At 35.4% G+C, this 60,948-nt stretch overlaps 3 protein-coding genes across 3 annotated transcripts; 2 read left to right on the plus strand and 1 right to left on the minus strand.

Annotated features, from left to right (window-relative positions):
* Positions 1 to 7,723: 7,723 nt before the first annotated feature.
* LOC113101013 (zinc finger BED domain-containing protein DAYSLEEPER-like) lies at positions 7,724 to 8,843 on the minus strand. The gene is made up of 2 exons (XM_026265505.1): positions 8,553 to 8,843; positions 7,724 to 8,172 (listed from the first exon to the last, which is right to left on the minus strand). Exons 1-2 carry the CDS (start codon positions 8,788 to 8,790, stop codon positions 7,724 to 7,726), a joined length of 687 nt encoding a protein of 228 aa, XP_026121290.1. The 5' UTR covers positions 8,791 to 8,843.
* A 2,674-nt stretch (positions 8,844 to 11,517) lies between these two features.
* LOC113101014 (NXPE family member 3-like) lies at positions 11,518 to 34,031 on the plus strand. Its single transcript, XM_026265506.1, has 7 exons — positions 11,518 to 11,532; positions 15,012 to 15,368; positions 26,357 to 26,772; positions 26,857 to 26,927; positions 29,424 to 29,627; positions 30,056 to 30,396; positions 33,834 to 34,031. The coding sequence occupies exons 1-7, from the start codon at positions 11,518 to 11,520 to the stop codon at positions 34,029 to 34,031; spliced, it is 1,602 nt and encodes a 533-aa protein (XP_026121291.1).
* Positions 34,032 to 36,283: 2,252 nt separating this feature from the next.
* LOC113101015 (NXPE family member 3-like) lies at positions 36,284 to 60,365 on the plus strand. Its single transcript, XM_026265508.1, has 7 exons — positions 36,284 to 36,289; positions 50,942 to 51,295; positions 51,508 to 51,923; positions 52,015 to 52,085; positions 53,740 to 53,943; positions 54,331 to 54,674; positions 60,168 to 60,365. The coding sequence occupies exons 1-7, from the start codon at positions 36,284 to 36,286 to the stop codon at positions 60,363 to 60,365; spliced, it is 1,593 nt and encodes a 530-aa protein (XP_026121293.1).
* Positions 60,366 to 60,948: the final 583 nt, after the last annotated feature.

The following is a 60,948-nucleotide window of genomic DNA, read 5'->3' on the forward strand; positions in this document are numbered from 1 at the left end:
AATGTCCACTGTCCCCCACTATTGATTGACACTGGTTTCATGTCTATATGCCCTTTATCTAAAAAGCTATTACAAAAACACCTACTGAGCTATAGCAAAAAACGAAGAAAGTTTGCACTTTCCCCACGGTCCCTAACTGAAGGCTCTGCTCAGAGCGTTCTCTCCCGGCTTTTTGCACATTGCGACGGCTTGCACGGGGCCGTGCTTATTATATCGATGGAAAATATAGAAAAAGAAGGATGTGAAACATGATCAGCTTTGCCCTTTTGGCGGTCACACTGCTTAGATTTTTTTAGGGCAATTCGTTTTGGAGTTATTGGCGTTTACCGCTGAATGTGTCACGAATATCGAAAACAAAACCAACTTGACCCCGCTGTTCCGCGGAGGCTCCAAGCAGAGCTTTAGCCGTAGCCTACGTAACGTTACACACTATGATGGCTCGACGCACACACCAGCGCACAAGTATAATCATCAGGTCACTTACATAGGCTGATGTTTATACTTGTGTGCTGGTGTGTCCGCCGAGCCGTCACATAAGACGATCAGCCATGCTGTTGAGGATATACTAAAATCTGCAATGGAAAACGGACGCACAATGTGTCAAGGCGAGACGAGCAGGTACCATCATGTAATGGAAAAAGGCCATAATTAATAAGTCCTCCTACAGAGAACGCTCCAACACTAGCGTTTACAGACCCATAGCTTATCTTTGAAGTGTTTGGCTTAGGTTAGCTAGTAACGTTAGTATAATGGAATTCGTCGTCGATATGCATCATGCGTCAGCATGAACATTTAATACAAATTCTGATAATTAGTTAAGACAAAGTTACAAAAGTCATTCGGTTATCGGGGACAACATATTTATAAGGTGCAACAGGCTAAAATATAGGACAAATAAATTTTGAATGTACAGAGGGATGGACTCCTGCTGTAAGGTGGTATGGACATTAGTGCCCAATACTGATGAAAGTCATAAAGTACAAATAAATTAAATGACAGTGACATTGCTGTCTTGAAATTATAATTTTTTATTATTAAAAGGTCACATTGAATTTGTATTTTATGTCTCTTCTTCACAGAAAACTACAAAGAAGTAGTCCAGAAGCGTGTCGCTTTTCTCAAACGGGGGGATATATGGTCTTCCAGTCAGTCTGGCCAGGAGAAGGGGGTGGTGAAGCAAGGAATGACTGTAAGTTTGATTTATGACTTAACAGTTATGGAACATTGTGATTGCAGTAGGGCTGAAGCGATTAGTCGACAATATCGTCAAAAAAAAATTGTTGACAAATATTTTTGTTGTCAAGTAGTCGTTTTATTTATTTTGACCTAATTTAGAGCCTGCACTAATGCGGTTTGACCAGTGTGGCACTGTAGCGCAAGACTGTAATTCAGCTCTCCTCGATGCAATTCAAGAGAAGAAGAGAAACAGCACTCAGAAACCAGGCGGCAAGGAAGTCGACCGGAAGTTGAAGTCGGCCACATGCCGTCATCTTGTAGCAGAACTTCACTTGCGTTAGCATTCCCATTGACTCCCATTCATTTTGGTGTCACTTTGACAGCGAATAACTTTACATTTGAGGCGTTTAAAGACTCCGTTTGTCCATTATTTATTTCTAAAGATACACAACAATGGATAAAGGGATCCATTACCTTCTATGTTACATTATGGCCCCGTACAAACAGTTTTTGTAAAAATAGGCTAACGATTGCGTCATAACCACTCGACTCTCTGTCGCATTACCGTACAGACGGGAGGAGAAGCTCGCAGGCAATTAACTTAATATGGCGTACTGGCGTTACATTTTAAAATCCTATACAAAATAATTAATCAGAATACTTACTCCTGCTCACTCACGCCCAAGAACTCCCCGATCAAGCTCGCCGTCTCTGCAAGATTAACGATGGCAGTTTGCACACACAGCTACTAGAAGATTTACATCTGTCAGACAGGTTGCTGACGTCATCAAGCTTAGCTTGAGTCTGCGCGTGAGAAACAGAAGTGCTAAAAAATGCTAAAAATGGGCTTCACTTGTCTCAATTGAGTTCCAATGGAGTCGCTGTGTCCATTTCTTTTACTGTCTATGTCAGAAACGCACCGAGCCGAACAGAATGGCATTTGGATATGAAAATATATGACACACGCTTTCCTCTCAATAACGAAATAACAACAAAAACAAAATTCACAGCAGTATGAAAGTAGCAGTTAAAAATGCATCTTATTACACCAATGTGGATGTTTGCACGAGCTCAGTAAAGCATTCACGTCACATCTATAGTTTTTCATTTAAATCAAGCAGCTTTATGGTATTAAACATTATTATTAAATATTTGATTAAAGTGATAGTATGGATTGCAGAGATCAAAGCTTAATCTAGCTCAGGACTGTTTTGATTATCATAACTCATGATAAAAGTAAGGTATTTTAAGAGAGATTACTCTACCAGTCAAAAGTTTTTGAATGCAACTTTAAGATTTTTGTTTTTTTAAAGAAGTCTCTTCTGTTCACTAAGCCTGCATTTAGCAGTATTGTGCAATATTTTTACGATTTAAAATAACTACTTTCTATTTGAAAATATTTAAAAATGTATTCCTGTGATCAAAGCTGAATTTTCTCCAGTCTTCAGTGTTACACAATCCTTCTGAAATCATTTTAATATGCTGATTTGCTGCTCAAGAAACATTTATTATTATTATAGTCTATTTTGAATAATTTATCTTCGTTTGCTGTTCTCATTCCTCGACGGTGTGTGACATTACTTAAAGTGGTGGTGTGGACATTTTCAAAATCATTCTCTTAAACAAGATGTATGTTGTCAGTCTGGTTCACAGATGGCCAAGATAGGCGAACAGCTCAAGAGGGACCTCAAACAGCAACCTCCAAGACAACTCAGTTCTACTCCTGCTAGATATGAGTCTGATTCTGATGACACATGTTGTGATGTTTTTGATCCTCCCAAAAAACGAAAAATGGTAAGTTTAAAAATGTAACTGACTTCATCAAATGTGCAGTGTTCCCCAGAAAATTTTACAGAGTTTACAGTGATGGATTATAGCCTATTTGTGCTGAAATGCATGTACTATCGCACTTTGTGCTTTAATTTAATTATGTACAAGTACCAAAATCCAAACCCAACCTACAAACCTATATGCCCTTGGTGCTCAGGGTACAGCTTGTGATGTAGCAGAACTGCATTTTTGTGAAAATGAGTTACTATTCAAGAGTGTATGAACTGTTAATTTCTACACACACTAACACCACTAAAATTGTGTTTTGGCATGTGTATGATTAGGAGTGTATAGCTGACATTGTTGTTTAAGGTAATTAGGTTGATGTTTTCTGCATAGGTGATTAACACCAGTGAGGAGGAGGAGGACGCCATCCCTCAGGCGGATTCTCAGCGGCCAGGGACAGTGCCTGCAGTTTTTGTTGAACTGGATGAGGACAGTTTAAAGGCTCTGAAAGGTGGGTGGATGTATATGTATGCTAGTGATGCCAGGGTTATCTCTGCCACCATCTAAACCCTCCCATACACCTGCAGTCATTGTCATTGAGGTTCTGAAATCAACTTTATGTATTCAAGACATGCATCCCACTGTTAAAGGGTTAGTTCGCCCAAATAGCAAAATTTTGTCATTAATAACTTACCATCATGTCGTTCCAAACCCGTAAGACCTTTCGTTTGTCTTTGGAACACAGTTTAAGATATTTTAGATTTAGTCCGAGAGCTCTCAGTCCCTCCATTGAAGCTGTGTGTACGGTCTACTGTCCATGTCCAGAAAGGTAAGAAAAACATCATCGAAGTAGTCCACGTGACATCAGAGGGCCAGTTAGAATATTTTGAAGCATCGAAAATACATTTTGGTCCAAAAATAGCAAAAACTACTACTTTATTCAGCATTGTCTTCTCTTCCGTGTCTGTTGTGAGAGAGTTCAAAACACAACAGTTTGTAATATCCGGTTCAGGAACTAATCATTCGATGTAACTGGATCTTTTTGAAACAGTTCACCAAATTGAACTGAATCGTTTTAAACAGTTTGCGTCTCCATTAGGCATTAATCCACAAATGACTTAAACTGTTAACTTTTTTAATATGGCTGACACTCCCTCTGAGCTCAAACAAACCAATATCCCGGAGTAATTCATTTACTCAAACAGTACACTGACTGAACTGCTGTGAAGAGAACTGAAGATGAACACCGAGCCGATCCAGATAATGAACAAAACATTGACTTCTTTCGGACAGTTTGATTCAATAAACCGGTTCTTTTGCGCTCAACGTAATGGTGTCATTGGCGATGATTGCCCTTGATTCAAGCCTTCGGTTTACCCACGCTCATAACACTAGCACAGAATCAGTTCAGAATCAATCACCAAAAGAATCAGTTCGGTTCAGACGCTCTGTGTCTCGGTCTGCTTCACGCTGAATCACACATGCGCAGTATCATCAGCTCCTCGGTTCACGAATCGGACGCGTCTGACAGAAACGGGTCTTGACTCGAGAACGAGTCAATCGTTCGTTCGTTATCTGGCTCGGCTCGGTGTTCAACTTCAGTTCTCTCTTCACAGCAGTTCAGTCAGTGTACTGTTTGAGTACATGAATTACTCCGGGATATTGGTTTGTTTTAACTCAGAGGGAGTCTCAGTCACATTACAAAAGTTAACAGCTTAAGTAATTTGTGGATTAATGCGTATTGGAGACGCGAACCGTTTAAAACGATTCAGTTTGATTTGGTGAACTGGTTCAAAAAGATTCATTCGCGAACCGGATATCACAAACTGCTTTGTTTTGAACTCTCTCACAACAGACACGGAAGAGAAGACAATGCTGAATAAAGTAGTTTTTGCTATTATTGGACCAAATGTATTTTCGATGCTTCAACAAATTCTAACCGTCCCTCTGATGTCACATGGACATCTGATGATGTTTTTCTTACCTTTCTGGACATGGACAGTAGACCGTACACACAGTTTCAATGGAGGGACTTAGAGCTCTCGGACTAAATCTAAAATATCTTAAACTGTGTTCTGAAGATAAACGGAGGTCTCACGGGTTTGGAACAATATGAGGGTGAGTTATTAATGACAATTTTGCTATTTGGGTGAACTAACCCTTTAATTTGAAGAACATGCATGTTACGTGTTATGTCTTGGAATACAGACCTGACTTCCCAGATTACAAATTTGAAAATCCACTTAACTCTGCCATTTTTGCCGTCATTGACTACTGTTAATACTTGTTTGAATTTCACTGATTAAGCAATATGGTAAAAGTGACAGTGGGTTGGTACTGATTAGGGCTGGGATAAACACATTTTTTTTTTTTACAATTAATTTTGCGATTATTTTTCAGTGCATCGCCTCCAATCTTCCAATCTTCTCTGTTGCCAAGCAATGCAGCATATCAGTCAAGAGAAGGGTCCAGAAAGACTGGCTATATGGTCTTATTAACATAAGAATTTGCAGCAGTTGCTTGCAGGGTTCCCACAGGTCATGGAATATTTGGAATATCATGGATTTTCAGAAAAAGTTATATCAGGATAATTTTGGGGGCAAAGTCATGGAATATCAGGGGATTTTCTTTAAGCAGTTTAAAATTGTCTTGCCAAAATACATTAAATACAAATAAATTTCCACGCAAAATTGGTGTATATCTGGTTAATATCTTTACTGCTTGCCTCAGCAGTTGTGGTTAACCCAACTTCAATTCAAATTTCAATCACCATTTATTCACTCTAAAAAGTAAAAGATGCTTGAATGCTATGAGGGTGCTTTGAAATCGTTGGTCAGTTAGTTTATTGCACCATTCATAGTTGGTCATCAAAGTTTAATTTGTTTTTCTGGGAAAGTCATGCAATTTTACATTTGACTTAACTTGGGAACCCTGTGCTTCTCTATACTACACAAGCTAAACTGAACATTCGCCCTACTCCATCTTCACACTCAATAATGGATTTACTGCCCTGTGGCTTTGAGTGAGTGGAACATTCATGTCAAACATGCATGCTAGCTGTGAAAAGTATGAGTAAGGATCCTCATCCAATCAGAAGTAAATAAAAGTTAAACCAGATGTAGCTGTTGTAAAATGACATTTATATAGGTGCTATTTTGTGTCACAATGTGATACTTATTCTTTGTGTCATAATGTGATACTGACCCTTTTTATACTATATCTTTATTTTAGAGCTGCCAGGACTGGTGTCTTCTCTCAAAACAGTCCTAAACAAAATGGAAGATTCACCTATGTCTTCCATGATTTCCAGCCAAAGCCAATCACCGCACACTGGCAGTCACACTGGCATTGAAGAAGACATGGTATGACTGAAGGACCTTATACCAATCCTTGTTTTGTCTTTGTTATGATTGGGTGCAAAAAGCATACACAAAAAAATCTTACAAGATCGCTCGAGTTACTGTTTGTGTTAAAACACAAGTGTTTGTAATTTACCTATTGTGTTAATCTGCTTGTGTGTTTTCACAGGTGTCATTGGGCAACTCATCAGTGCAAGTCCCAAAACGCCTCTATCAGAGGCTAAGTGGGAGGAGGATGTCCCTCTTCACACAAGAACTGGCCACATTGGTATTTGGCAGGGAAACTTTGGCCAAGGCAACCCTCACAGGGAAAGGAAAAAAAGGCGAGCTGAAGGAGCAGCTTGAGCCCGAAAAAACGAACGCAATCATAGGTACAGTAATGTCATAGTTATGAATCCAAATCCATTGTCATCAATGATTGTATTTCAATGTTATACATTGTCTATCCTGTTTTAATTCATCCCCATGTCTCTTTCCGGTTTTCACAGATGCAGTGAGGGAGCGATTCCCCAACACCGAGGTGGCAGAGATCCGGGCCCTTCTACGGAGGAAGTGCAACAATGAGAGCTACAAGGCCTCTAGTAACTCAAGTGAGAGCTAGTTATGCATATGTAGGAAGTTGTTTTGCCATTGTTCTGTTCCCGGCATTTCAGAGAAAGTCGACTGTTCAAGGTTCCTCCTTTTGCCAATATCTGCTTTTGTGTGTTAATAATAAAGATCCTTTTCTTAAATTCAATTTGTAGTCTGTTGATTTAATGTACTTGAACTGAATTGTAATATAATACACTTGTAGTGTAATACCAACATTCATGCTTAAGTATAACAAAATGGGGATAAAATTACAAATGAAATGTACTTTCTATTTGTTTCACCTTAAACTATAATAACATTGTACTGAAAGTACGTGTCTATGATGTTTAGGTTGTAATTGAACTTCACTTTAAAAACATTATTATTGTCATAGTGGGACACTTTAAAATCACTAAATATAGTTAGGAAGTACATTTGTAGATCACTTGAAATGTTACAGAGGCATACTAAATTAACAGTTTATGGTAATTATAAGTATGATAGCAATATGCACAAAATGTACTTAAACACAACTATAATTTGCACTGCAATGCCTTTTTAAATGTATTTCCATTAGAATGTCAATACAATGCAATTGTACTGTTAGTGTGCTTAATTGCTCATGAATCTTGATTTCCATTAGTGTATTTCAGTGCACTTAAAGTTTAAAAAAAGTTGTTCCATTTTAGTATACTATTTACACTAGAAGTGTAATCAAATAGATGTTAAGTTGAAGTTAATGCATAATTGAATACACTTAACTATACTTGGATTTGACGAAAATAGTACAAAATGTAGAAAATATACTTAGTACACTTTATTAAAGTATATTTTTAATAGAATTATTTTTCACCTGGGTTATCAGTCACCATACACTGAACTTTGGTGGTTATTCCCCACTCGGCCATTAGCAAAGCTTTAGCCTCCATGAGATGCTGGGCTGTGTGTGTTTGGTAAAACCTCCTTACACCCAGTACAACAGTTGCCAGCTTTGCCTCTGGTGTTATGTAGTGGCAAGTAACACCAAGGTATCCGTCCATATTAATGGAGGACCACATGTCAGCTGTAAGGCTAACAAAATCTGCCTTTTTTAGGTCCTCCATTGTCTTCTCCTTAGAAATGTTGTACCTTTCGGTTACCATCGTTTTAAGTGCCTTCCGGGATGGGAGGACATAGCTTGGATCAAGTTTGTTCACAAAAGCCATGAAACCCTCATCCTCCACGATAGTGAAGGGCTGCAAACCCTTTACCACCATGTCTACAAGAGCCTCATCCAATTCCCTCTGTCTGCCTTTTAAAAGAAAATAAAGATAAAAGATTAAAAGTACTTTCACAAAACTAAATTTCAAAAAAAATAAAAGCTTTTTCAAGTTTGGAAAAGTTTATGCTCAGTGTGCAAAGACAGATCAAATACAATATAAAATTACAACAATTAGGAAAACCAAAATGTTGTCTTCAAGCCTATAAAAATATCTATGTAATACAGTGACTAAGTTTGTGAGATGTTACATTTACATATTCAGAGTGAAGCTGTTTTCAACATGATTGGGAGTTTTGGAAAAGATTGACGTTACGTTGTAAGGCTGGTGGACACAAGCCTAAGTCTATTTAAAACTATGGACTTTCTAAACAGTGTTACATGAAGTACATATTATATCAAACAATGTATACCTTGTTTAGATGGCCCAGCAGTGTCAGTAGCAGGCCTAGGTACAGGGGGAATGTTACCATCCTCTGCACACTGCAAAATGGCAGGATGAGTGCTCCTCAAATGGCGCATCATGGATGATGTATTGTTGAAGTAGGCTAGCTGCCTATCACAATACATACATCTGACTTTATTTGGGGTTTCCAAATGGAAATGCTCCCACACCACAGATTTACGGCATCTCTTCTGTGGAGCCTCCATTTCTATCTATTCTATTAATGTCTATATATATCTATCTATCTATGAATCTATATATTTATGAAAGTATATATATATATATATGAATCTCTCTCTCTCTCTCTCTATATATATATATATTAATATATGAATCTATATATAAATTTATATATCTATGAATCTATCTATCTATATATATATGAATCTATCTAAATTCTATATCTCTAACTACTGTGCTATCTGTCAATATCTAACTTAGCCTATATAAATGTGTCACTATATCTATCCTAACTATCTGTCACTGTCTTTAGTTTATCAGTAAATATATTTAACTTAAATGTAACCTAAATATAACTAACTAAATCGCACTATAAATGTCAATAAATCGTAAACGCTATCTCAAAATCTTTCTCCTCTCACAAAAACCCACGAGGTGAAGGTGCATTAACTCCTCTTTTAAACTTTGTGGCAGTTGAGACAGATGTGCGATTGTGTGGTTTGTTCCCGCCCCTGTCAATCAAACGCAGACTCGGCAAGCGTGCCACCTGTCGGTCGAGACACTTATGAAATGCGCAGAAGCTTCGTTTAGCCATAGTCACGTGACATGGGTGTTTTGAATCACAGTTCGGAGCAGTTTTTCGAAACATCTACGCTTCGGGATCTCGACACTGTGTCGAAACTTTAGTTTCGCGTCAGCCATCCCTACTGATGCCTAATAATTACTTCATCATGTAAAACCAGCTAGTAACGGTTTTATAACAGCACATGTACTTTTACAGAGAAATATCTAACATAAGAAACCAAAGGTCAAGAGCCCAACTGAAGCAAACACTGATCTCCATGATGGTGGCATAATTTTAACCAATAAAACATCAGCATCTGATCCTCTGTACCGCACAATAACAGCAGGTGTTCATCACCAATGCACAATCATCATTTAATTAGTCTCTTAATTATCTCATTGACTTTAACTCTTTGAGGACTTGGGATTTGAGTTGAGACTAGTTTGTGACTTGGAAGGAATGACTTGTTTCCTCCTCTGGTGAAATCAGCTGCTGAGTTCATGGGTGGAGCAAAAATGTGGCAGGACTTTTACTTTCTGACCCCTGGACTCTCCACCTCTGGTTGTGTGTGTGTGTGTGTGTAAAAAGAATAATCTTTATTGTCATTGTCATTGTATGTGTTATGATCTGTTTTCATGTACTTGTGAATATATTTTACCATTTGTACCATTTAGTTGTTAATATATACACTTTAGGTACTAATATGGACCTGAGACTTGTTATAGCAATTCTATATCATTGCTCTTTTGTCGATTTTGATTGCTTCCATTGTCCTTCTTTGTAAGACGCTTTGGATAAAAGCGTCTGCTAAATGACTAAATGTAAATGTAACATGCCCCTTTTAAAGGGAAATAAAATGCAAAGGTATGTCTTTTGATATGATACTGCCCCAGCAGTATGCATGAGTTCACGGTTCTAGTCCTTCGTTGGTGCCATATTCCACCACACATTTTTATCAGTGCCCTTTGTGGTATGATTTTATTGCAATACTAAAGTAATTATGTTTACACCCCTTTTACACTCTTGTTTTTGTGCTCCTGGTTTTGTTTTTTGGGGTTTTTTTGCCAAATGGAAAACGGCTGTTTTATTTCGGTGAGCAAGAATATCTTCACTCATCTACATTTATTTAATGTAGAAATCAAACAAAGCCAAGCTAAAGTTCTATTACTGAGGACAGCCGTGTTCATTCAAATACAGTACATGTCATATACTGGTAACGCCTCATTTTCAAATCCGAACGGCCATTTTCTTCACTCACAATCTGACGTAAAATAGAGAACAAGAGACTTAGTCAAGGTCATGCAATCCAAGAAGAAATCAAATGCACCAGGTAATCAAGTGTTTATGAACATAATTACATTGTTTTTTTTATATATGGGTCTATGTTTTCATATTTTGAAGGAGTTGGAAATTGAAAATGTACATGTATTATCAGTCTGCAGGTTACAACTATATGCATTACCACTGGCTTGTTTTATTTGGACATCATTCTGCTTGGTAAGTTTGTAAGACATTTTGAAGCAGATGTTAAAATAATGATCAAATAAATAAGGGTTTTAAGTCGAAAGGGTTGTGTGGCATTCAGCTCAATTTCAGAATAAGAATCAGAAAGAGCTTTTCTCGGGAATTTGTCTTGGTGACAGAAGCTTCCAGTGCACAGACAGGATGACAAGTGACAAGACACTTATAACAAAATAAACAAGTGAATAAAAATAAATATGTGAAAACAATACACAATAGACAGAAAAGACAATAAACAGTATGTTGTATATGCAGATGTGCTATATACAAATTTTGCAAGGTAATGTGGATAGATGTAAGATATGTTAAACTAATAACATACGTACAACAAATATAAGTCTAGATAGATGGGTATTGCACATGTTATATTGCACAGTGGGGAAAACATTAATGGTTCGTGCTGTAGATGGCCTGAGGGAGGAAGCTTTTCCTATGCTTGGCTGTTTTGGCGCTCACTGCTCTGTAGCATCGACCAGACAGTAACAGTTCAAAGAGAGAGTGTGCTGGATTGATTTTACTGGCCCTTTTGCTCACTCTGGATAAGTATAGTTCTTGGACAGTAGGGAGGGAGAGATGGTGGTGCCCATTGAGAATGCATGTTAAATTTCAATTCAATTCCTAAATCTGTATTTAGCAAACACAGTGCCGAATTTGAATGTAAGTACACATGTCTGCAACTGCTGTAAGTTTAGTTTTAAATATTGAAATCAATAATTTTTTACAATAATCAATAAATTTATAATAACTTTGATTAATAAATAATTAACAAACATTATAATTGTTAATGGATAATTAGTAAATATATATTTGAATACCAGGAAAGCTGAGATAATGTGCATTTTAATATTTACTAACAGACTTATGAAACATGACCTAACAATTAACAATTTATGTAAATTAAAATGCTTACAAATGTAACTATGAAGCGACATGAATACTTTTTTGTACGCAAAGAAAAATGTATTTGCATCGCTTGAAGTATCCCTTTAACGACATTTGTTTGTATTCAAATGTACAGTAACAAATAAGCATGTAATCATTGCATAATTTCTGTTAAAAAAAATTATTTCTAAAAAGCACATAATCACATAAAGTGAAATTTATTTATTAGACATATGCAAACAATGATTAATGATCTGTCAAGCATTATATAATGTTTGTTAATGATTTATTAATGAAGCTTTTAATCATTTTAAACCATCTGTGAGTGAATATATATATATATATATATATATATATATATATATATATATATATATATATATATATATATATATATATATATATATGTATTGAAAGCTTAATGACATTTGTAAGCATTTAAATTTACATAAAATAATGATCTGTTAGTCATTAGATATCTTTATTAAGTAGATGATATAACGTTTGTTAATGATTTATGAATGTTATTATACAATGTTGCCATTTAGAAAAAATCCTTTCCTGAACAAAAGTCCATCTCAAATATCAACACTGTTGAAATCATTTACCTGCACCTGTAAACTATGATAGAAGGTATTTTAACACTGAAAAAGAAGTGGATGGCATGCTTGATGCACAAACATACAAAGGCAATTAAACTTTCTAGGAATCTACACTGAAAAAAAGAATTATTAAATTGACCTAATTTTTATTTGGCAAGTTTTTGCACAAGCATTTTTCAAGTAAATTTACACATTTGGAAATTAAGTAAATCTACTTAACTAAGTTAAGTAAAAATAATAATAATAATAATAAGTACATGTAACTTGACATGTTAAATTTTATTGAGTACATTTAAATTAAAGCATTTAGCAGACACTTGTATCCAAAGCGACTTACAGTGCATTCAGGCTGACAATTTTCACCTAACATGTGTTCCCAGGGAATCAAACACCCAACCTTGCACTTGCTAATGCAAATATTCTGCCACTGAGCTACAGGAATACTTCAAGATTTTGTGAAAAATAATTGCAAATTTCACTTATTATTTTATTATTTTGGAAAAAGGAATTTGGAAAAGTTTTTACACTAATAAAAAACCTGAGATTCTAGAAATTTCTAAATGTAAAATTATTATTTTTTTTTCAAAACAGTTTTATCAAATGAGGGTAAATAAGTCTCTCACTTCTGTCCCTTTAAACCAGTTTACAGCAAAGACAGCACGAAGGACTGGATGAATATCCATGACAAATATTCTGCAATTAAGAAAACAGACAAAAGAAATTGCACTGTAAAACCCGACAAGTAACTTAACTCAAACCGTTTGAGTAAACAGATTGCCTTGATTTAAACCATGTAAGTTTTAAAACTTTGCATTTAAGTAATTAATTGATTAACTAAGTGCTGATTGAGAATTAGTGATGAACAAACAGAATCACTGAAGAAAAGAGAAACACAAGAACTACTCCAACTGACTTCAGACACAGCCTTAGATGAAATCAACTGAAATAAAATACATGAAATCTGATTAAACAACCCCACAAACAGCTCCACTTATTAATAACCAGACTGACTTTATTTCTGTCAGACGTCTACAGAAGATCTTATTGAGAATTAACTAAGGTTTAGATATTGATTTATTGTTTCATTTGAAGAAACCATATTAGAGATCAGTGTTTGCTTTAGTTGGGCTCTTGACCCTTGACTTCTGTCTTAGTCTTTTCTCTGGCTGTTATAACTGTGTATTTCTAAAACATATTTGTTGTAACTCAATAGCCCGGAAGAAATGCTGTCACGTGTTAACCTGTACCTAGGTGTAGGTTGTTATACTTTATAATGGTGATGATAATCATAAATTATTTAACTGTACAGAGTCTAATCTCTGATGAAATAGGTGTTGTGTAATTTGATTGATTATCATAAAAGTGATACTAAGAGCAAGTGGTTCTGTGATAATGAGTTAATATGAATGACTTTTCAAACAGTGTGGTCTTCTACGGTGTCAAACAGTCACACAAGGACATCAATAATCAGAATATGAACCTCAACAATGGTAACCATAAAAGAAAAATCCTGCAGAGCATGCTGTAATTGATGATTCTCATCACCGATATAACATATAAAAACCTACACCTAGATACAGGTTAACACGTGACGGCATTTCTTCCGGGCTATTGAGTTACAACAAATATGTTTTAGAAACACATGGTTATAACAGCCAGAGAAAACACTAAGACAGAAGTCAAGGGTCAAGAGCCCAACTAAAGCAAACACTGATCTCTAATATGGTTACTTCAAATGAAACAATAAATCAATATCTAAACCTTAGTTAATTCTTAATAAGATCTTCTGTAGACGTCTGACAGAAATAAAGTCAGTCTGGTTATTAATAAGTGGAGCTGGTGATGCTGTTTGTGGGGTTGTTTAATCAGATCTTGAGAGATTTCATGTATTTTATTTCAGTTGATTTCATCTAAGGCTGTGTCTGAAGTCAGTTGTAGTAGTTCTTGTTTTTATCTTTTCTTCAGTGATTCTGTTTGTTAACAGCAGCTGTTCATCACTAATTCTCAATCAGCACTTAGTTAATCACTTAATTACCTAAATGCAAAGTAAAAAATTACATGGTTTAAATCAAGGCAATCTATTGACTCAAACGGTTTGAGTTAAGTTACTTGTCGGGTTTTACAGTCCAATTTCTTTTGTCTGTTTTCTTAATTGCAGAATATTTATCACGTGAATCCAGTCCTTTGTGCTGTCTTTGCTGTAAACTGGTTTAAAGGGACAGAAGTGAGAAACTTATTTACCCTAATTTGATAAAACTGTTTTGAAAAAAATAATTTTACATTTAGAAATTTCTAGAATCTCAGGTTTTTTATTAGTGTAAAAACTTTTCCAAATTCCTTTTTCCAAAATAAAAAGTAAGTAAGTGAAATTTGCACTTATCTTTCACAAAATATTGAAGTGTTCCTGTAGCTCAGTGGCAGAATATTGCATTAGCAAGCGCAAGGTTGGGTGTTTGGGTTATTTTTACTTAACTTAGTTAAGTAGATTTACTTAATTTCAAAATGTGTAAATTTACTTGAAAAATGCTTGTGTAAAAACTTATCAAATAAAAATTAAGTAAATTTACTAGTTCTTTTTTTCAGTGTATAAAAAAATATGTATCTACAATGAACATTGAACTTTTCCACATAGATATAAAAGGTATTTGGTGTGACTAATATCCTGGTTCTCTCTCAGGCACTATGGGCGTTGAATGATGGGATTCACATCAAACAATTTCAGCGCCCCAGACCTAAACCAGTTCCTCACAATAACAGTTCATCCATAATATCTGCGTTGGACATGGGAATCAGTGATGAGGAGTGGGAAAGACTACAGAAAGCTATTCACTGGCCTTTTCCAGATCAAGAAATCACTTATCTGAATCAGAGCACAAGTCCTGTTCACTCAACTTTCTCTATTGTGGGACTCAAAGAGAGTTACAAAGTGGGAGAAAAGATCTCTGTTATTATCACAGCCAGAGACCACAACAAGAGCCTGAAAAGATATGGAGGAGATTTTTTCAAAGCAAAACTTTTCAATGCACAGCTAAAGGTGTGTTTGTTTTATAATATTTTATTTTTGAAACACAATTTAGTTTATAAATATACGGTTGCAATCAAAATTATTCAACCCCCTTGACCTGCAAGACATTTTGCTGTGGATAACAACATTTTATGAAATCAATTCAACAAAGGCATCAGTAAAGTATTAGAGAAAGTTTGTTAATGCACTTTTGAGTGATTTTGAGAATGGAACATTGATGAATCATGATAAAATTCAAATTGGCTCTAAACATTCATGTTCAAAATTATTCAATCCCCTTTGTGCAGAATCTTTTATTCTTTAAAATCACCAATAAACACTGTCTGTAAATTAGAAGCTTCTGTCACCTTTCTACTACAGTCTTGGCCCATTCCTCGCCTGAAAAAGCTTCCAGATCACTGATAATCTTTGGTTTTCACATTGCCACTGCTTTCTTCAAATTCAACCAGATATTTGTAATGAGAATTAAGCCTGGAGACTGAACAGGCCACTCAAGTACATTCTATGACTGATCCCTGAACCAAGCAGTAGTAGATATGGATGTGTACTTTGTCCTGCAGGAAAGTCTACTGATCATCAGCTTCAGTCTTTGCACCAAAGGCATCACAATTATTGTCAAAATGGCCTGATACTCCAAATAATCCATGATGTCCTTCATACAGTCATGATTTCCACTTCCTTTTACAGTAAAGAGTCCCCATAACAGGACTGATCCACCTCCAAGTTTGATGATGGAGATGGTGTTCTTCTGCTTATGAGCTTTGCCTTTTTTGCAGCCAACATACCGCTGATCCATGGGTCCAAAAAGTTCCAGTTTGGTCACATCACTCCATAAAACATTCCTCCAGAGCTCATCAGGTCTACACAAATTAATTTTATCAAGTTCAAGTTGGCCTTTTGTTCTTCTTGATCAAGAGTAGTATTCTGCAAGATTTCTCAATATGAAGGCCATACTTGTCTAGTGTTCTTCTTACACACTGCACTGAAATGGTTTTCCTCCTTTCATCGGGTCATCTTGCAAGTCTTTGGCTGTACATTGCAGGTTTTTCTCAGTTGCTCTGATTAAACATTTTATGATATTTTGCTTTTTCTTCAACACCCTCAAAGGTTTTCTGGTAAAACACACTTTAAACTAAGGAATAAGGCTGAGAGCTGTGTCTCTGGGAACTTTCAATGTCTTGGAAATCTTCATATAGCCTTAGCCTTTCTAAAGTAATACAATATTTATTCTCTTTAGCTTTTGAGAGATCACTGTTGACATTTTTGCTACTCAACTTCAGCACATGCATGGGCTAACTGTATGTGTAACAGCTCAAGCTAATTCTGTTTTTAATAGAGTTTCTAAAGGCTTAATTGTGTTTTGAGACTGTTTTATTCCCCACCATGCAAATAAGTGAATTAAAAACAGCAATGTTGAATAGGGGTTGAATAGTTATGACATAGCAGTATTATTAAAAAATCTTATAACTCAAAAAATGTACATTATATATTGACAATATCACTTTTAATATGCCAGTGAACTGTTATAGATGCAATTTTAATTTTATGCTGGATCTTCAGAAAAACTTGTATTTGTAAAGTACTGCAGTCTCGGAGGGGTTGAGTAATTTTGATTGCAACTGTATATATATATATATATATATATATATATATATATATATATATATATATATATATATATATATATATATAATGTATGAAATTTTTCATATTGATTTTCACTTTCATTCATTATTGATTTATTTTTATTTACAAAATATTACATATTATGTTTATATTTAGAAGCTTTAAAATGTAGTTTACCAACAGACATTAGTTCCCTTTCAGTTGATCACTCTTGACATTACGTTGGATGACCGACGAATTGGGATATTGCTTAGAGAAACGAGTCTACTTTGATTGTAAACTAAACGAGCCAATTCACAGTGGCATGCGATTATTGCATCCAGCTTCTGCTGATCACAGCGTGAGCATAAAAAAGGCAGGAGGTCCAACACATATTCAGCTTTTCACTTCAAAGCCGAGCAATCCCACATAGCAACATTGTGTCGGCCCAGATCCAGCCCACATCTGGCACCCGTGGAGAGATGATCTGGCCCACATGCAGCATGGAATGATGTGCCTTGGGCGGACCGCTCCTGTTTGCCAGATTTGAGCCACAAGCAAGCCATAGCAATGCCACATGTCAGCCAAGAGAAAATAAATTAACCAGAAATGGACCTTATCTGAGCCACAAAATCTGTGTATATTAAATATGAAGTAATTTCAGCCTTAATAAGCCTGTTAACAAGCAGAATCACCGAAGGAAAGAAGAGAACAGAAAAAGAGATGAGCAGAAACACAAAAACTACAACTGAATTCAGCCACAACCATAGATGAAATCAACTGTAGATAAAAGAGGACATTAAATCTCTGGAGATCTCAGCAGAGGACTCCACAAACAACTCCACAAATAGTGTTACCTGCTTCACTTATTACTAACCAGACTGACTTTATTTCTGTTAGACATCTACAAAAGTTGTTATTGAGAATTAACAGAGGTTTAACCCTAATGCGTCACCATAACAGTGATTAATGTTTCCATTAGTTGGGCTCTTAACTCTGATTATATATTTGATCTTTTTTAGCTGCTGTGACGGTGTGTTTGTTAAAAACATTTGTGGCATCTCAGAAAGCAAAAGTGAATTGTGGTCAGATGATGACGACGGCTATCTGTTGATGGTTTTATAATACTCATGAAACAGGCTGATTTGCTTTTTTTTTCTAACAATTGTTTCATTAATACAGGGATCCTCAAATCTGTCCCACGAGATCCACTTTCCACCAGAGTTTAGTTCTTACCCTAATCAAACACACCTGAGAATGCTAATCAATGTCTTCAGAATCATAAGAAAATCACAGGCAGGTGAGTTTGATCAGGGTTGGAGCTAAACTCTGCAGCACATTGGCCCTTCAGCAGGACAAGATTTGAGGAACCCTGCATTTATGAGATCCAGCAAGATTACAACAATCAGCTAGAAGCTTTTAACGAGCACGAAAAAGTCAATCTATGATGACACACACAGACATCAACAGTCAGCACATGAATCTCAACAACGGTGACAATCAAATGTACTTTGCTGTAATGTATGCTGGGTACTAGCATAGTACAAAACTCCCAGCATGCATTGCAACATGAATAAATTATGCAACTGAATTGTCCTATTATTTTGTTTAATTCTAAATATGTTCTTATATTTTTTGCTGTTGTTTTTGTTGTGACTAAGTAGCTTTTCAGTGAAGTTCTGAATTGATAATTTTATCTAAATATTTTGATTGTCACCATTATTGAGATTCATGTGCTCATTGTTTATATCTGTGTGTGGCATCATAGGTTAAGGTTTTTTTAAGCTTATGTTTGTTAAAAGATTTTAACTGATTGTTATAATACTGCTGGATTTCATGCTGCAGAAACACAGGGTTTGTAATATGAATGTATCACTGGAACAACATAATTGCTAGATTTAAAAAAAAAAAAAAACATCAGTGACCCTGTGTACTTCATGGTGATTAAGAAAAACATCAACAGATAACAGCCGTCACTTGATATCATGTCACTCTAGCTTTCCTTGAAGCTGCAAATGTGTTTAGCAAACACACTGTCACAGCAGCCAAAAAAAGACAAAAGATAGAATAAGAGTTAAGAGTCCAACTAATGAAAACACTAATCACTGTTATGGTGAAACACATTAGAGTAAAACCTCTGTTAATTCTCAATAAAAACTTTTGTAGATGTCTAACAGAAATCAAGTCAGTCTGGTTAGTAATAAGTGAAGCTGGTAAAGCTGTTTGTGGAGTTGTTTAATCCTCCTCTGCTGAGATCTTGAGAGATTTAATGTCCTCTTTTAATTCTGTTGTAGTTCTTCTGTTCTCTTCTTTCCTTTAGCGATTCTGCTTGTTAACAGGCTTATTAAGGCTGAAATTACTTCATATTTAATATACACAGATTTTGTGGCTCAGATAAGGTCCAGTTCTGGTTAATTTCTTTACTCTTGGCTGACATGTGGCATTGCTATGGCCTGCTTGTGGCTCAAATCTGGTAAACAGGAGCGGTCCGCCCAAGTGCCATCATTCCACGCTGCATGTGGGCCAAATCATCTTTTTTCACGGGTGCCAGATGTGGGCCGGATTTGGGCCGAAACAATGTTGCAATGTGGGATCACATCATTCTGCTCCTGACTACCCTACTGAAAGAAGACTGAACGAGTTCTGCTCATTCTTTGATACATTTACATGTTGGCGTTATGGTGCATCAGTGTTGGTGGTTTTCCTGTTTCGAGTGGGTTGTACACATTAGGTTGCACTACCCCTCTTTGTATTGCATATGGCCATCTCCCCTTTGTGCTTCAACATGCTAAAAGAGCTTTTTTCCTAAAAGAGCATTCATGTGTAAGTCTTTTTAAAAACGATGTTGCGTGGCAAACTCAATGTTACGTCTTTGTAAAGATGATGTGGGTCTTGCTATAGACAACATATCACCCCGGTATTTCTGGCTGCGGTTGTTCCCTGGCCCGGGTTTTAATATTTTTTTATATATATTTAAAAGTACCATTCTGCCAGCGAGAACAATCTTGAACTAAATTAATATTAATGTTTTGGCATAGGATATGTTTATTTTACCAATCAGTTAAGAGTAAATGGAGAGTCAGCAACAGGCTCATGTGATTGGTACACAGCAAAAAAATCTGAGTGAAATTAACTCTGCTGGGAGTACATGTGAGACCGCACTCAAGAGTGTGAAAGTGTTAAAATAGGAGTGTTAAATTAACACTGAAGCAGAGTTAAAGTTAATGAGATAATTAAGTGATTGAGTGATGATTGGCCATTATTGACGGGACCTGATGTTAACATGCAGAATCAACAAAGACGAAAATCACTATTTTAATGGTGTCACCATTATAGTGGTCAGTGTTTGCTTTAGTTGGGCTCTTGATCCCTAAAATGTTAATGTCAAATTTTAATTGTCTCTTATAACTGAGTTATAAAACTGATAGACAAGCAAAGACTATTGTTATTCCTGAACTACTGAGTTAAAGTTACACTGTTAATTACTGCAGCCCTATGATTCTTCAACAAAGTATTTCCAGCATTTTAAATACAATCTGAGGAATTTCTTAAAAGTTGTTCAAAAATCTTTCAAAAGAGTCTTTCCGTTAGACATGCAAACATCAAGAATCAACCTGTGAATCTCAACAATGGTGAAAATCAAAAAAGCATGTTGCAGTGCATTCTGGGTGCCACCTATCAAAATTCATCCATGGCTCCCATGATGCATTGCGGCATGAATAAATTATTAGCTGAATTGTTTCAGTAATTTTCGTTATTCTTACTAGTCTATTTTTTATGTTACTTTTAGTAGATTGTTTACTAATCACAACCTCAGGGTTGTTATAATCAATGAGGTCAATCAAATCTGTTTAGGCTTTAATTGAGTTGGGTGATTAAGGTCAAATGCCCATGTTTTGATTTTCTCTTGTCTGTTTGTTACAATTCAGTTGTAACAGCCAAACCAAATCTGACTTTAAAAATGTAAGGGTCAAGAGCGCAACTAAAGCAAACACTGACCACTATAATGGTGACATAGAAATAGTGATTTTCATCTTTGTTGATTCTGCATGTTAACATCAGGTCTCGTCAATAATGGTCAATCATCCCTCAATTAATTTAACTTAGATTCAGTGTTAATTTAACACTCCTATTTTAACACTTTCACACTCTTGAGTGTGGTCTCACATGTACTCCCAACAGAGTTAATTTCACTCTGGATTTTTTGCTGTGTACAAGAAGGTGGTGGACCCACCCTCTCCCTCACGCATGCAAAACTCAGTCAGTGAGAGAATCATGCCAAAATTGGACACGCAGAGAAAAGACGGAGCTGTACATATCGGTTTATTTTGGGAACTTTTTGCCCCAGGTGCAGAACATGTCATTTAGACATTTGCAACAGTAAGTTTTTTCACACACACAGACTGGTTCTATGCAGTTGAACCGTTTTGCAGTTCTTTAAACTGTTGTTTTCGCTTGCAAATCACTTTTCATGTTTGCAAATCACTGTTCACAGGCTTGCAGTACTTTTGACTCTATTTTAGCGTGAACAACATGCCAAAAGTGTAAGCGCAGAAAACTGGAAGTCAGAAGAATGCAGATCATATTTATTTTGCTTTAGCATGAAGCTGCAGTTTCACAATACTTGAATTACACTTATGAGTACACTGTAAAAAGTGATTCTCAATATTTATTTAATAAAATTGTCAAAAATTTACAAGCAATATTATTAATTAAATTTAACATATTTTAATTAATTAGAAATAATCATTCAAAATGAGTAGAATAACATGAAAAAATTAAGTAAAATTTACACAAAAATATTGATTTCATTGGACAAAAAACAAAAAAAACCCTATGCTAAAGAATACTATTTTATGCATGCCAGGCCAGTAGTTGGCATCATGAAACACCCTTCGAAAACATGATATACGTGCACATGACGTCAACATTTTTACAAATTCACATTTTTGTTGCTTACATAGATATGATAAAGGAATCATGTTCAAAAGGTTGTGTCTTAAGGCTCCAAAAATAGATTTATTGAAGACACCTAAAGTTCACGAACAGAATCACTGAAGGAAATAATAATAATAATAATTTGGTTACCATTATAGTGGTCAGTGTTTGCTTTAGCTTTAGTTAGGACTCTTGACCCTTAAGATTAATAAAAAAAATAAATTTAAACATGTTTTTATTGGTTGCTATTTGTGATACAGCAGCTAGACAAGCCAAGAAGGAAATTAGATGCAAACAGAATAGTGGTTCTGTTTGACAGAATCAAAGGGTAAATCATTGGTTACCATTATAGTGGTCAGTGTTTGCTTTAGTTGGATTCTTGACCCTTGATTTTTTTATATTACATTTTGCATTGCTGTTGTAACTCAGTAGTAACAGCTAGACAAGCTAAGAAAAAAAAAGATGATCAGGTGGTGTTGGTTATGCTATTACATAATCTTTGTTTTACCTGAATATCTAAACCCATTTAGAGCCTGATATCTGAGACAAATTAACATTCATTATAGCAGCCCTGTTATTCAACAATAAAAACCCTGGAATTTTCAGAGCAACCTAGAGTTTAAGAATTCTGACTAAAACAGAGAGAGGGGACCTTTCTTTTGGCACACAGTGACATCAAGAACCAGTGTATGAATCTCAAGAATGGTGACAAACAGCATATTCAGACAAACTGTAAGAATCACAAAACAAGCTACTATAGAATTGCTGCTGATAATTTATTCATGCTGCAAAGCATGATGGGAGCCATAAATTAGTTTTGATTATTGGCACCCAGAATGCAGTGTAACATGCTTTTTGATGGTCACCACTGTGGAGGTTCTTAGGCTGATTCATACCTACTCTGATCGGTTCAATCGTCTTTCATAGACTTACATCATAAGAAATGTGTGTATACACTGTTAAAAATCGCTGTAAAAAAACAGCCAAAATTCAACAGTACACTGTAAAAAAATTGTGCCGTTAAATAACAGTAATTTACTGGCAGTAGGGGTGCCAGTAAAGTACTGTTAATTTACAACTCTCAACCATTAATTTACCACTCTTATATTTTTTTTTTACAGTATTTTACCGTAAATTCTACCATGGAAATCAACTCCACTCCCACTGCATCAAACAGTTAAAAAAAAACAGCATTCCTATGATCTTAGTACTATGAACTTATTCCATTTGAGTCCACTGAGAAGGAATATTTCTTAATATAAAAATGCAAACACTTAATGTGTAGTAGTAAAGAAACTAAATGCATGACTTTAACTTAAATCACTGCAGTTAATTGTCAGCTATAGCACACATGTATGTGCTGAAGTACTTAACACAGAGATCACCACTGTATCAGCGTCTTTATATAAAGCAGCAGAAAATCAGAAACTGTGGCTCATCATTGACTGAAGCACAGGCTCTACTCTCCAGCACAAAACTGCATTAAACTAACAGATCTCTCTTGTGAAAACACATTAATACAGTTGAGTTCAGTATTTACTCTCATTATCGGTGTATGCCTTTGCATACATTTTTTTCTATGGATGTTCACAAATATTTTAGTTACATTATTTTTTTTTTTCATTTGGTAAATCTGACATTTACATTTAACAGTATATTACTGTTTTTCCTTGACTTAACGGCAACAAACTGTAGAAAAACAGTTATTTACTGGCAGCAGGGGTGCCAGTAAATAACTGTTTTTCTACAGTTTGTTTCCTGTAAATTAATTACAGTTTATTACTGTTAAATTATGTTTCATGCTGTTTTTTCTTCATCTTAAATCTTTAACCCTTTAAACCCCACAAGAAAATCCTCAGTTTTAAATGAACACTTATAATGTGTGCACACTACAGAGTGTTTGAATAACAATGAATTAGTGAAGTTAATGAGATAATTCGGTGATTAATTGATGATTGAGCATAAGTGATAAACACCTGCAGAATCACTGAAGGAAAGAGAAACACAAGATCTACAAATGACTTCAGCCACAGCCTTAGATGAAATCAACTGAATAAAAGAATACATAAAATCTCTCAAGATCTGATTAAACAACTACTAAAACAGCTTCACCAGATTCACATTACTAACCAGACTGACTTTATTTCTGTCAGATGTCTACAGAAGAACTTACGGAGAGTTAAATAGGTTTAGGTGTTTTTTTTTTTTTTCACTACCATGATGGAGATCAGTGTTTACTTTAGTTGGGCTCTTGAACGTGACTTTTCAACAACTAAGGTTTTATTTTTTTACATGCTGTACCAATGCGCCTTTGGAACCTGTTATAGCAAAACAAAAGTACACAGAAGAAAAAAAGCTGGTATTGTTGTTTATAGATTGACAAGAACAAACACTATTATTTCTGCTCTAATCCCGTGTCTCTTCTCTTATTGAATATTAATACTACAGCATAAGAAGGAACACTGCTGAGCCATAAGTCATGAAAGACTGTTAAGAAAATTTCACTCATAAAAAAAAAACCTTTGCTGAAATTTAGACAGAAACATCAAGAATCAGCGTATGAATCACAACAATGGTGACAATCCACAAAATAAATAAACAGATCAGTTCTGAACATCACAACACATGCTACTAAAACTTAAAACAAATGCCAAATTATAAGCACATAAGAATTCAAGAAAATAAGTGAACAATTCAGGGGCATAATTTATTCATGCCGCAATGCATGCTGGGGATCATGGATGAGTTTTATCCTGTGCTGGTACCCAGCATGCATTGCATCATGAACCTTTTGATTGTCACCATTGTTGAGATTCATATGCTGATTGTTGATTTCTCTCTTTAAGTGTTGTGGGGACTGCTGCCCGAAATATTTTTTAACTAAAACTAGTCGTTAAATCCATAAATACTGGTTATCACACTACTTTTCAATCTTACAAAATTGAAGAAACAAAAAAAAAAAAAATGTGTCATTCACTCAAATATTTCAACACCAAATTAATATTTGATTACTATAGCAACACTTTAAGTCAGTCTAGTAGAACATGCCTGACAGAAACAGCCATAATCATTTGACTATCAAAATTAATACTGCTGTAATAGATGTATCATGAAGATACAAATACAGCAATGAAACAAAATGTAAAGTGCAAAAGTCAAGGGTCAGGAGACCAACTAAAGTAAACACTGATCTCCACAATGGTAACATCAAACGAAACAGTAACATTATCATCTAAATCTCTGTAATTCTCAGTAAGATCTTTCGATCTCTGATCTCTGATCTGATAGAAATAAAGTCAGTCTGGTTAGTAATGAGTGAAGTTGGTAAATCTTCAGTTGATTTCATCTAAGGCTGTGGCTGAAGTCAGTTGTAGTTCTTGTGTGTGTCTTGTTTCTTTTTTCTTCAGTGATTCTGCTCGTTAACAGCAGCTGTTGATCAGTGTCTGAATTCACTCATTAATTTTCATTCTCTCTGTCAGGTGGACTATATTAGTAAACTCATGTAAGGAATAGTGAATGAGGGTGTAGGGTGTGATTTGAAACACAGCCGCTGAGTGTCGACTTTGAACGTTGTTAATTAACGATATATAGCAGCAGGCTACCTTCTCGAAAACGATGAATATTACCCAGAATGCACTGTTTTAATGAAAAACAGTATGTTACTGTCGAAATTTGGCCGTTTTTTTACAGCGATTTTTAACAGTGTAACCCAGCGTTTTTTAGAGTGTGGCACCCGCAGATTTGATCATATCTCCCCCATGTTATGCTATTTGCACTGGTTCCCTTATCTGTTACAAAATCGAGTTTAAAATCTTAACGTTTGTTTTTAAAGCTCTAAGTGGAACGGCTCCTGAATACATGAGTAACCTTTTAAGCCCAAATATATCTGCTTGAGGTTTGAGGTGAAGTTGAGGATTGACATGCTTTTTCAAATGTTGGGCCAAAACTGTGGAATAATCTCCCTCCGATTAGTTAAAAACTTACATTTTTTTCCAGGGCTTATAATGGATCTGTCACCTATCAGTGATTTTTCTCCTCTTTAGTGTATTTGCAGTCAAAACTGTTTATTTTATGTATTTTTAGCAAGGTTTGTACAGCAAATTGGTCAACTACTGTTGTTTTTATTGTAAATATATATATATATATATATATATTTTTTTTTTCCAAGAGGGTTACAATCACCTCCAATTTTCCATATGCACCTAAACGGATGTTCATTGGGTATCCCACTTTTTCAGTCATTGGCATGCAATTATTGCAATCGCTATAATTGCATGCCAATGTGCAATGGCTCATTTAGTTTACACTCAAAGTAGATTGGTCTCTCTAAGCGAGATCTCAATTTGTCGGTCATTCGATGTGATGTCTCCATTCCCTTCTTCAGGGAACAAGGTTACCATATGTAACTGAGACGTTTTCTGCATTACATGTATTCTTTTCCATTTATCTTAAAGGCAAGTGTGTACGGGGAAGTTGTGGATCATCGTAACGGGACTTACTCTGTTGCTCTTCTTCTGCCGTGGGAAGGCCAGGCACAAGTATTTGTACGTCTAGAGCACTCCAGTGAGGTTGTGCAGATTCTTAAAAAATACAGGGAGTCTTCATTTCCACGCAGCCACTATTTTGGCTTCTTTGAAGGTTCAGGGCCCAAAAAAAACAGGATCCATGAAGTAGTAGAATGTAATCTTAAGTGGGGTGCAGATGGAAGCTGGAGGAAAGGCGACTGCTGCTGTGAGCATAAGGATATAAAAACAGGGACAGTGTGGCAGTGTGAGAGACCGAAGAAACTTCCCTGTGACAAACTGGTTCATCACTCAGGTGGACGTTTGGAAAGCCCATTAAATCTTTTTGAGAAGCAACTTTTTACAAAGTAATATGATTTAAAGTGAATTTCAGAGTAGTTGTAGAACTGTAAAACTAAAAGTATAGAAAATGTGTTATTTTTTCTCCACAGGAAATTAACAAATGTTGCTATTAGTGGAGACCAAAAAATCATACATGTCCTTCCCAACACTGCAGCAATTGGTATGTTTACAGTCAGTGTATATTTTGACCATCTCATTTCCTAATATATATATATATATATATATATATATATATATATATATATATATATATATTTATATATATATATATATATATATATATATATATATATATATATATATATATATATATATATATAACATATTGGTTTATTACATGACTATTAAAATTTCTCACGTGGACATCATTTTAATGTTTTTTTTTTTTTTTTTTTTTCTTCTTCTGCTTGACAGAATTAAGCCCAAACAGAATACAGGACAGTTTGACAAATAATAAAATAAATCTATATAACATGTATACTAATTTTACTATGATAATTTTATATATGTTATAAACGTAACAAGTGAAATTTACATATGGCCTTATAGGTAACATATATCATTATCATTCTTCATGTAGGCAATATTTCATGTAATACATTTCTGTATGGATTTTTTTCTTTAAAAAAATGGTCAAAACATGTACAATCTCAGAAAATAAAGTACATAATTGTACCTTTAGGGGTACAATAGCTTGTTCAGAGTACAAAGATTGACCCTTCAAAAAGAGTACAATCGTTGAGTTGACTACAATGACTTTATATATATCAGAAGACACAGATATATATATATATATATATATATATATATATATATATATAAAATGTAAATCAGAATTTATTAAATCCTACTAAGTGTAATTTGCTTTATCAACCTTGACACAGCGTGCATGAAAGAGAGTCACAAGACAAAAGATCCATATGGTGTCTAGATTAAAGATATACTTGATTTGCCAAAACAATGGGATAGACTCAGAATGCATTACATCTCGACGTTGGTTACTTTTGTGCCTGCTGATTATATTTTTTGAAGGACCTCTTTGGTTGAAAGCCCTTTAGAAACCAGAGGTGGGAAGTCCAGGGGCCAAAGAGTAAAAGTCCTGCCATATTTATGCTCCACCCATGAACTCAGCAGCTGATTTCACCAGAGGAACCGAGTCCTTTCTTACAAGTCACAAACGACTCTCAAGTTAAAACCCAAGTCCACAAAGAGTTAAAGTTAATGAGATAATTAAGTAACTAATTAAATGATGATTGTGCATTAGTGATTAACACCTGCTGTTATTGAGAATTACAGAGGATCAGCTGTTGATGTTTTATTGGTTAAAATGTTGCGATCATCATGGAGACCAGTGTTTGCTTTAGTTGTGCTCTTAACCCTTGACTTGTTGTGCTAGATCTCTCTCTGTAGCTCTGCATGTGTTGTTGTGTAGAAGCCAGAACTGTGACATATGAAGAATGTGCAGTTGCAATGAGCTGGTTTGACTATATTTAAATTTTTTTATGACATGTTTAGGTTTTGAATAGTTCCAGTGAAACTACAGCATGCACAAAAAAAAACAAAAAAAAAAAACAGTACTTTAATATTTACATGGTATGAATTTAACATTTGCTTAACATGTACAGAAGTTTGAACTCCAGTGGTTTTTAGACACACACACAGACCCAAACTCAGAATTCATACTCTGCATTTAACCCATCTAATGTGCACACACAGAGCAGTGAATATACAGCAATCCTCTCTAACAACTAAGCCATGACCTCTTTTCTTTAAATGTATAACCAAGAAATTTAACACAAGATCATACAGTCATCAAAAGCATAAGTTACCTGCTAGATCAAGAGTTGTATTAGCATTGCACGAAACTTGTAAAAACTGCTTAAAGGCTCAAGAGCTCAACTGAAGCAAATACTCACCACAATTATGGTGGCAAAGTTTTTTTTTTTTTCTTTCAATTGATTTCATCCAAGGCTTTGCTTAAAATCAGTTGTAGTTCTTGTGTTTCTATTTTCTTCAATGATGTTAATTGTAAACAGCAGGTGTTCATCACTAATGCATCTTCATTAAATAGTCACTTAATTATCTCATTAACTTTTACTCTTTGGGGACTTGGGATTTGACTCAAGAATCATTTGTGACTTGGAAGGAATGACTTGGTTCCTCCTCTGGTGAAATCATCTGCTGAGTTCATGGGTGGAGTAAAAGTATGGAAGGACTTTTAGTCTTTGGCCCCATGACTACCCAAATCTGGTATGAGCCATGAGTAACCGTGCTATGACTTCGTCTCTGCCAAAAGAAAGATACAGAAGAATCTGGACGTTCTTTTAAATTGATATTCAAGCAGCCAATCAGGACTGGCTCTACAAATTGTACTTTAATCTTTAAAAGAAATGGTACATATATGTACATTTTAATGTTTGGGAACATATATGTACCTTTTTGACACTCAAAACGGTACATACATGTACCTTGAGGTCCAATAATAAGCCCTATTTGGTACGTTAGTGTAGACTGTACCTTGAGGGACAGAAATGGACTCCTACTGTACCCCTATTTCTGACAGTGTACTGACCACATATCAGATGACAGATCTATAATCTGAAATCAAATGTAGTTTAAAAAAAAAAATATTCAAGTTAATGTTTCTTTGTTTTAGGCACAATAGAGAAATGCAGGTCTGGCATGACGACACCGGTTCCTGCAGGGTTTTATTTGAAAGATGTCTGGAAGTCTTTTGTATGCAACACTCGACAGTTCAGTCCTGCACAAATGGCACACTGTCTCAAAAACAAGATTGTCTATTTGATGGGAGACTCCACCACAAGGCAGTGGTTTGAGTACTTAGAAAGAAAAGTACCAGGCAAGTATGACTCAATTTTCAATGTTCAGTTTAAGACTCAATAGCATGAATGTAAAAATTAAAGAATCTGATCTGACATACAGAGGCCCAGCAAAGGACATTGGCCAATTTATACAAATATGTGTGAATATATTGGCTTTAGATGAAAATACCAAAAATAAATAAATAAATAAGTGGTGCTCTTTTCAGACACAATGTCAAAAAATGTTCTTTAGGATTTAAACTTAAATTGTCTTTACAAAAATTGATTAGTTGTAAAGTTAAAGGTAAATTTGGTCCTTGTTGACTTATGTGCAACTTAAAGGGACAGTTCACCCAACTCAACAATAAAAAATTTGTTCATAATATATTTGCACACTTTCCATTTTTAAAGTCGTATAACTTTCTCAAGATACAATTATAATATTTGTTTCACATATATTTATTAGGCATAAAAAGAATGGATCTCCACACTCCTCGAACAGGTGGACCCTTGATGGCTGTGGAGTTGAAAAATAATATCATTGTTCACTGGAGGCCACATGGTGTTCCTTTGCGATTTAGTAAAATGCTTATTACTGACCTACATTATATCAGCAATGATATTGATGAAATAGCCGGTGGGCCTCATGCAGTCATTGTCTTCACATTCTTTGCTCACCTGGTTTTTCACCCAATAACATTTTATATATATGAAGTGGCCAAAATCCGCCAGTCTGTTGTTGCACTGCTGAGCCGTGCTCCAGAGACCACCGTCATCATCAAGTCTGGAAACACTGCTGGACTCAAGGTTTGGTCACTTTCCAATCCTCATGCGTTTTCAACAAGAAAAATAGGTAGTTGTTATAATATTTGTTAAATTTGAAAGCCTACAGTGTTGGGGAATGTTCCTTGTAAAAGTAAAGCATTACAATATTTTGTTACTCCATAAAAAGTAACTAATTGAGTAACTTAGTTACTCTTTATGAAAAGTAATGAATTAAGTTACCTTTGCATTACTTTTGTCACCAGTTTCAAAAATCAATATTTTATTCAGAATACAACATAGATGACATATAAAATGTTTAAACTGAGAAAATGTATCATTTTAATGGAAGAATAAGTTGATTTTACATTTCATCCCCTCTTCTTTTTATAACAGTCTGCAAAAGTCTGTGGAGTGAGGAGACAAGTTTAGAAATATGAATGTGAAATATGAATGTTGTCCCATTCTTGTCTAATACAGGCTTCTAGTTACTCTAGTTGCTTCTAGTTGCTTCTAGTTCTTTGTCGCATCTTCCTCTTCATAATGCGCCAACTGTTTTCTATGGATCTGGACTGCAGGCTGGCCATTTCAGTACCTGGATCCTTCTTCTACGCAGTCATGATGTTGTAATTGATGCAGCATGTGGTCTGGCATTTTCATGTTGGAAAATGCAAGGCCTTCCCTGAAAGAAACGATGTCTGGATGGAAGCATATGTTGTTCTAGAATTTGGATATACCTTTCAGCATTGATGGTGCCTTTCTAGATGTGTAAGCTGCCCATGTCTTTCACACTTATGCAACCCCATACCATCAGAGATGCAGGCTTCTGAACTGAGCTTCTTTTCCTTGTCCTCTTTAGTCTGGATGACATGGCGTCCCAGTTTTCCAAAAATAACTTAAAATTTTAACTAGTCTGACCACAGAACAGTTTTCTACTTTGCAACAGGCCATTTTAAATGAGCCTTGGCCCAGAGAAAATGCCTGTGCTTCTGGATCATGTTTAGATCTGGCCTCTTTTTTGACCTATAGAGTTTTAGCCGGCAATGGCAAATGGCACGGTGTATTGTGTTCACCAACAATATTTTCTGGAAGTATTCCTGAGCCCATGTTGTGATTTTTCTTTACAGTAGCATCCTGTATGTGATGCAGTGCCGTCTAAGGGCCAGAAGATCAGGGGCATCCAGTATGGTTTTCCGGCCTTGACCCTTATGCACAGAGATTGGTCTAGATTATCTGAATCTTTGGATGGTATTATGCACTGTAGATGATGATAACTTTGCAATTTTTCTCTGAGAAACTCCTTTTGATATTGCTCCACAAATTTTTGCTGTAGCATTCATGGAATTGGTGATCCTCTGCCCATCTTGACCTCTGTGAGATACTGCCACTTTTTTATACCCAATCACGTTGCCATTTGACCTAATAAGTTGCAAATTGGTCCTCCAGCTGTTCCTCATATGTACATTTAACTTTTCCGGCCTCTTATTTCTACCTGTCCCAACTTTTTTGGAATGTTTAGCTCTCATGAAATCCAGAGGTGGAGAGTCCAGGGGTCAGAAAGTAAAAGTCCTGCCATATGTTTATTCCACCCATGAACCCAGCAGCTGATTTCACCAGAGGAGGAATCAAGTCATTCCTTTCAAGTCACAAACAAGTCTCAAGTTAAATCCCAAGTCCTCAAAGAGTTAAAGTCAATGAGATAATTGTGACTAATTAAATGATAATTCTGCATTAGTGATGAACACCTGCTGTTAACAATCAACATCACTGAAGAAAAGAGAAACACAAGAACTACAATTGACTTTAAGCACAGCCTTGGATGAAATCAACTGGAAGAAAAAAAAACAAAAAAACTTTGTCACCATAATTGTGGTGAGTCCACCATCATGGAGATCAGTGTTTGCTTTAGTTGGGCTCTTGACCCTTTTAATAATTCAAAGTAATTTGCTTTTAAACACTTGTGGTTGTGTTACGTAGTAAACATTAACACATTGCTGAATTGAAAGCTTGAAGTAGAAAATTTAATTGCCCTTTTTTTCATCTAAAACATTTTAATTAACTTCATGAAGGTGTCTCTCTTTGGTTTGTTAAATTATGTTCAGCAATTACTGAACTACAAAAAAAGATTAAACAAATATTATTGTAATGCTTAAATATTGGGGGGAAAAATTGTACAGGCTCGGGATTTTAGACATGAGCACTTATCATATGATCCTCAACAGTGGTTACAATAATTATTCATGCTACAGTGCATAATCAGAGTTTTTACTATGGTGTTACCCAGCATGCACTTCAGCTTGAAGCGTTTTGTTGATTGTCACCATTGTTGAGATTCATATGCTGGGTCATGATGTCTGTGCGTCTTATTAGGAAAAGATTTCAAAAATGTATATTTATTACATACATTAGGAAATGTATTCATTATAGTGATTAAACCAACGGTTACACAAAGTAGGTTATTTAAAAACTGAACATTTGTTAATAATAAATACATAAAATTGTTTTGGAAATAAACAGGCTGATGCCTAATAATTACTTCATGTAAAACCAGCTAGTAATGGTTTTCTGCACAGCACTGATCGCACTGTTTTATAACAGCACATGTACTTTTACAGAGAAATATCTAACATAAGAAGCCAAAGGTCAAGAGCCCAACTGAAGCAAACACTGATCTCCATGATGGTGGCATAATTTTAACCAATAAAACATCAGCATCTGATCATCTGTAACGCACAATAACAGCAGGTGTTCATCACCAATGCACAATCATCATTTAATTAGTCTCTTAATTATCTCATTGACTTTAACTCTTTGAGGACTTGGGATTTGAGTTGAGACTAGTTTGTGACTTGGAAGGAATGACTTGTTTCCTCCTCTGGTGAAATCAGCTGCTGAGTTCATGGGTGGAGCAAAAATGTGGCAGGACTTTTACTTTCTGACCCCTGGAGTATCCACCTCTGATGAAATCCAAAATGAGCCAATATTTGGCATGACATTTCAAAATGTCTCACTTTCAACATTTTCTATGTTATCTATATTCTATTGTGAATAAAATATAAGTTTATGAAATTTGTAAATTATTCCATTCCTTTTTTACTCACAATTTGTACAGTGTCCCAACTTTTTTGGAATCGGGTTTGTAGTTACTTGAAAAAATATAATCTGATTACATGACTCAGGTTAATTGTAATGCATTACCTCCAACACTAAAAGTTTAGAAACACTGGGGCTCAAGCAGTAGATCATGGTGCCCACAATGCCAAAAATCATAAGTTTGATTCCTAGTGAAATTAACATGTTTGAATAATTTTAAGCCTTAAAGAGAGATTTAAAAAAAAAAAAATTCACTTTTAGGCAAACCATTATTTATACTTGGTAGATAGTTTAATGTCATTTATTTCCATGCTAGGAAAGATATATTATTGTTTGTGCAAGCACACTTGGCAAAAAAGCTTTTCTGATTCTGTTCTGTGTTTTTCCAGAATATTTTTCAAAGTGACTGGCACGTGTTGCAGTTGAACACAGTAATGTGGGAGATGTTCAGAGACATTGATAGAGTCATCTTCTTAGATGTCTGGCAGATGACTTCCTGTCACTATCTACGTGAAAACATTCACCCAGGACCCGTTGCAATTGCTAATGAAGTCGAAATGTTGCTTTCATATGTCTGTCCTGCCTGAGACCTGTTCAAGTTGATTTGCATGAAGCAAATGGGAAACTAACCTGGGGTGCATTTCTCAAAAGCATCGCTAACTTACTATGGTGGTAAGTGCCACTGAACTCTATTGATAACGACAGAACTTCTGACCATAATCACTTTAGCGAAATGCACCATTGGTCAAGGGAAGGCTATCTGTCAAGTTGTTACTTAACCAAAGTTCCTCTAATACTAACAATGGGAGTGTGAAGATATTACCACTGACTCTCAGGCTATAATATTTTTTGACTTTATTAACCACCACCAGTCCAAAAATTTAATTAGTCATAATTTCTGTAAACATTATTTTTTTGGACTGTTATTCCAAATAATTTATAATCTACAATTGTGAACTTACAGGCTGCAATGATACACTGTAAAACCCGACAAGTAAACTTAGACCATTTGAGTAAACGGATTGCCTTGATTTAAACCACGAAAGTTTTAAAACTTTGCAATTAAGTAATTAATTGATTAAATAAGTGGTGATTGAGCATTAGTGATGAACAGCTGCTGTTAACAAACAGAATCACGGAAGGAAAGAGAAACACAAGAACTGCATCTGACTTCAGATTTTAGACAGCCTTAGATGAAATCTCTCAAGATCTGATTAAACAACCCCACAAACAGCACCACAAATTTTATCCATCAACCACTTGACAGAATAACTTTACTTCTGTCAGTCGGCTACAGAAGATCTTATGGAGCATTAACTAAGGTTTAGACATTGTATTATTGATTTTTGTTGGGGAAGACAAACTTTAATGGAGCTGAACTAAATACATGTTTTATAATTAACTCAGTTCAATATAAAATACTTTTTCTGACACTTTGTGCACATACAGCTTTTTTCTATGGCACAAATTATTCACACACATACATCAATACTCAGAATATGGACCTCAAAAACGGTGACAAAAAAAAACAAAAACAAAAAAAAAAACGCTGCAATGCATGCTGGGTACTATTGTAGTACAAAACTCATTCATGACGCCCAGCATGTAATGCTGCATTTCTTTTTTTATATGGTCACCATTGTTGAGGTTCATATGCTGATTATTGATATCTGTGTATGACTGGTACCATAAAATATCAAACTGTTTGGAAAGTATTTATATTAGCAGATTAAACACAAAAACACTGTCATTTAGAAAACCTTTTATTATAACCAATTGAACTAAGTACACAGCTGTTATTTCTTCAGAGATTTAAACCTGAAAACTAAATAATTGAGGAGCATCAACAATATACAGTATGACAACCAACACTTTGTAGGTCAGGTAAACCGTGTTATCCTATAAGTTGCTCTGGTCTAAATGTGTATGTGTCTGTCTGGGCACACACAGACACATGCACAATATTTCTTCTGGGCTTTTGAGTTACAACAAATATGTTTTAGAAACGTGGTTATAAGAAACAGAAAAAAGCTAAGACCGAAATAAAGGGTCAAGAGCCCAACTAAAGCAAACACTGATCTCTAACATGGTTACTTCAAATGAAACAATAAATACCTTAGTTAATTCTCAATTAGATCTTCTGTAGACGTCTGACGGAAATAAAGTCAGTCTGGTTATTAATAAGTAGAGTGGAGGATGCTGTTTGTGGAGTTGTTTAATCAGATCTTGAGAGATTTAATGTATTTTATTTCAGTTGATTTTATCCAAGGCTGTGTCTGAAGTCAGTTGTAGTTCTTGTGTTTCTCTTTTTCTTAGCAATTATGTTTGTTAACAACAGCTCTTCATCACTAATTCACAATTATCACTAAATTAATCACTTGATCACTTAATTGCAACGTATAGCTTCTTTTTCTGAACTCAACTGAATTCAAAGTACTCATAACAGTACTCGTATCCGATTGTCATGCGTGTCTTGTCAGTAAAGCCGGTTCTGTGATTAGCAGTAAATGTCCATCACCTGCTTTCAAATGGAGCAGCACTTTTCAGCTATATATATATATATATATATATATACATTTTTTTTTTTTTGGTTCTAAAAATGTTCTAAGAACATTCCCATGCATTGTTCTAACAATGTTTTTAGCGGGTAGTTTTATTTTTGTTCACAGAATGTTCTCTCAAAAGATAGGATAACATTCTCTAAAAACATTCTAAAAATGTTTATTAATAACATTATTAGAACATTATCCCCTAACATTCTAATTAAGATTTAAGCAGATGTTTAGATGTGGATGTTGATGTCTTTTTAAAAGTAATAGTTTGGTTTGATGTCACCATAATGGTGGTAAGTGTTGGTTTTAGTTGTGCAATTTTACACTTCTCTTGGCAGTGTTGTTCTTTAACTGCTATAATCTTTATTGTGGCAAAAATGGTAAGAGAACATTTGGTTCAATGGTGCTGGCTGCTTGCTGATGTTTAATATATCATCACGTATGTAGTCTGATAACCTATTTTCACCCAAGCTAATGTGTGCTGTTAATTACATATTATTTATTAAGGTGACTCAATTGGTCAACAGCCTGACACCCAACTGAATTTAAAGCAGATAATTTCAAGAAATTAAAATTGTGTGTTTGTTTCTATGTCATACAAACATCAAGATTCAGTGTATGAATCTCAACAATGGTAACATGCTTCATGCAGCAATGCATGCTGGGAGCCATGAGTTTTATACTATGGTGGCTCCCAGCATGCATTGCTGCATGAAGCATATTCCAGACAAAATTCAGCATCTGCCTAACGTTGGAGCTTGATGTCAAACAGTCGTTGGATTTAGATGTCAACCCGATTTTCATTTTCAACCAAAATCCAACGTCTAACAAACGTTGGAGTCTACATCCTGTGCCTGCTGGGATAAGTCTGTCATGTACACTGTAAAACCCGACAAGTAACTTATCTCAAACCGTTTGATTAAACAGATATCCTTAAAAACCTGTCAAATTAGGTTTACTCAAATCGTTTGAGGCAACTGATTGCATTAAACCATTTAAGTTTTAAAACTAATAGTTGTGAGTAGTATTAGTGAACTCAACTTAATTCAGAGTTCACTGAAAGAAGATATACATTGCAATTAAATAATTAAGTGATTAATTGAGTGATAATTGAGCATTAGTGATAAACACCTTCTGATAACAAACAGTATTACTGAAGAAAAGAGAGAAAGGAACAACAACTGACTTCAGACACAGCTTCACTAAAACATGACAAGTTACGTTAACTCAAACCATTTGAGGCAACCAATTGCCTTAAACCATTTAAGATTTAAAACGAACAGTTATGAGTATTTTGAACTTAATTCAGTTGAGTTCAGAAAAAGAAGCAATTTACAGTGCCTTCAGGCTAACATTTTTTACCTGACCTGTACCTAGGAGCTGCTTGTTATACTGTATATTAATCAGCTAATACAGTAAATAAAGTAAGTATTAGACATTTTTACATATTTTCAGTCTTAGCAATACATTATCACTATAAAATGCTGGTTAGTATTTAGTTGTGTAAAGGAAATTTTACCTAAAATAATTTTTTAATTAACAATAAAAATTTAAATTGATCAGATCAATCATCTGATCATTAATAATGACTAATACTTATTTTATTTCAACAGGCCTAACCTTTACATACATTTTGTATATCAACTTCAGTAGTTTTAAATATAAACAATAAATCTATTCTAATCTAAAAATAAGTCTACTAATAATCAGGGGCGTCGCTAGCCCCTTTTTATGGGGGCTTTAACTAAACCCCTAAACTTCTGGCTGCAGCCTGCAGATCGAGGCGGGGCTGCACCTGGGAGCGGGGTTGCACGTGCAGCCCCGCCCCATACCTACTCTGATTGGTTTGATCATCTTTCATAGACATACATGATAGGAAATGTGTGCGTAGTTGGTGTAGGACAGAGTATGTTGTTTAAAAGCTAAAAACACTGAGCAGTTTTACAAAGCCTTCATTATAATGCAGTTGTTTATTGTTAACTTGACTCACTATGTCTGATTTATTGAATCACGAGATGTTAGCTGCTGCAAGTATAATCTTCTGGACCAGTCGAATACACAAATTAATCATTGGGACGTCTGATTTATATAAGTGGCAAATTGATAATTAATGTTGTTATTTTTAATAAATAGAAATAAAAATAGAACAGATTAAACATATTGCCAATAGACAATTACATTAATGCATTGTCATTGTCTATATTCTTAACGAAATATTAGCTGGTTAGTTAAATGATTTGAAATGAAATATTTTTTCAGGGGATGACTTGATGTATAACCAATCATATTGTTGATTAAAAAGGCTATATTTCATTATAGATGGATATACAAAATATTTTCTTGTCGTGCGGAGAATAGAAGAAGAGGTGAGAATAGAACGTAGACAGCCTCTCACACACAATACTGTGTTCCCAAGATTCATTGCAGTCATACATTTCATAAGAAAAAAGCAGTGGTATCATCAAAGGATAAACATGAATGTCCTACTAATGAATCAGGAAGTCTTTATTGTAAAAAAATATATATATATAAAGAAATAAAATACAAATTCTACATTCCCAACTCAAAATCTTTTAGTGACTGGTCACATCTACATTTTTTTATTTTTTTACAGTGTTGTATATGGCTCAGTCAGTACTCCTACTCCCATATATGAAATACAGGGAATACAATGGAATACTGGATTGCAATAAGGCTAGTATATAACCCTTCCCTAATAGTCAAATCATATTTTTTTTAATCATACACTTATCGGGGGCTGAGCCCCCTAAAATGAAAATCCTAGAAACGCCCCTGCTAATAATGATACATGATTTGAGCTGAGGTTATCATTAACAAAGAAGAGGGGGTTATTGATTTGCCACATAAGGGAACCTTCATATGAAAAATTAGAGGAAAAAAAAAAGTAATGTGACATGATGCTACCTTTGCTACTGTATATACTTTTCTTACATAAACTGTTGCATCCTTGTTGCTGAGGGATTCTCTGTGATTGGTATGAGATCATCCCGGACATGATTAAAGCATATTTAAAGGAATTATCTGGAGTGTGTCTGGTTACTGCTGCACAGCAGGTTAGTAGAACACTAACAATCTTATTCCCAAATGATAGTGTTATAAAAGGGATAAGACATTATCCGACTATTTTCACGTGCTACCAGAATGGTCATTTATAAGAATTTGGTAGTTCAAAAATGTTGTTGGAAGCAATATATGAGGTCAGTAACACAGTTACCACCCACATAGCAACATTGTGTCGGCCCAGTTCCAGCCCACATCTGGCACCCATGGAAAGATGATCTGGCCCACATGCAGAGTGGAATGATGGCACTTGGGCGGACCGCTCCTGTTTGCCAGATTTGAGCCACAAGCAGGCCATAGCAATGCCACATGTCAGCCAAGAGAAAAGAAATTAACCAGAACTGGACCTTATCTGATCCACAAAATCTGTGTATATATTTAATATGAAGTCATTTCAGCCTTAATAAGCCTGTTAACAAGCAGAATCACTGAAGGAAAGAAAAGAACAGAAAAACAGATCAATTTGAATTAAATTGCTTTGAATTAGTAAAAGGGTCAAGAGACTACCTAAAGCAAACCTGGACCACAATTATGGTGGCATACTGTTTTTTTTTTTCAGTTGTAGTTCTTGTGTTTCCCTTTACTTCAGTGATGTTGATTGTTAACAGCAGATTTTCATCACTAATGTACAATCATCATTTAATTAGTCACTTAATTACTTTAACTTTAACCCTTTAAGGACTTGGAAGACTTGCTTGTGACTTGAAAGTCCCACCTCTGCTTTTTAGTCATGTTACAGTTTAATATGATGCCATTGACCAGTGATCCTAAAATCTGGCTCGCGAGATCCACTTTCCTGCAGAGTTTAGCTCCAACCCATTTTCTAATGCTGCTGAAGACACTGATTAGCAAACTCAGGTATGTTTGATTAGGGTTAAACTCTGCAGGAAAGTAGACCTATGAGCCAGCTTTAGACATTGCCGTCTCTCTCTTTCTATTATCATGTACCATATAAAACATTATGTACTGTTTACGTATTAAAATGCACCCTTTAGGTGTAAATGAGGTGCAAAGGTATGTCTTCTGATAAGACAGCTCTTTTTCTGACAGTGCTTAAGTTCAAATGCAGCTTTAGCACTTCCCTGGTGTCGTATTCCACCACACATTTTTATCAGTGCTCTTTGTGGTATATTTCCATTGCAATAAAAGAGAAGCTATTTTTACACCCCTGTTACTCTCCTGTTCTTTTGTTCCTGTTCCTGTTCCTGTTCAATTCAAATACATGTCATATACTGGTAACGCCTCATTTTCAGATCGGTACAGCCATTTTCTTCACTCACAAGCTAACGTAAAATAAGAGAACCACAGACTTAGTCATGGTCATGATATCCACGAAGAAATCAAATCAACCAGGTAATCAGGAATTTATTAGTATTATTACATTTTTTGTTTTATATGGGTCAATGATTTCATGTTTTTAATTTACATGTATTATCAGTCTGCAGGTTAAGACAATATTCATTACTACTGGCTTGTTTTCTTTGGACATCCTTCTGTTTGGTAAGTTTGTAAGACATTTTAAAAATGTTAAAATTAATTTTCACTGAATTTGTATGTTTGGTATTTAGGCTTGCGCTGTCTGAAGCATTTGACACAAGGTTTGTTTGTGTTTTTGTTTTTTTCACAGTTGGGTTGTTATTTGTATGGTGAATATTAAAAAAATCACACAATTATTAATGTTTAGTGCACAGACTTGTCCTGACTGCTTGCAGTCTCCTTAAACTTCACAGAGTTCATTGAATAAACACTGGCGTGTCAAACAGATGAAGCACAAGAGAATAGGAGCGCAATAATTTGGCTAATTTTTTGCTTATTAGACATTAAACATGGGTTTACAATTATACATGTAAATATGTTTTATGATAGCAGTAACAGTAAAGAGATTTAAAGGGAGTAAAAATGTGAATGCAGGCTAAACAGCTGTATTAAAGGCATGGTAGATAATTTGGTTCAAAAAAAATTTTGTTTTGCTGGTTGAAAGTTTCTTCACATCCCGATAACAATCAAAAATGACAATTCTGTTGTTTCACACTTTATCCAAATATTTACATTCCATTATTAATCGGTGCACATCATTATATATATATATATATATATATATATATATATATATATATATATATATATACACAGACATGAGGCATAAGACTCAAAAAAAGGGATTGGACTATGCTGACTATCCAATGTCCATTGGCTAGGCTTTTAGCACCATTGGTCAGGAGTTTGACTGAAAGGCAATCTGACAAGTCATAATGCCAAATCTGCCATTTTGTTAGACAAAGAAAACAGACAGGAAAGTTAATAATGTCAGTAGAGTCAAACTTGAAAAGGGCATGTTGATGTCTTTTCGCGGTGGAGACAAAATGCCTTCTAATGTTCATTCATATGTATTTTATGCACTGTAAAAAGTGATACTATGTATGTTAACTCAATAAAATTGTGTCAACAGATTACAAGCAATATTATTAATTAAATTTATCACTTTAGAATTATTTAGAATTAATCAAATGAGATGCTTACAAGCAATCATTGAAAATGAGTAAAATAACATGAAAAAAATAAGTAAAATGTATACAAAAATATTGGTTTTTGTTGAACAAAAAACGAGAAGCACCCGGCTGCAGCCTGCATATAAAGGCAAGATTTGCACGTCAACCCGCCCCATACCTACTTTAATTGGGTCAATCTCCTTTCACAGGCATACATGATAGGAAATGTGTGCGTAGTTGGTGTACACTGTTAAAAATTATACAGTATATTTTTACTTAATAAAATTGTTTCAACAGATTACAAGCAATATTATTAATTAAATTTAACATTTAATCAAACATTTATCAAATGAGATGCATTTCAAAATTACTCATATAGCACAAAAAATATATAAAAAAAAGACAAATATTTATTTGAGAAAAAACTAAACAATGCTAATGAATACTATGATATGCATACCAGGCCAGTAGTTGGCGATTAAAAAAACACAGCACAAAAGTGTAATTCACAAATTCATGTTTTTGTTGATTACATGGAGATGATACAGGCATCATGTTCAAAAACTTATGTTTTCAAGCCCCCTAAACAGAGTTATCGAAGAGACCTGATGTTAACAAACTGAATCACTGAAGGAGAATAACCTAAATTTTGGTTATCATTATCGTGTTCAGTGTTTGCTTTAGTTAGGGTCTTGACAGATAAAAAAAAATTAAAAATCTAAAATAAAAATAAAAATCTGTTATACAGTTTAACCTATTGACTATTTTTTTGTTTTTGGTTGCTGTAATTGTTATACAGTGGCTAGACAAGCCAATAAAGTATAAGATCTGGTGGGGGTGTCTGTTTTGACATCATTTGATCTGGATTTCTGATTTGGTTGTGTCTTAACAACAGGTGTCTTGTGGTAGTCAGAGGTGGACACTCCAGGAGTCCAAGTGGGTATATCTGCAGAACAGAGATCTCCAAAATGGGGCGTGAACTCCAAAATTGGGCAGAACCTCCAAAATGGGGCGGGGTCTCCTTTCGCAAAGACTTTCACCATTGGCTGTGGCTTTAGCCAGTTATTACGGTTTCAGCCAATTGTTACTGTTTCAATTGCTACTTTAATTTATAAAACTTTATAAATTAAACATTGTTTCTAGTTCATCTAAAATAAAATATGCTATATAAATAAATGTTCTCCATGAGAGCAGAGCACAAACCTTCTGGCCAGTGGTGTTTGTACCTAAGTCTGAACCTCTGCTTCATGATGTAAACAGGAATCACTCAGGAGCCGTCCCAGCAGAGGGGAAAGACTTTACTCTATCACTTTATTCCAAGCAACGGGGCCATCCCGGGGGATGACATTTGCAGGCTAGGAGGGGGTAGTGATGCTGGGTGTAACTAAAAGTCTCATATTGCTTGATCTTATTAACTGTTTATCTCCTGAACTGCAACTTTCTTTACCACGCTATTCAGCGCCGATCCCGTCTTTCAGTCAATTTCAATGAGAAGGGTATAACTGCAGCGTGGAGATCTCCAAATAGGGGTGGGAACTCCAAAATGGGGTGGGAGCTCCAAAATAGGGCGTGGCTTCCTCCCATTGAGAGACAGGCGCATGACACACAAGCACAATTTTTCCACCAATCCACTTCAGTGCAAACTCTGCCCCACAGCAGATTCTGAAGTTTTTATTGGTTGTGTCAGTTAAAGTTTTTCCTACACTATGCAACAAAAAATGCTAACCCCTAAACCTAACCCTCACCTGTATCATCTCCATAGGTTATTTAAAAACTGAACATTTGTTAATAATAAATACATAAAATTGTTTTGGAAATAAACAGGCTGATGCCTAATAATTACTTCATCATGTAAAACCAGCTAGTAATGGTTTTCTGCACAGCACTGATCGCACTGTTTTATAACAGCACATGTACTTTTACAGAGAAATATCTAACATAAGAAACCAAAGGTCAAGAGCCCAACTGAAGCAAACACTGATCTCCATGATGGTGGCATAATTTTAACCAATAAAACATCAGCATCTGATCCTCTGTAACGCACAATAACAGCAGGTGTTCATCACCAATGCACAATCATCATTTTAGTCTCTTAATTATGTCATTGACTTTAACTCTTTGAGGACTTGGGATTTGAGTTGAGACTAGTTTGTGACTTGGAAGGAATGACTTGTTTCCTCCTCTGGTGAAATCAGCTGCTGAGTTCATGGGTGGAGCAAAAATGTGGCAGGACTTTTACTTTCTGACCCCTGGAGTATCCACCTCTGTAAAACAATTTCCCCTCCGCTGGGACGCTCCTGAGTGATTCCTGTTTACATTATGAAGCAGAGGTTCAGACTTGGGTCCAAACACCACTGGCCACAAGCTTTGGCCTCTGCTCTCATGGAGAATATTTATTTATATAGCATATTTTATTTTAGATGAACTAGAAACAATGCTTAATTTATAAAGTTTTATTTTGAAATGCAAGTCAGTAACAATTGGATGAAGCCACAGCCAATGGTGAAAGTCTTTGCGAAAGGAGACCCCACCCCATTTTGTAGGTTCTACCCACTTTTGGAGTTCACGCCCCATTTTGGAGATCTCCAGTCTGCAGTTATACCCACTTGATTTCAATGGTTAAGGTAAGGTGAGGGTTAGGTTTAGGAGTTAGCATTTTATATTACATAGTTTATGAAACACTTTAACTGACACAACCAATAAAAACTTTAGAATCAGTTGTGGGGCGGAGTTTGCACTGAAGTGGATTTGTGGAGAAATTGTGCATGGGTGGTGCCATGCACCTGTCTCTCAATGGGAGGAAGCCACACCCTATTTTGGAGCTCCCACCCCATTTTGGGGTTCCCACCCCTATTTGGAGAGCTCCAGGCTGCAGTTATACCCTTCTCTAGTGATGGCAAGATGAAGCCTCATAAAGCATTAAGATTTTTCAGCCAAGTGGTTCACAAAAGGGTTAATTTCTGGAAACTTAATTTGCTCACAATACTACCTGGTGGCCAACGAGTGTAAAACAAGCAGATATATAACAGACAGAGGTGTAAAGTCCAGGGGTCAGAAAGTAAAAGTCCTGCCATATTTTTGTTCCACCCATGAACTCAGCAGCTGATTTCACCAGAGGAGGAACCAAGTAATTCCTTTCAGGTCACAAACTAGTCTAGTCAAATCCCAAGTCCTCAAAGAGTTAAAGTCAATGAGATAATTAGCCTTTCGCCGAGCCCCGCCCCCCTTAGTTACTGTTGCTACCTCCGACAAACAAATGGTCGAACATGACCAGCGCGACATATTGCCATGTTGGGAAGAGGTATACCAGTGCGTGTCTGTGACATTTTTTGGAGCAATACCTCCGCTATATCCTCCAGATCGAGACAAAGGGGGTTACAGTATGCAGTGGAGGGATACATTCAAAATATAAAAATACGCAATGAAAGAGACACGACTTACTTATGCTTACCGGTCTCAAGCGCAATCTGAGAATCCCCATGACCTGTACCTCAAATGCAACCAGCACCGCCTTGTCGACCAGTCATGCTGGTCATTCTCTTTCATATGTTATGGTCTATTATTGTCTATTGCGAGTAGCGATTTTGTTCAAATACAAGGTTATGTTAGCTAGCTAAACTTACATGTGTGTCAAGGCCATTCAAAGCTAACTAACATTTCTCTGTTGTTTTGAGAATCAGGATCAGAATGTTTTATTTCCATTGTTGATGAACAGAATTCACAAATAGAAAATTGCTTTGGCTTAAATGGTGCATAACAGATAAAATAATAAAATGAAATACATAAAATAAAATATAAGTCATTCAGATATCCATTTTATTTTATTAGCTGTAATGTTCGACGCATTTAACTGGGAGTGGGGCCATCCACACTGTTTTATCCATTGTAGGCACCGCTCATGTTGTGTTTTCGGCTTTGGGAATGGAAAGAACACAACTCCTCCAGACAATCTCTCGGGGTATCTAGTGTCCGATTTACAAACGCTGTGGGCGCACCGCTTCACTATCTTGCTTGGAGTCAATGTTTGTCGGAGCTGCTCACATAGTAACGGTTGCTGTGATGTGTGATTGGACAATGGCCGTTCTGGGGGAGGGGCTGGCAAAAGGCTAATTAAGAGACTATTTAAATGATGATCGTGCATTAGTGATGAACACCTGCCGTTATTGTGCGTTACAGAGGATCAGATGATGATGTTTTATTGGTTAAAATAACGGCACCATCATGGAGATCAGTGTTTGCTTCAGTTGGGCTCTTGTCTTTAATATATCTGCTTGTTTTACACTCATTGTCCTATTGTGAGCAAATTAAGTTTCCAGAATTTAACCCTTTTGTGAACCACTTGGCTGTAAATCTTACTGAAATGAAATATGTGTTGTGTAATTTGATTGGTTTAAAGTGATTCTAAGAGCAAATGGTTCTGTGATAATCAATTAATCTGAGTGACTTTTCAAATAGTGTGGTATTCTACCGTGTCAAACAGTCACACAAAGACATCAATAATCAGAATATGAACCTCAACAATGGTGACCAATATATAATAAAATATCACTGTTTTTTAAGAATAATAAATTTGAATCAAGATCATACAGTCATCAAGGAATAAGGTACCTCCTAGTTTGTTTCTGTGATGCACAAATGTTAGCTGTGAAACGGTGATGCATTTGCTTAGAAGCAAACTTACCAAATGAAGCAAATACTGACCACAATTATGGTGACAAAGTTATTTATTTATTTATTTTTTCCAACTGATTTCATCCAAGGCTGTGCTTAAAGTCAATTATAGCTCTTGTGTTTCTCTTTTCTTCAGTGATATTGATTGTTAAAAGTAGGTGTTCATCACTAATGCACAATCTTCACTTAATTATCTCATTAAACACTTTGAGGACTTGGGATTTAACTTGAGATTTGTTGGTGATTTGGAATGAATGACTAGATTCCTCCTTTGGTGAAACCAACTGCTGAGTTCATGGGTGGAATAAACACATGGAAGGACTTTTACTTTCTCACTCCTGGAGTATCCACCTCTGGTGGTAGCACAGTATAACGTTTGGTACTTTTAGCATAATCAGAGAGATTCTTAGAAGAATTTCTCATTTACAAAAAAAAAAAACAAAAAAAACCCCTGTTTAGGCACACAGACATCAAGAATCAGCCTGAGAACCTCAACTATGGTGACCATCAAAAAGCATGTTGCCCTGCATTCTGGGTGCCACCAATCAAAACTAATTAATGGCTCCCATCATGCTTTGCGGTATGAATAAATTATGAGCTGAATTTTCTTATATTTATTCTTATGATTTTCTTTTATTTGTACTTTTTTATGCATTTGAATAGTAGCTTGTTTTGTGATTCTAACAGTTCATCTGTTTATCTGAATATGCTGTTTGTCACCATTCTTGAGATTCATACGCTGGTTCTTGATGTCACTGTGTGCCTAAAAGAAGACTCCACTTCCACACTATGATTTTTTCTTAATCAGTATTCTTAAACTCTGTATTTTGCTGAAAATATTAGGTTTTTAATTGTTGAATGACAAGGACTGGGGGGGGGAGTATAACATTCTTTTTCATGTTCACCATAGTTGAGGTTCTCAGGCTGATTCTTGACGTCTGTGTGCCTAAATGAAAACACTTTTTTTTTTTAAACAAGGTTTTGATCAGTGGGGCTTCTAACAATTTCTCTGATAATGCTGAAAACACCAAAGCTTATACTGTTCAACCACAGGACACATGTTATTGATAAGACACACCCAACTCAGACCAAATTATGATGTGAAAATAAATAACACCACCTAGTCGCATTTCCTTCTTGGCTTATCTAGCTGCTGCATCACAACTAGCAACCAAAAAAAATCTGTTTAAAATTTTAAGGGTCAAGAGTCCAACTAAAGCAAAAACTTGTTTGTTTTTTGTCCAATGAAATCAATATTTTTATGTAAATTTTACTTATTTTTTTCATGTTATTCTACTCATTTTGAATGATTATTTCTACTTAATTAAAATGTGTTAAATTTAATTAATAATATTGCTTGTAAATTTTTGACACAATTTTATTGAATAAATATAGAGAATCACTTTTTACAGTGTAGGCATAATTTATACTGTTTCTGGACCAAATCAACACTCTCAGGATTTAGATTTGTGTTATTTCAATGTAATTTCCAAACACTGTGTTATAAAAATAATTCTAAGTGGGTCTGTGATAATTAGTTAATATTAAGTACTTTCCAAACAATTTGGTTTTATATTGTGTCAAACAGTCACACACAGACATCAATAATCAGCATGTGAACCTCAACAATGGTTACCATTAAAAAAATAAAATGCAGCAGAGCATGCTGGGAGCCAAAGATTAGTTTTGTACCATAACAATACCCAGCATGCATTGCAGCATGTTTAAGAAGAAACTAAATGCATGCCTTTTACTCAAATCACTGCAGTTCATTGTCAACTATAGCACACATGTACTGTATGTGCTGAAGTACTCAACACAATGATCATCACTGTATCAGCAACTCCACATTTACTGTCTTTATATAAAGCAGCAGAAAACCATAATATGCGGTTCATCATTGACTGAAGCACAGGCTCTACTCTCCAGCACAATGGTGAACAACCAAACTACATTAAACTAACAGATCTCTCTTGTGCAAACACACATTAATACAGTCGAGTTCAGTATTTACTCTCATTGTCAGTGTATGACTTTTCATAACTTTTTTTTTTATGGATGTTAACAAATATTTAAGTTAAATTACCTTTTTTTAATTTGGTAAATCTGACTTTTACATTTTACAGTATATTGCTGTTTTTCCTTGACTTAACGGCAACAAACTGTAGAAAACCCTTTTTTTTTTGCTGGCAACCATTAATTTACTGCAACAAACTGTAGAAAAAACAGTTATTTACTGGCAGCAGGGTAGCAATACAGATTGTTTCCTGTAAAATAATTACAGTGTAATACAGTTAAATTATGTTTCATGCTGTTTTTTCTTCATCTTAAATCTTTAACCCTTTAAACCCCACAACAAAATCTGTTTTAAATTAACACTTATCAACAGATAACCGCCATCACCTTACCTCAATTCTCTTTAGCTTTCTTTGATGTCGCAAATGTGTTTAACAAATACACCATAACAGCAGCCAAAAAAAGACAAAAGATAGAATAAGAGTTAAGACCGCAACTAATGGAAACACTAATCATTGTTATGGTGACACATTAGAGTTAAACCTCTGTTAATTCTCAATGAAAACGTGTGTAGATGTCTAACAGAAATAAAGTCAGTCTGGTTAGTAATAAGTGAAGCTGGTAATGCAGTTTGTGGAGTTGTTTAATCCTCCTCTGGTGAGATCTCCAGAGATCTAATGTCTTCTTTTATCTTCAAATGATTTCATCTAATGTTGTGGCTGCCCACTGGGCAAAGTTACGTCCAGTGGACGTCTTTTTATGTCTTTGCTGACGTTGAAAAGATGTCCACTGAGGAGCCAGAATGAAAGTTTTTATGACGTCTTTTTTTTTTTACATCTTCTGTACGTCCGATTTAGACGTTCAGAGAACCTCCTTACAAGGTTAAAAACTAGTTCAAAAGTGGTCAGTAGAAATATTTTCATCCATTTAAGGTTCCTTTAGGCATAACTTATACTGTTTCTGGACCAAATCAACACTCTCAGGATGCGTTAGATTTATAGTCATGCCATTTCAATGTAATTCCAGACACTGTGTTTATCCTAAAATCAAGAAAATAAAATAATCTTTATGAAATAATGAAATTACTGATAATTGAGCATGTGGTAAAATCAACTGGAAAATCAAAGACATTAAATCTCTGAAGATCTCAGCCGAGGAGGATCAAACATCTCCACAAACATGGAATCATTAGATTGACTTTATTTCTGTCAGACATCTAGAGAAGCTCTTATTGAGAATTAACAGAGGTTTAAATGTTGATATTTGATTCATTTGAAGTCACCATTGTGGTGGACAGTGTTTGGTTTAGTTGGGATCTTGGTCCAGCTACTTCTTCGGCTAGCTTGTCTCTGACTGCTGTAACTGTGTTTTTGTGAAACACTGCAGTAAAGAGAAACAAAATTAAGAGAGCTCAGGTGGCATCAGCTCTTTGTTGATGATGAAAAAAGTCATCACATATTAAGTATCTGAGGATATGAAGTTAGCTTTGTTTCTTTTTTTTTTCATTTATAACCCCAAGCCTTTTAAATCTACAGTACAGAAAACAAGAGCAAAATACTTGCTTAATTTGAAGAGGGACACAATGCATGCAATTTAAATATCTGTTGTCAATATTCCGGATATCCATCACAAGAACGGTGACAATCAAAACTGCTTCATAGCACAAACATATCCTTATTTTCCAGACTTTTTTGTTTTGATTGTCACCATTGATATGATGCATATCCAAAAGCTTGCATTTTGTAAAAAATAAATAAATAAATAAATATGTACATTACTTTTTTTCTACAAGATTTCTATCCAAGAAAATAAATATAGTTGCAACAAAACAACAATATATTATTTTGCTATAATTTTGTCAGCCTTAACAGTACGATGTTAGCACTTGAAGCACAGTTAAATGATGTTGAAAATATGTCCACTGACCGCTTTTGAACTAGTTTTTTACCTAGTAAGGAGTTTCTGTGAACGTCTAAATCAGACGTACAGAAGACATCAAAAAAGACGTGATAAAATCTTTCATTCTGGCTCCTCAGTGGACGTATTTTCAACATCAGCAAAGACATAAAAAAGACGTCCACTGGACGTAACTTTACCCAGTGGGTGAAGTCAGTTGTAGTTCTTGAGTTTCTGCTTATCTCTTTTTCTGTTCTTTTCTTTCCTTCAGTGATTTTGCTTGTTAACAGGCTTATTAAGGCTGAAATTACTTCATATTTAATATATACACAGATTTTGTGGCTCAGATAAGGTCCAGTTCTGGCTAATTTCTATACTCTTGGCTGACATGTGGCATTGCTATGGCCTGCTTGTGGCTCAAATCTGGCAAACAGGAGCGGTCCGCCCAAGTGCAATCATTCCATGCTGCATGTGGGCCAGATCATCTTTCCACGGGTGCCAGATGTGGGCAAGATCTGGGCCGACACAATGTTGCTATGTGGGATGGATGGCATGTTTGACACGCAAATATAACTTGCTGTTTGTTTTTGACTTGTAAACAATAAACTCTTTACTTGATGCTTTTGAACCCACCCCCATTCACAGTTTGTGCATGATTACACCAAATTCCTACAGATCTATTTAACTTTTCTAGTATTATCTGAAAATAATCTGTATCTGCAATGAACATTAAACATTTGCACATAGAAATAAAATGAATTTGCTGTAAATAATATCCTGGTTCTCTCTCAGGCTATATGGGCATTGAATGATGGGATCCACATCAAACCGTTTCAGCCCCCCAGACCTAAACCAGTTCAAAATAACAGTTCATCCATAATATCTGCGTTTGACATGGGAATCAGTGATGAGGAGTGGGAAAGACTACAGAAAGCTATTGACTGGCCTATTCCAGATCAAGAAATAATTTATCTGAATCAGAGTACAAGTCCAGTTCACTCAACTTTCTCTATTGTGGGACTCAAAGAGAGTTACAAAGTGGGAGAAAAGATCTCTGTTATTATCACAGCCAGAGACCACAACAAGAACCTGAAAAGATATGGAGGAGATTTTTTCAAAGCAAAACTTTTCAATGCAAAGCTAAAGGTTTGTTTGTTTTATAATTTATTATTTTTGAAACACATTTTGGAAAATAAATATTATCAATATACAGACATTTTTCATGTTAAGTGTCACTTGCAATGATTGTTGGTTTATCTATAAATGATTACATATTATGTTTAGGTTAAGAAGCTTTAAAATTTACTTCAGACATTAGTTTTCTGTATTACATTTATTCCTTTACATTTATCTTAAAGGCGAGTGTGTACGGGGAGGTTGTGGATCATCGTAATGGGACTTACTCTGTTGCTCTTCTTCTGCCGTGGGAAGGTCAGGCACAAGTTTTTGTACGTCTAGAGCACTCCAGTGAGGTTGTGCAGATTCTTAAAAAATACAGGGAGTCTTCATTCCCACGCACCCACTTCAATGGATACTTTGAAGGACCAGGACCCAATAAAACCAGGATCCGTGAAGTAGTAGAATGTAATATTAAGTGGGGTGCAGATGGAAGCTGGAGGAAAGGCGACTGCTGCTGTGAGCATAAGGATATAAAAACAGGAACGGTGTGGCAGTGTGAGAGACCGAAGAAACTTCCTTGCGACCATCTGGTTCGTCACTCAGGCGGACGTTTGGAAAACCCATTAAATATTTTTGAGCAGCAGCTTTTTACACAGTAATGATTCAAAGTGGATATCAGAATAATTGTAGAATTGTAAAACAAACAAAAGAAGGTGTAAAAAAAAATACTATCTCTCTATCTACAGAAAATTAACAAATGTTGCTATTAATGGAGACAAAAACATCATAAATGTCCTTCCCAGCATTGCACCCATTGGTAAGTTTACCCAATTATCTCTGTATTTTCTGATCATGTAACTTCCCATTTTTTATTTATTTTTTATTTTATTTTATTTTTTTTGGGGGGGGGGGGCTCTTTTTTGAGAAAAAAAAGAAAATTATTTTTGTTTATTATTAGTGAACTGGTCTATGGCATGCATATTTGGCACTATTTATACACTGAAATTGTTGCACACACATAAGTGGCATTTCAGCAAACAAAATATTTAAAACACGATAAGCACAATAAAGCATACAATAAATGAAGTAAAATGTCATTTGAAATGAAACATTTTCCATTTATTGCAATAGGTGAGTTTAGAATGTGATTGAGAAAGATACTTGAGATGGGCACTACAAATTTCAGCACACTCTAAAAAATGCTGGGTTAAAAAGGGATAAACACAGCAGTTGAGTTATTCTGACCCAGCGGTTGGCAGCAATATAAAGTCCAGAGGTCAGAAAGTAAAAGCATTATGTTTATTCCACCCATGAACTCAGATGATTTCACCAGAGAAGAAATCAAGTCATTCCTTTCAAGTCACAAGCCAAATCCAAAGCCCTCAAAGAGTTAAAGTTAATGAGGTAATTAAGTGACTAATTAAATTAATGATTGTGCATTAGTGATGAACACCTGCTGTTATTGAGAATTATTGAGGATCAGACATTTATGTTTAATTGGTTAATATTATATCAACATCATGGAGAGCAGTGTTTGTTTTAGTTGAACTCTTGACCTGAATATGACTTTTTCATTTGAATATCTAGGTTTATTTTGAATTATGTCACCACTGTTGAGAATTTTATGATAACTGTTGATGTCTAAAAGCCTGAGTGGATCTGCTTAAAAAAAAAAAAAAAAAAAAAAAAAAAAGCTAAATATTGATGCAATTGTTTAATATGCTTTTTTTTTTTTTTTTTTTTTTTTTTTTCAGTTCTATCATACCTGAATGTCAATGAATGAATTAAAGATAGCTACAACTTTATAAGTTCATTCATCATGAGTTATAAGCAGAAATTGCTAATTAATCTGCTACTTAAAGCTTTTGACTCAGCAATGTAAAACTGTTTGCTGTGAAACAATATTGCAGTCACTTAGAAAAAAATTACTTTGAATCATTTAAAGGGTCAATACACGAAGTAAAGCAAACCTTGGTGGCATCTTTTGTGCGTTAAAAAAACGAATGCTGTGGCTTAAGTCAGTCATAGTTCTTGTGTTTCTCTTCTCTTCAATTATGTTGATTTGTTAACAGCAGATGTTCATCACCAAAGAGCAATCATCATTTAATTTGTCACTTAATTATCTGGGATTTGACTTGAGACTTACTTGTGACTTGAAAGGAATGACTTGGTTCCTCCACTGCTGAAATCAACTGCTGAGTTCCTGGGTGGGATAAACATATGACAGGACATTTACTTTCTGACCCCTGGACTTTATACCTCTGCCAACCGCTGAGTTTGTCCCATTTTAACCCAGTGCAGGTGTATATTACATTTCACTCTGGGATTCTTAGTTTTTTCCCCAAAAAATTAAATGGTCAAACCATACACAGACCACATATCGGAGGACGGATAGCAACTGAAATCCAATGTAGTCTTAAAATATTTAATGTAGCTACAAAACTTTTAATAAGTATGTTTCTTTGCTTTAGGCACAATAGAGAAATGCAGGTCTGGCATGACAACACCGGTTCCTGCAGGGTTTTATTTGAAAGATGTCTGGAATTCTTTTGTATGCAAAACTCGACAGTTCAGTCCTGCACAAATGGCAAATTGTCTAAAAAACAAGATTGTCTATTTGATGGGAGACTCCACCACAAGGCAGTGGTTCGAGTACTTAGAAATAAAAGTGCCAGGCAAGTATGACTAAATTTCCAATGTTCAATTTAAGACTCGATAGAATGAATGTATAATATAATGGAAACAATGGCCCCGCAAAAGATATGGCACACGCAATCTAAATATGTATATATTGGCCTTAGATGAAAATATAAAAAATATATAAAAATATCAAAAACTTTTTTTTTCAGGCAAACTTGCAAAATGTTGTTACAAAAATGGCTTATAAAGGGGAAGTCAGTTCAGAAAAAAAGCTATAATTGTTTGCAGATGGTACTTGGTTTAATAGTTTCCATCTAATGCAATCACATTGAGAACTGTATATTAACCAGTGCAGGGACAGTTCAACCAAAAATTAAAGTTCAAGCTATGGTTATAATATTTGTTTCACATATCTTGATTAGGCATAAAAAGAATGGACCTGCACTCTCATCCTGGAGGTGGCCCACTAATGGCGGTGGAGCTGAAAAATAATATCATTGTTCACTGGAGGGTACATGGTGTTCCTTTGCGATTTGGTAAAGTTATGCCTATCATTGACCTACATTACATCAGCAATGATATTGATGAAATAGCCGGTGGGGCTCATGCAGTCGTTGTCTTCACATACTGTGCTCACCTGGTTTTTCACCCAATAACATTTTACATATATGAAGTGGCCAAAATCCGCCAGTCTGTTGTTGCACTGCTGAGTCGTGCTCCAGAGACAACCGTCATCATCAAGTCTGGAAACACTGCTGGACTAAAGGTACACATGCTCACTTTCCAATCCTAATGGGATGCTCAAGCAATGAATCATGCAGAGGTGGCACTTTCAAGTGACAAGCAAGTCTTCAAATCATATCCCAAGTCCTCAAAGGGTTCAAGTTAATGAGATAATTAAGCAACTAATTAAATGCTGATTGTACATTAGTGATGAACATCTGCTGTTAACAATCAACATCACTGAAGTAAAGAGAAACACAAGAACTATAACTGAATTTAGCCACAGTCTTCAACAGAAAAAAAAAACAACAACAACAAAAACACTACGTACACATAATTGTGGTCAAGGTTTGCTATATGTAGTCTCTTGACCCTTTACTAATTCAAAGGAATTTGTTTCAGAACAATTGCAACATTGCTTTTGCAATGAGCATGTATGCATTGCTGAATCAAGCCTTGCAGTAACAGATGATTTTAAGCTTTTTTTGTTTATAACTCATGACGACTGAACATCATGAAATAGTCTTTATCTTTGGATTGTTGAATGACACTCTATTACTGCTATCGCTGAACTGAAGCAAAACAAGACCCCACCAAACAAACACTACTGCAACAAAAACAAGGGAGCTGTCAGTTCAGGCTTTTAAACTTGCACACTCATCACACAATCCTCAACAGTGGTGACAGTTTTTCATACTGCAGTGCATGACGAGTTTTTCTATGGCGTTACCCAGCATGCCACATTTTGTTGATTGTCACCACTGTTGAGAGACATATGCTGGTTCTTGATGTATATGTGTGTCTACTGAGTTGTGGAGCTCAATTATTGTATGCACTTAATATACTTAAAATTCACTCAATATATTTTTTTTTCGTTCTGTAGTTCTACTGGCTTGATTATGCAAAATGTGCATAAAACAAATGTCAATTTTAATGTAATCAGGTCACGACTACCAGCTTATCACATACAGACAGTTAATATATTCTCTGTGCTTTACAGCACCTCAATGCTACAGAAAGAGATCCAACACAACAGTCAAGAGTCAAGAGCAAAACTAAAGCAAACACTGATCTCCATGATGGTTGCATCATTTTAACCAATAAAACATCAACATCTGATAATCTGTGGTTCTCAATAACAGCAGGTGTTCATCACTAGTGCACAATCATCATTTAATTAGTCACTTAATTATCTCATAATCTTTAACCCTTTGAGGACTTGGGATATGACTTGAAGACTTGCTTGTGACTTGAAAGTCCCACCTCTGTAATCATTGTACTCACATTTTTTTATATCTTGTCAATGTTGTTGTACACAGCAAAATCTCCAGATTTAAATCAACTCTTCTCAGAATGCAGGTTGTAGCGATGTCCGATTCACGAACGAATCATTCAATTGAACGGGTTCTTCTTAGTGAACCGGTTGAACCAGTTCACCAAATCGAAATGAATTGTTTGAAACAGTTCACATCTCCAATAAGCATTAATCCACAAATTACTTAAGCTGTTAACTTTTTTTAATGTGACTGACACTCCCTCTGAGTCAGAATAAACCAATATTCCGGAGTAATTAATGTACTCAAACAGTACTCTGACTGAACTGCTGTGAAGACCGAACTGAAGATGAACACCGAGCCAGATGACGAACGAACACGCCCCCTGCTGGAGCTGATTCTCGTTCTCGAGTCAAGAACCAGTTGCATCAGTTTTCAGATCACAAGTACACTGAATCGAAAAACGTTTCTTTCGGACGCGTCCAACTTGAGAACCGATGAACTGATAATACTGCGCATGCGTGTAATTTTTCAAGTATTTTGTTAAACATCGGAAAGTGTGATAAAATAACTATATTTTTTTTAAGATGAATGTTTCTAATCTGTATATTGTATAATAATTAAGACTCTAAAGATTCTATGTTTAATAGGAATAAGGGATGATCTATGAAATATCTGTACTGTAGTTGATGATGACACATTCACAATTTGAGTTTGTAGTAAACAGAACATGAACATGAGTAGAGCAGCTGATGATACTGAACTGCATCAAGTGCCAGTTAGAGTGATTCTCGTTCTCGAGTCAAGAACTGGTGGCATCAGTTATCGTATAAACATTACATTGAACCGAAAACTGTTTCTTTTGGACATGTCCGATTCGAGAACCGAGAAACTGATGATACTGCACATGCGTGAAGCCGACAGACTCATAGCGCGTCTGAACCAAGGAAGTTCTGTGCTATTGTTATGAGCGCGGGTAAACCGAGAACTTGAATGAATGGCAATTTGGCTAGACACAAAAACTGTTCAGGCTTTTAGACATAAACACTTCTCACATGATCCTCAACAGTGGTGACATAAATCTTTCATACTACAGTGCATGATTGGAGTTTTTAACTATGGTGTTACCCAGCATGCACTGCAGCATGAAGCATTTTTTTGATTGTCACCATTGTTGAGATTCATATGCTGGTTCTTGATTTATGTGTGTGTCTTGGAGGCACTGGATTCATATTTTTTAAGAGATATATATTTTACATACATTTACTATAAGTGTTACACCAATACTGTGTTTGCATACTGTAGCTTCATAGATTTTATTAAAGAAAACTTATAACCTAACATGTAATTGAAAAAAAAATATTTGGATTGTAGATGTTGTAATCAGGTCAGCTTGTGATGATTATCTGATTATACTGTTCTACAACACCTCATGTATTGTAACAAATAAAGATCTAAAACATGAGTTAAAGGTACAATTTGTAAGATTTTTGCAGTAAAATATCCAAAAACCACTAGGCTAGTGTTATATGTTTTATCCAGCTGATTACTAACAATATCTCTAATTAGTGATGGCAAGATGAAGCCTCATGAAGTATTAAGATTTTCTGCCAAGTGGTTCACAAAAGGGTTAATTTCTGGAAACTTAATTTGCTCACAATACCACCTGGTGGCCAACAAGAGTAAAACAATCAGATATCTTACAGACATAAGTGTAAAGTCCAGGGGTCAGAAAGTAAAAGTCCTGTCATATTTTTGTTTCACCCATGAACTCAGCTGCTGATTTCATCATAGGAACCAAGTCATTATTTCCGTGTCACAAACAACTTTCAAGTTAAATCTCAAGTCCTCAAAGAGTTAAAGTTAATGAGATAATTAAGTGACTAATTAAATGATGATTGTGCATTAGTGATGGACTCCTGCTGTTATTGAGAATTACAGAGGGTCGGATGATTTATTGGTTAAAATGATGCCACCATCATGGAGATCAGTGTTTTCTTTAGTTGGGCTCTTCACCCTTTTGATAATTCAAAGCAATTTGCTTTTAAACACGTGTGGTTGTGTTACATAGTAAACATTAACTCATTGCTTAATTAAAAGCTTGAAATAGCAAATTAAATTGTCCTTTTTTTACTTCTAAAACATTTAAATGAACATCATGAAGGTGTCTCTCTTTGGTTTGCTAAATGATGTTCAGCTATTACTGAACTACAAAAAAAGTCATATTAAACAAATATTGTAATGCTCGGATGGTTTCTGGGGTCTTTCCTGAACCCAAATGACTTTTGCTCAAATTAAAAAAAAAATGTTCCCTTTGTCCAAATGGTATGAAACGTTCTACGGCTCTCAACACTTTCTAGATATACAAAAAAAAAAAAAAAAAAATTGGAATGATATCTCTTTTTATGTTAGCGTGACAAAATTTGTGACACTCGTGGTCTTCCGCAATCAATATAAGACTAAATTCATCATCAAAATCAGAAACAACGCAGAACACATCGTCAGAAATGGCACAAATAAAGTGGCACACTTCCACCAATGCAAAAAACATCCACAATGCTAAATTATATTGCTCGCAACACACGTACACGCACACACACACATAGAGGAATACATTTTTGAGACTATAAAAACTGTTCTCTTAACATTTGTCAAATAAAATCATCCAAAATGCAGAACCAACACAAATATAAAGTGGTGACACTGACACCGACAATGTGTACACACACACACACACACACACACACACTTGTGAGGATATAAAACAACTGCTCTCTTATAATTATTTTAAAAAAATCATGCAAAATGCAGAACCACCAAAGAGGGAGAGAGAGTGCGAGAGAGATGACAGGATGAGACAAAACAATTTAGCACGCACACACAAACCTGCTCCAACCCCATCTGCAGAAGTCATGCGGTTTGCCATGCTTACTGCCTGCAATGCATGTGTTCATATGTAATATAACTGTTCATTTCTTTATATTTTTTCTGCTACAGTTAGTAACTGAAATATTGATTAAGATTGTAGAATTATATTAAAAATAGATGATTGAAATAAATGATAAAATCTTAAGACTCTTTGACAAAAATATTTTATTTTTGTCATAATTGGGATTTTATAATATTTAGATATGAATGCAACTGAATCCAACTTGTAACTTGTAATTTTGGTCATTTCCATGTGTTGTATTTTAACGAACTCCTCCTAGAGATTTCTTCAAATCAACACCAAATTTGGTATGCCTAATCTAAAGGCCTCTGCGATGTTAAATTGCGAAGATCTTGATTTTTCGTTGAAGGGCGTGTCCGTGGAGGCCTGGCGAATTTTCGATGATTCGCCACGAAAAATAAGGTGTAGTAAGGTAAGGTGTGGAGTAGGTTTAGGGGTTAGCGTTTTTTTTTTGTTGCATAGTGTAGGAAACACTTAAACTGACACAACCATTAAAAACTTCAGAATCAGCTGTGGGGCGGAGTTTGTGCTGAAGTTGAGTGGGGGAAAACTTGTGCATGCATGTCATGCGCCTGTTTCTCAATGGAAAGAAAGCCACGCCCTATTTTTGGTACTACAACCCTGTTTTGGAGGTCCCAACCCTATTTGGAGATCACCAGGCTGCAGTTATATGCTTCTCAAGAGCCCAACTAAAAGCAAACACTGATCTCCATTATGGTGGCATCATTTAAATGAATAAAACAATCAACATCTGATACTCTAATTCTCAATAAAAGCAGGTGTTAATTACTCATGCAAAATCATAATTTCATTCATCTCTTAATTATCTTAATTAACTCTTTGAGGACCTGGGATATGACTTGAAAGTTCCACCTCTGTCTGAAGTCAGTTGTAGTTCTTATGTTTCTCTTTTCTTTAGTGATTCTGTTTGTTAATAGCAGCTGTTCATCATTAATGCTCAATCAACAATTAATTAATCACTTACGTATCTCATGAACTTTAACACTGCTTCAGTGTTATTTTTACTCTCTGTAGATTGGGACAATATGCACTCTGAGCAGAGTTGATTTAACTCTGGAGATTTTGCTGTGTATGTTTGAAAATCATGGGTTTAACTCCCATTGATGTTACCATGCTTGAACTGACATAATTTTAAGGCTTGGATGAATACAGATGATTTTTGGGGGGCAAACAGTTCCTTTATCTCTATTAGTTTACCTTCTTTCTTTCCAGTCTAGGAAAGGTATATTATTTTTTGTGCAAGCACACTTGGCAATAAAGCGGTTTCTGACTCTGACCTGTGTTTTTCCAGAATATTTATCAAAGTGATTGGCACATGTTGCAATTGAACACAGTGATGCAGGAGATGTTCAGAGACATTGATGGAGTCATTTTCATAGATGTCTGGCAGATGACTTCCTGTCACTATCTACGTGAAAATATTCACCCAGGACCCGTCGTCATTGGTAATGAAGTCGACATGTTGCTGTCATATATCTGTCCTGCCTGAGGCCTATTCAAGTTGATTTGGTTCCATAAAGGAAACGGTTGGGGGAAGACTAATCAAGTTGTTACTTAACCAGATTTCCTGTAACACTGATCCAATGAAAATATGACTTTGTTATCAGTTTTGTTTGTACAGTGTATCTCTAAACCTATTGCTGTTAATATTAATTATTATTTAATTCTGAAGTATTTTATGACAGAAGTCTGTGAACTTCTGTATAAAAAAAGCTTTATTTTCTGCCCTGAAATCATGAACAATGATACTAAAAATAAACCAACTATATTATGCAAAATGTACATGAAAAACGTACAGTCAAATACAGTCAAAGTGAAGCAAATACATGTACATATTAGTGTTGGACTTGAAGCAGCACTGAGCATACAGATTGGTGTATGACATAACGGTACTTTGTTATACAACAATTGGTCGGCGCAGCGCACACAAAGCCAAAACATGGATATTTTAGGCAATATAGAAATCCTGGCCAGGATGTGTCCTGGGAAAATGGAACGTTTGGACTCCCTACCTAAATGCTATGGCTAAATGTTATTCTTGTCAAATTGAATGAAAAAACAAATACAATTAA

The sequence above is a fragment of the Carassius auratus genome, unplaced genomic scaffold (genome assembly GCF_003368295.1).
Source record: "Carassius auratus strain Wakin unplaced genomic scaffold, ASM336829v1 scaf_tig00217448, whole genome shotgun sequence".
In the NCBI taxonomy this organism is placed as follows: Eukaryota; Metazoa; Chordata; class Actinopteri; order Cypriniformes; family Cyprinidae; genus Carassius; species Carassius auratus.

Excerpts from the sequence above, each read along its gene's own strand:
- LOC113101013 (XM_026265505.1), bottom strand. The coding sequence starts at position 8,790 with ATGGAGGCTCCACAGAAGAGATGCCGTAAATCTGTGGTGTGGGAGCAT. Across the intron at positions 8,173-8,552 it reads TGCTGGGCCATCTAAACAAG|GCAGACAGAGGGAATTGGAT; the intron begins GTATACATTGTT and ends TTCTTTTAAAAG.
- LOC113101014 (XM_026265506.1), top strand. Across the intron at positions 15,369-26,356 it reads TTTTCAATGCACAGCTAAAG|GCAAGTGTGTACGGGGAAGT; the intron begins GTGTGTTTGTTT and ends TTTATCTTAAAG. Across the intron at positions 29,628-30,055 it reads CTTAGAAAGAAAAGTACCAG|GCATAAAAAGAATGGATCTC; the intron begins GCAAGTATGACT and ends TATATTTATTAG.
- LOC113101015 (XM_026265508.1), top strand. Across the intron at positions 53,944-54,330 it reads CTTAGAAATAAAAGTGCCAG|GCATAAAAAGAATGGACCTG; the intron begins GCAAGTATGACT and ends TATCTTGATTAG. Across the intron at positions 54,675-60,167 it reads GAAACACTGCTGGACTAAAG|AATATTTATCAAAGTGATTG; the intron begins GTACACATGCTC and ends GTGTTTTTCCAG.